Here is a 64,263-nt window from a genome sequence, read left to right as displayed (position 1 = left end):
AAATAAAGACTTACAATACAGTGATCCGACGTGAGGGTCAACAGAAAATATCAGAGCTCACTCAACCCTATTGCCTCCATTCCCGCCAGGCATTTAAATGCCCGGTTAAATAACTTAAACCACACCGATGTGTCAACCACCGGATGTGACATACCTGTGCATACATACAAATAAACAATAAACATAAGCAAAATATATATTTTGGCTCTTACAGTATGTTCATGGTATGATTTAACAAATACTTGTAAACTTTACTAAAAAGGACATTAAAATTTCTATTTAACTTTTAGCCACTGTGTGTTTTTGGCTGTTTGTTATACATTGCAAGGGTTTTTTCAGAGGACTCCAAAATTTTATCATATTTTTCACCAACACAACTGTAATTTCATGACCTCATTTTTGCTTATTGTGAGACCTCCTATAAGCAAGCTGTTGGCAGTGTATCCTTTATTGATAAACATATTCTAGCTGACTTTTAAAGGTTAGGTTTTTCCCTGATCTTATTCACTCCGTTACTGTATTTAAGTGTAGCATAGCACACCGCCCTCTCGTGGACAACAGCAGTACAAGCTGTAGAGTGATGCCGGTCTTCTCTGATTGATTAACTTTATTAAATTAAATTGTATTTATAGTACTTCTCATACATCCATATAAAGAAGGCATATCCAAATTAAGTTTATTTCTATACATATCATGACTGGTCAAGCGCTTTTCACATTTACACGTCATGGTTTTAAAAGTACATGTTAATAATAACACTTAAAGCTGCAGTCCATTTTAGTTCCTGATTGTTCCTTAGTTAAAAATAGTAAAAAGATGAAGAGCATCAACAGATCAGACATTTAATAAATGGGTCTAACACATCTGTTAGTCATTATATAATTGCACATTTGTATGTAGAATTCTAAAATATTCCGCCCTCTCATGTATGTAAATGATAAGGACAATACATTTAGAAATATCTCTAAATATAATATAGTCCAGTACAATACCATCTTTAACCATAATCTAAATAATAAACATTTAACATATAATCTAATTGAAACATTTTTGACATTGTCACCAAAAACTAATAAATCTCTTAAGCATAGAATTTATGGCAGGACTATTAGCTGTGCGCCTAAAAGTTTTTAAAGGTGATTTGAACACCTGAGAAATGAGACTTGTGTCATTAGCAACAAACTACTGAAACAAAACAGTCCCACATATGGCACAAAGGTGAAGACGCCGGTCTCGAGATGTGTTTAAAGTCAATTAAAAGTTAAAAGTTGACACTGTCACAGCTAGACACTCACCTGCTCCTGCTGAACTCCACAAAACTCCAACAATTGAATCGCACAGTGAAGAGCACGCCCAGAGCGGAGCAGTATTAAAGGGTACTTCTGTATTTTTGAACCTGGACCCTATTTTCACATGGTTTTGTGTCTACGTGACTACTGGGAACAACATCTTTTTAATTGGTCCAGTGTTGAAAGAGAGAGCTGCAGCCAGCAGTGAAACAGGCTGCAGTGTGACCACATGGGGCAATTGCGCACCGTCAGTGTATGTCCACTAACAGTGTTTGATTTGACACTGACAGGCTCAGATTGTTAGTCTAAGTTTCTGACAACATTATGTAAAGGATCCCTACAGAGATAGAGTTTTTCATTCAACCAGAAACAGCCCCAAATTTGCCATCGCAGAACCCACCAGACTCCATTTAAATAAACAGCAATTGTAGAAAGAATGTATAGAGTCCGCACATTTTCACATCTAACTGGGTGAGTTCAGGGTTGATTCAAACCAGAGTTTGTGATTCTTGGAACAGTGGAAAGATGAACAAAGGTGGTATTTGTGAGTTTTATTTTGTTTCTGTTTACTTTGAATAAAGTGTGTTTTCCAATAATAAAATTGTTGTTTATTTAAATGGAGTCTGGTGGGTTTGGCAATGGCGATTTTGTGGCTGTTTCTGGTTAAACAAAAAAGATTTTACTCTTTCACAAAAAGCCTATCTCTGTAGGGATCCTTTACATAATGTTGTCAGACACTTAGAATAACAATCTGAGCCTGTCAGTGGCAAAAAACCCCATCTTTGGTGGATGTAAATGGACAGTTTTAAGTGCTATATCGTAGGCAACTGGACTTGCTTGAGTTTCTTGAAGACGTTTCCCCTCTCATCCAAGAGGCTTCTTCAGCTCTAACGGACTGGTGTAGAGTCACAACCTCTCAACTTGTGTGTGCATGTGAACCCTTACAGAGTCGCTGAGGTCACAAGGGAACTCTGAGTTTCAGTCATTAAGGTCTGAACTCAAACTCTGAAACTCAGAGCTCACGTGTGCCTCTTGGATGAGAGTTGACACGTCTTCAAGAAACTCAAGCAAGTCCAGTTGTCTACAATAAAGCACTTATGATTACCATGACTGAAATATAACTTTATTGTCAGTTTACACTGAAATTCATTTTACATTGCAGCTTGTTTCTTGCTGTCGGCTGTGGCGTTTTCTCTCAGTGCTGGACCAATTTCAAACATCACATTAGTTACGGAAAGACAGGGTCCAGGAAGAAAAATACCAAAGTTACCCTTTAACAGCCCGTTAAATCTCTTAGAAAAACATTAAAAATGTATTTTTATACCCATAATGTGACAAAGGAAATATGAATTATTAAATTTAAGAACATGGGCGTAGTAATGACAAGACCAGCTATAAAATAAACACATATTAGTGGTTTTAATAAACTGTCTTGAGCGCTGCTGAGTAAAGTGAGATGTTTTTTAATGTGTTATTTTAGCTTCCTAGTGAAGAAGGAAGTATTTTCTTCTGACTTTCTTACCAAATACTGAGCATCACCTGAAGGTATTCATAATTATATTTCACAATAATAAAATTTAATATTAATAATATTATAGGGTATGTTTGGGTGCACACGTAAGAGACCTAGAAATGAAGTTTTCCCACTGTCCTTAAAATATATATTTTATTGTATTTTGTGCTGTCGTTAGCTTGACACATCAGCTGTACTTTTACTTCAGCTCAGGTGTTATTGTATGTAACCAAACTCTATTGTTAACAGACATTTTCCATCAAAGCAACATCTTCTTCACTTGAATTATAATCTGCAGACTCTTCAAAGTAAACCATCACCTGCTCACTCCACACTGACTGAACAATGTCCATCAGCTCCAATGTGCTCTAAAGGGAAACTCCCTGTGTTCATGTTCAACACAAAGGAAACTTTCGAGTGACAAAAAAATGCATCATTTTACAATTTCAGACAAAAGAAGCACAGAAGTCAGTTTTGATTTTTTTTCTTCTTTTTTGCAAAGTAAGCCTGCTTAGTATCTGTTGTTAATTCAAATCATTTCAAGTTTGAAGGTTTACAGATCACCTGTAAGTTCAGTGCACAAGCTTCAACTATTAATGTATAAAAGTTCAACCGTCACAAACCGCACCGTCTCTCAAACACATGACAGTTAATGAACTCACAATATCAGCTGTTTAGTTCACAACATCCACAGTTTATATTAAAAAATATAACATCTGCACTTAGTAAGAACATAATTCATCTGAAAACTTCCACACCATACTCCTCGACCCAAAAATAATCTACTCTGAGGTCCATTTAGTAGCTGCTCTGGAGCTTTCGACTGAGTCTTCGCCGACTGAGGTTAGATTTAAAGTCAACCTGGAAGAGAAATCCTACGAAGGTGCTCTGGATCACTGAAAACCTGAGCATCTATCTTCTAATGAAGGTCGTGTGATGGTGAAAAGCTCCAGAACAGCCACTAAATGGACTCTGAAGTGAAATTGTTTTGTCAACTTGTGTTTCTTTCTGTCAAGAATGAACTATGAACTTCAGCCATACTGGTGTTTGTTTGCATGTTTATCCAGTCTATATCAGATTGCATATAGTCATGACTTCCTGTTGATTATAGTCTACAGTAAAACAGTGTTTTTAGACTGGAAAATGTATTTTTCCTGCAGCCCAGGCAGCTGCTGACTTCCATTTGATCAACTGATTCAGACTTTAATAGTGAAGTATGAGTGCTTTTTATTTTAGGGAGCAGGGGTGCAGTAAATTAACTATATATATAGAAAAATGTTTTCACTCTGGTGGCTTCAGGTGTTGACAGGAGGCTTTAACGTGCTCGGCTATGCTTGAAATCACTCTACTTATTTCAGCTCAGTCATCAGAGGAAAATGTTGGTATAGTATGTTTCTGCAAATGATGGATACGTTACATTTGTATGTTTCATACGTATCATATCAACGTGTATAAGCTGACTCTTTCTTTGGGAGATGGAGGGGATGGAGGACAGTGTGACACCTAGACAGAGATGGAGATGTGTCAGGGGTTAGAGTTAAGAGGTCAGGGTTAGCGAGACAGCAAGACGTGAGAGGCGGGACATGTGCCAAGCTGCAGACCTCTGTTCTAGACCAACAAAAGTGGTTGTCTTTCGTGAATCGTTGCTACGTTTCAAGCTTTTTATTTGCTACCATACGTGGGTGTTTTTTGGTGACCAGTCGCTGTGTTTCCACCTGGGATAGAACCTCAAAAAGCGTTTTGTTTTTTGGTACCTGAGCCATTGCTGCATTTTCTGGGATAGGATAGTGCAACAAAACTGGGGATTTTAAGCCAGAACATGATCTTTTACGAAGCATTACGAAGTGTTTTTGTGCCTAAAAATATCCACACCTTCATCACAGCGTTGTTGTCCCATAAAGAAATGTAAAGTTTCAACATTATCTGCTACAAAATAACGTACAATTGTAACATATCTGTGATTTGCAGAAACATACGATACCAACATTTATTCTGGCGTTTGGATTGTTTTTTTGTACGATCCACCATTTTGTTTAAGTGTCAGATTCTCAGAGTGGAACTAATGCTCCATTTAGTGCCTCAAAAATTCCCACAAGGGAACAAAAAAGTAGTGTTTATGGTGTGATAAATAAATACCACATTTCACCTTTGATACAGGGCATCATCATCATCATCATGAATGACGATGATTCTTAATTCTGATTCTTTATTCGAATGTGTTATTAGTTTAATTAACTTTCGAGTGTCTCTAATGTAGGAAATGGTCAATGAATGGATGCTGCAGTGCTTGACTTTAAATTTTGCCTCAAAATTGGTAAAATAAAGGTTGCTAATCTCACTCCATGCTTAACTTTTGTTTTTAGATTTTTCCTAAATTGCAATTACATGCACATACCACCTGCAGACACATGAACGCACCAAACAATCAGTACTGTTCATCTGCATTACTGCACAATAACTGTCAATAATTCATAGTGGGATCTGGAGAACGTGTCTGGACACACAGTAAGGAGCTTTTTAGTAAATAATGTTTCAAGATAAAAACCTGTCTTCATCATGAAACATGCCAAAATGTTAGTGTGTAAACTTCAAATTCACAGTGATCAGCAGAAGCATGTCGAGTGAATTTCAAGACATTTTAAACTGTGATCATATGAGCTGGAGCTGGATGACATGAAAAACACATTCATCAGTCTAAATGAGGCGGGGCTAATGTCGTAAACATGACCTGTAAATCTGACTTAACATACAAAAACAACAGTATGGTCTTTTTTGAGTATTTTACTTTCTGTCAGAGGGCTTTGAGACGACAGTTGACCCCGTCCATAATTCCCGGAAGATTGCAGGCAGAAATGAAAAGTCCGGCTGAGAACTTGGTTCATGAAGCAGCTCCTATAAATCTCTTCTCTTTCAAAAGCTATGGCACCGGCTAAATAACTACATCTAAAACACACCCACCGTCATCGTCTGGATGAGTGTGAGTGGAGCACAGAGTGTTAACACAATGAGGCAGAGAAAATGAAATGAGAACCTCACTTTGATGTGAATAAATGCTGTGATCAAATATCCCAAAACAATAAATAGAAAATCTTAAACCTGCATCTTTTACATTAGAATTTTACAGTTGGGTTTCTACAGTGCATTTTGACACGCTCCCTTAGACAACAGGCAGACATGATTCGTCATTTCAGTTTGTTACTAAGAGATAAAAACACCATGTGACTCCAGCATTATTCTGATCAGTGTAACTGGCACAATTTTTTTTTTTTTTTTTTTACAATTTCTGATGAAATTATTGGCCTTAAAGTGGTGAGTTCAAATGCTCCTATGAGACAGACAGACAGCAGGTCAGTCATCCAGTTGGTCAGTCGGAGAGACGGGCAGACGTCCGGCCCCGCTGCATCGGTGAGTCAGACAGACAGCCTGCCGCTCTGTATCAGTCAGTGCAAGCGATCAGTGCATCAGTAGTGTGTCGACAACAGACTCAAGTCCTGCTGCGTCCAATCAGATCAACTGGTCTAAAGCCACAGCAAGTGGTTCTCCACCTCTTTAAAAACAATCTCAAAAATATTAAATATGATTTGCATATAAGATGTTTTCTACATTCTTTGAATTGTCTCGCACTTCTGTAGGTCCAGGCGTCCACGTTCAGAGCAAACACACTCTGGCAGCTGGCGGCTTTTTGCTAACCACTCAACAGTTGGCGCAGGAATCCAACGACTTCGGTCTCAAAAATAGTTGCCGTAAGCTGATTTGTATTCAAGGAACTCTGGCAAATGTTTCATGATTTAAAAAAAATCTCCTACAGCATGCCCAGGTTTCCAGGAAATTGGATAATGCTCCTGCAACAGCCAATCACAAGCCAATATTGCAAAGTCCTCATAACTGCAGCAACACTGTTAACACTGACGTCGGCCAGAAAACAGCAAGCCAGTGATTTAAAGTATTCAGTTTTCCATGTTTGATTTGGTCCATCACATGAACGCCGCCATGACCCACTGAGCATCTAAACGTTGCTGCGTTTGGCTCATCAAAGTCCCTCCGACATCAGCGTCTGAGTCTTACATCAGCTGATACAGCCTCTCTTTATGTGCTTGGCATTTGTAAAACTCACCAAGACAAAGTTCTCAGTAGCCTCAGACTCTCCTGTGGCTACTGTTTCGTATCCAGTGCAACAGTGTCCTTTAAAAGACAGGATCTCAGTGACAGAAATGGGCAAAGCAACAAAATTAGTTTGTGGTTTAGCGCCAAAAAAGGTCCTCCTCCTCTTCCTCCTTGATTAAGTCAGCTGAGGATTGAGGGCGTCCCGTCCATTTGGACCGATTCAGACGTCAGTGTGAGTCTCTGTGGAACTGGCTGATGACACCGAGCTGATGCTGTGGGAGGCCTCTGGTCATAACGGCTTGTCAATCACTGCGACTCCTGTAGGAGTGAAAAGAGTGAGTGAGAGGAAGCTACATGAACAGGTAAGATGTATGATATTCTCTCTGTGATGCAGAAATGTTGCCTGTTGTGTGTGGTGTGATGATCGGACTAACCTGCGTAGCTGCGTCCGTTGCTCATGTTTGTGGGGATGAGGCTCCACTTGTCTGTGGCCGGGTTGTAAAACTCTACAGAGGAGAGGTTACAGGAGCCGTCGTCTCCTCCGATCACGTACAACAGCCCGTTGATGGCACAGACGCCTTGAGGAGAGAGATGCACACGTTAAACAAATCCTCATACACTTTTCTGCCCATTTAACATCTTCCTACTTTGACTTATTATTTTGATAATTCAGGATTGAGTTTAAAATAAATGTACGCTGGTAGATATCTGGACTTAAAAATCTCTATTATACATGTTGTAGGGTTGCACAGAGTGTGAAACAAAGTGCAAATGTGCATAGAGTGCAAAAAGAGCAAACGTTTTAGTCCATGTTGGAATTTTCCTCTGTGCAAAACGAGGCATGCGTACTAGTTCACCTCATACATAGGTCACTCTTACTGGTGGACTGACCAGGTGCACCGTTAGCTATGCACATTTGTGCATTTATTTCACTGTCCATGCAGCCCTGCAACATGTAAAAAATTCAAAATATTGTTACTAGCGTTTAATCATTTAATGATTTTGGGCCTAAGTACATCTCTGACTGGCTTTCACACTATGAACCCTCTCAGGTCTTCAGAGAACAGCCTACTCAGTGTTCCTATGATTACAACAAAACAGGGTGAAGCTGCATTCACATATAATGTTACACATACCTGGAATAAACTTCCAGAGGATCTTGATGTTCCCCAATGCTGGCTACTTAAAAAAAAGAGCCTCAAGAATTTTATATTCACCTCTACTTTTAATCCCTGCTAATAACTGAACTCTGTCTCTTACTGTCTTTTTGTATAATTTATTGTTTGTATTCATTTCATGCATTTAAAACTTCTCAGTCGTTTTGTTTTCTATATTCAGTTTTTCTGTCTTTTTTTATGTAAAGCACTTTAAATTGCCTCTGTGTATGTCGTGCTATATTATTAAACATGCCTTGCCTTAAAGTCAATTGTCAGTGCAGCCGATCAAGTCTAGAGTTTGGTATTTTTTAAATTTGAGCTGTCGCTCTAGACACCAAGGTCAGCTGCTATTTACATACTTGTGCCCTCAACGTAAACTTAAAAATATATCTGCTTTAATCAATGAGCTTTTGTATCCTAAATAATTGTTGCTGACTGGATAATTGCCAGTGATCATATAAATAACTGTTGGAAAAGTCTTGAATCCACGGGTTAAAAATTCAAGCAGTAACTGACATCTGACTTAGATTAACAGCGGTGGCCACCATGCATCATTTGACATCTCTTAAACGGACAGCATTGACAGTAACTAACAATGTGCAACATCTGGTTGAAGGTTGCCGTATGTGTCTGTGATTGTTATCTGACCTGCGTTTCGTCGGCACATGTTCATGTCAGAAACCAGTCGCCACGTGTTGCTCTGTGGGTCGTACACCTCAACGCTCTTCCTCACGAGAGGACCGTCATGTCCTCCTGCTGCGTACAGCAGACCGTTCAACACACCCACCCCTGGAAAGAAACATTAAAAAAAACAATGCCAGAATTTAGATTTTAATATGTGAGTCAAAACACTGGATAAATATATTGTTATGATTACTATTATTAGTTTTTACAAGCAGGATGGTGTAACTTTTCTTCATGTTGTCAGGGTGAGCACTGTGATAAATGTTAATAGTTTCTTTCTAGGAATATTTCTTGTACAGCTACAGACCACCAGGTGGTGCTGTTGCTCCATTAAACATACACTGAAGCTGGTACAGTTGAACAAATGTAACAGAAAAGTAATATTAAAAAACTGTATTTAATTAAAAGTGACTTATCTCCAGTATGTGAACATGCGAATACCTCTTTTGGAAAACCATAGTCAGAGCAAAGCTGTATTGTTTTACTGCTCCCTTTGTGTATCATGTATGTACAGTAGAATATGGTGTGTGTGTGTGTGTGTGTGTGTGTACCTGCTCCACTGCGGCGTGTGCTCATGTCAGCTACGTAGCACCACTGATCGCTGACAGGGTCGTACTCTTCCACTGTACTGAGACACTGACGAGATGCTCCATCGTATCCTCCCACTGCATAGAGCTTACCTACAGATGCACACACACCTTAAAAGGGACAGTTCAGCCCAAAATCAAAAATAAATTTTTTTCCTCTTACCTGTCGGGCTACTTATCAGTCTAGATTGTCTTGGTGTGAGTTCCTGAGTGTTGGAGATATCGGCTGTAGAGATTTCTGCCATCTTTTAAATATAATATAACTAGATGGCACTCTGCTTGTGGTGCTCAAAATGCCAAAAAAAAATAATAATACATTTGAAAATTCACCAGTAACGTCTCTAAGCTCAGTATACACTGTGCAATTTGGGCTGTCCCACATGAAAGATGACCAACGTGAATGAAATGTGGCAATATCTTTGATTGTAGCACTTAAACGGTGGTCCTATGTTGCACAATAAGAAAGGGTAAAGGATAGCCGTTGTTTGGGTCTTGTGATCAAAGACAGCCTGGGATAAAATTCAGAAATTTAGGATGAACAACCTGGCCCCAGATAAGCAGATGAAAATGGATGGATGGGTAGATGGCATTTCACTGTGACTGCTGTTATGACGTACGTCTACTAACCAACCAATAGAAATGCAGCATGAAATGACGCACTGATCAGCGCGACACTGCTAAATGCTAGTAGATGGCGATGCTGATAAATACACTTCGAGCTCTCGTTGCAAAATTGGCATGCCAAGTTGGCTTCTCTTCCCCAGCCACAACCACGTCCATATTCTCCTCCTCCTCTTCTTCAGACTTCGACACACATAAATGCCACTATAGCAAGGGCTTGATTCATGTTTCATTTTTCTCTTATCACTACAGCAGCGTAGATGGTTGACACACGCTGATGATGTTTTGTGCATGCGATTTAGTAGCCGTTGTCATCGTACAGTCTGCAGATATCAAACTTGCTGTCTTCACTCAAGTTTATTAGATCCATGCTGCAAAGTGTAGCTTACACTACATTTAGAAGATTACTAAAATCGGAAACCTCTGTCGGAGGCTTTACAGATATCATGACCTAGTAATCAAGTTAATCCACAGACCTTGTTGTGAGCAGTTTCATGTAGGTACTATTTTCTTTCTACCAAACTACACCCACCAACTGTATCACCGCGCATAAGGAAGCATGCATCTACTGCTAGCTCACCTAACACCATTGAGGTAACATTACAGCTCAGCTGAGAAGGACGCCATTCATGCTTACATCTCACCCTGTCATGAGCCTTTCATTCATGAGTAGATGCACACATCCTTCTGTGATATGGTTGGAAGGTGTCGTTCAGTAGATGCATGCTTCCTTATGCGCGGTGATATAGTTGGTGGCTGTAGTTTGGTAGAAAGAAAATAATTCCTACATAAAACTGCTCACAACAAAGTCTGTAGATTATCTTGAGTCACCAGGTCATGATTTCTGGAAAGAGACACTGATATTGAGTTTTTCAAATGTGGTTTTGTCTCTTTGAGCACCACAAGGTGAGTGCCATCTAGTTCGATAATATTCAAGAGAAGGCAGATATCTCCAACACTCTGCAACTCACACCAGAACAATCTAGACTGATACATAACACTACAGGTAGGACGAAAAATATGTATTTTTGATTTTGAGGTGAACTGTCCCTTTAAAATATGTGACATTTAAATTTTGTCTTTTCATTCAAACCACACATGATGTAATCTGGATCTCACACACACGTCTGACTTACCATCGACCACCCCTACACCCACACTGCTGCGCCTGGTGTTCATGGAGGCGACATATATCCACTCGTTGGTTTTATAATTGTGGGCTTCTACTGTGGACAAACCTGAGGGAGAGAAGAAAACAGGAAGGCAAACAGATTAGATTAAATAACATTAACAGGTTAGACTGCGTGTGTGTTTATCCGTCTGTAGGTGTAAACATTTTGCATCCAGCTGGTAGACGTGCTAAGAAAAGAGAAGAAAATGGCTCCCATGTCTCCTGTGTTTACTGTTAACACTGCGGCTGTGCTACTGCAAGCAATTATATTCTGCTCAACAGAGAATGATGCAGAGCCAGCTGGGAAAAATAGTTTTGAAACAACTGGACAGGGAAACTAAGTCAGCATTTAACTCTCTCACAACCAAGACCAGAGCAAGCTCCAACCTCACACATTAACTTATTTTATCCAGACATTTCTTAACTGCAGTGATGCGGGCACTGCGCCGGATCATCGTGGTAAAGAGAGAGCTGAGCTGGAAGGCGAAGCTTTCGATTCAGTCCATCTACATCCCAACCCTCACGTATGGTCATGAGCTCTGGGTAGTGACCGAAAGAATAAGATCACGGATACAAGCGGCCGAAATGAAGTTTCTCCGTGGGGTGGCTGGGCTCAGCCTTAGAGATAGAGTAAGGAGCTCGGACATCCAGAGGGAGCTCGGAGTAGAGCCGCTGCTCCTTCATGTCAATAGGGGTCAGTTGAGGTGGTTCGGGCATCTGATCAGGATGCCTCCTGGGCACCTCACGTTTGAGGTGTTCTGGGCACGTCTCACTGGTAGGAGGCCCCGGGGCAGACCCAGAACACGCTGGAGGGATTACGTATCTCATCTGACCTGGGAACACCTTGAGGTCCCCCAGGAGGAGCTGGAAAGCGTTGCTGGGGAGAGGGTCGTCTGGGGTGCTTTGCTCGGCCTGCTGCCCCCACAACCCCGGCCCCCGATAAGCGGATGAAAATGGATGGATGGATGGATGGATGGAAGTATCTCAGCTGCCTAAATAATTCACCTCATCACTCAAGGCCTCAAAATCAGCAATTACTGCAGGACTACAAATAGTAGATTGTAAAACTACAAGTTCCACGTTTCAGAGTCTTTAGTTTTCCCGGTTTCAGTCTCACACAAAATGGCAAAAATATACAGGATCATCAGGAAGGAAATCCAGGCACAAATAACTACTTTAGTTGTAATTGCACAGCCCTTAAGTGTGTGAGCAAGTGTGTGTGTGTGTGTGTTTGTGTGTACCTATGCTGCCGTTGAAGCCCCCGACAGCGTACAGTAAATCCCCCAACACAGCAGCTCCCAGAGTGCTGCGTCTCTCCTGCATGCTCGCCACCGCACTCCACTGGTCTCTCACTCCGTCATACACGTCCACCGTTCGTTCCCGCAGTGAACTGTTGAACCCCCCGACTGCGTACACACGACCTCCCATGGAAACCACACCTAGTCACACAGACAGAAGGAAATGGGACAAGGTTATAACATGAAGATGTAAGGAAATAGATTTGACCTCCATGAAAGGACCGTACCAGTGGTTGTGTCTGTTTAAGCTCACAAACAACATATATTATAACTTACATTATAGAGCATAGAACAAGTTCTCAGATTAGTTTAAAACCTTTCAGACAGTTTCAACTTATTTCAGTCTAATTTTATCTACTTTTACATTTGTCAAAGTTGTTTTGACATGGGTCACACACAGTCCTACAAACTGACCTGCCCGGCAGCGTCTTGAAGGCAGGTCGGCTACCTGGTACCATCGATCTTCCTGGAAGTCGTAACACTCCACACTGCGGATCGCCTTCGGAGCTTGACCGCCCACCACAATCATCACCTGCACATGCACACAGTCACCATCAGTTATTTGAAATACAGTAGTGTGTGTGATCTCAAGTGCTATATAGTAGGTAACTGGACTTGCTTGAGCTTCTTGAAGACATGTCACCTCTCAGCCAAGAGGCTTCTTCAGTTCTGATCTGATCAGCCTCTTGGATGAGAGGTGACACGTCTTCAAGAAGCTCAAGCAAGTCCAGTGCCTACGATATAGCACTTAAGATTACCATGACCTGAATGACTGAGAAGCTTCACCAACAGATAAATACACGTCTTCTATTATGTGTTACATGTTCCTGTTGAGCAGTGTGTGTAACAGTGTTTGTGTACCTTTGGGATGCTGATAGGAGTTCGTGGTCGGGTCCTGTCTGTCTTGATGAGGTGCCGCTGGTCAGCTGGCAGCAGGTGATACTTCATCGCTTCTATGAGGAAATCTTTACAGGTGTTGTTGTTCTTGATCAAAGCCTCTTCCTCAACGATCTGAAACAGGGATCACACCTGAGGTAAATTTCACCTTATTTACCAAACAAATTAATGACACAGGACTCTGCATTTAAATGTTCTTGAGTAACCAGGTTACAGCAGGTCAGTGATCTGATTTCTCCCCAGTCCTCAACCTCACCTGGGAACCACTGTGACTTATTCTCACTGCAGAGGTGAGAGAGGACATGACTTCCTGCCTTTTTTGTTGCTTGTTAGCAGTCTGTGTCTGTGCAGGAGCAGACTGATGAGCTCTTCCTCACAGCAGCGCGAATGTGTCTGAATTTAAAGTGGACCTATAATGCTCATTTCCAGGCTCAAACCTGTTCTAGTAGAAACCCAAAATGCAGGCAATGTACCATCACTGCAGCCAAGGAATGACTGTGACAGAGAATAGCTTTCCCTCGTTAAAAATCACCAATTAAAGCTTCAGATTTATTTTTAGGTTAAGATTTTAAGAAGGTGTCCTTGAAAAAAAGATGAGTTGCCCAAAACATCCTAGTCTTTAAGGTTTCCTTAAATGTTTACTTAAGGATTTAAGTTTTTTGTCCTGATCTTGGCCTTATACTTAAGGAATTGCTTAAAGTTTGTTAAACCGCTGCACAAAGAACCTTAGTAACCAAAGTAACGACAAAAACATTAAGTACCTCTGACTCCATCTTAACTGCAACATGGTCAAGTTTATGGAGATAAATTAGAAAGATTAAAGCATCCTGAGAAGAGTGTTTGACGACCAGGAGAACACGCTTAATGATGAGCAACTTATTTTGCACTTTAAATTTCACCACAAGTCAGTTTATGACTGTGACCGTCTAAAGTTGGATCACTCAACTTTCCAAAGTTGCGCTCTTCCAGCCCCTTTACAATTCATTTCTGAGGTTTTATGCAACAGGATCTTTCCAGTCAGTTATTAGCAAGGTATTTCATGTAAGCCTTAAGAGTCATAATTAAGGAGCAAATTTAACGTGCTTTGTGCAACTGGCCCCTGAGTTTTAGTCTGACTATAGTTGTTACTTGCCCTATTTGCAAACTCTTATCATGCACATGCATATTTGTAAAATCATGTTTAGAAACCACAAACCGTCTCCTGTTCATTGGTTTCTACAATCCCCTACCCCAGTGACAAGAGCTTACTGAAGAAAACCGACTTGACACCTATTTACTTGGTTTGGTAACATGTTGAGTAATGTACAGTATGTACAAGAACAAAGAGTGAATCATGCCATACCAGATCTACCAAACTCAAACAGAAAACAAATTAGCTACACTCAGTTTGAGTTTTGGTTTAGTCACTGCAGTTCTTGACCTTGTATTTCTTCTTAATATTCTTTTCGCGACTGACCTTCACATCTGGATGCAGCAGGTAGGGAACTGAACTTGGAGTTAGATGAATTTGTTTTCACTCACACAAGAGGGTTCTTAAAAACTCTGGACTAGCGGAAAATCTTCAGGCCTTCACTTACTGTGGTTTTACCGGATATCATATGTTCTGGATGACTGAGAATCTTGACTGACACACACACAAGTGTTACTTACAGCCTACACCACATTCAGGGGCCAATCATTCTGTATGACTGTAAACATGTACAACAATGCAGAGAGCATAGAAGGGTGACAAAGAAAAAACAGTGAAGAATGTAGAGGAAGTGGAGCAGAGCAGAATTTCTTTTACCTGTACCAGGTAATCCCTGGACAGGAGTGGAAGTCTGACATGCTCCATCAGTTTGGGCATGTACTCCAGACGAGCTGGCTTATCATTCTTGATCCAAGATATCATCGCCTCAAACACCTACAAAAGAGAGAGAGATGGAGCGGAGAGTCAGACAGCAGCATGAACAGGTCAGGCAGAAACATAGATTAGATGCATATAGGGTCAAATGTTAAAACAGATTTAGATTTCTTCTACAACGTCATTTTTAATGTTTCCTACTTTAACTTAATAATAAAATGACCTGTCAGAGTCAGTAATCTGTGAAAAATATTGTAGACACTGATTGTGTCATTGGAAAGGTTTGAAAACAGAGGGTTTCAGACGCTGTTCAATGAACTGACACACCCGACAATTTAGATGATTTAACTCACTGATGGTGTGAAGTGTCCACCCTGTAGATACTGAGTTCTTTCATAGTCAAATACTGATATCGACTGCTCACAGTTGCTCCCAGCAGGACCTCAGTATAACAGAGGTGGCAGACCTTTGTTCTGCTCAGTTCCAACTAAAATCTACAGCTTCATATTCATTGATTTACACACATTGATACTTGATCGTCTCCTGTTGGCCTGTGGAGCAGCTCCACTAGAGGCAAACGAGGGACTGAGTGCCCATCCTGTGGTGCACAAAGGGACAACAACGACAGTAGTTGAGGGACAGAGGGCAGCTAATCGACCACTCCCAAGACTTTGTTCTCTTCCAGGGTTCAAAGTAGTTGACCGAACTTACTCAATTAACGTACTGTGTGAACTACTTTTACTTGAGATGAACACAGGCCACAAACATAAACACACATGTGTAACATAATACAATGCAGACTGCATTATTTTTTATCAGTGTGTGTGTGTGTGTGTGTTGTACAAAATACAGTTAGTATTTCTTCTTCGACTACACCACAGCCTGCTGAGCACACATAACACCATACAGACTGTAATTTGGAGCACCTGAGTGGGAAAGACTCATTCACTTCAATCTCTGTAATTATGAGTCAGAGATATCAGGGCATCGTCAACTACATTGTGTGTCTACAATCTAGTGGCAAAACAGCAATGCCACCATCTCTGGCAATTACAATGAAATAAAAGGTAATATAAACATGAAAGGAATACTTAACGCCCAACACTGATGATTTCATTATCAGTTTCTCACCCCCATGGTATATTGAATTTGTGAAGTAAAATTTGTTTTTTTTCTTGCATGCCTTTCATGAGCTAAGAATCCAAAAATGGAGAAAATTCTTGATGATTTTTAGTCAGAGGCATCAGTGTTTAACAACAGCAAAACTATATAAAAAAAAATACATTTTCAAACTCTCACAAACTCGTGCAGTATAATTCAAGTCTAATTTAATCAGTTGTATCAGTTGTACCTCTCTGAGCAGGGAAGCTGCTGGTGTACCGTTGCCTCAATGGGTAGTTAGAGTTGTTTGTGTTATTTTGTGGCTTTGGTGAATCTTAACTAACCCTTGAAGGGGCCATACACATGCCGCGTATTGTGCCCTCAAATTCATTGTTCTCAATGAAGACAGCCAGAATGACCACTCAAATGCCAGAGCGACACCATCAGGGCGTGCACACAATCCCAAGTGCCAATTTTCAGGGCACGATGACTACGCCCCAAGATAAACAGAGTTCAACTTTTGTAAAGCAACAGCACATACCACATGTCATGTGACAAGGAACAACCAATCATAGCCGACAGATATTTTTCCTTTCTTTTTAAATATCAGTCTGTGATAAATATGAAAAGTTGATCATGTCAGTGCAGGGCTACCCAGAGCTTTACATCTGTCCCACAGACGATAGGTCTACACACTTATAAACAGCACCTGGAAGAAGACCAGAGGGGTATTCCAAGTAGGAGGTTCAACAAACCCTGAGTCTAACCCTGAACTCTGAGTTGATCTGAGTCAGAGCGAGGAAAGTGTCAATAAGTTAACCATAAAGTTAATAAAAAAGTTTTATTCAGTGTTGTCCGTTTATTCATCATTTATCAGACTTACATAATTCTTAATGGCTGTAGATACATCACATTATATTAATAATATATAATAATATATTTGTTCAGATTTAATCTGATGGGGAAAAACACAGGATGCAGCAACTGAAAAATAGGAAGATTTAAAACATATAGGCTAGGCTATCGATCAAAGACATAAAGACATGACTGTAAACTCACAGTCTGACCCAGTAATAATATGTTTGGTGATTTCCACTTGAAAAGACGTTGAGGTTAAAATACAGTAGATTTTAAAATGTTGCACATCTATTTGTATCTTGACTCAACAGCATTCAGTGACTTTATTTCAGCTACAAATGTAGTAAATTTAAAGACAGTGAAATGCTGCACCATTGCTCACTCAGAAATATTAACATATAATCCCCAATATTAGGCTATAGGAATTATGTTCAGTGCGACCAATGACATCAGTGATAGAGATCATTAGTCATTGATACTACGTGTCTAAAGCTTCATACCGATTTTTAAAATTTAAATAATTAGACCTACACATTATGTGCAATAAACATGTCGGAGCTGCTCTAACAGACTGACAGTCTGATCCTTGTGCACAGTGTTATAAAAAATAATAAATATAAAAAGGACAGAGGTTTCATTCTGAGCTGAGGGTGAATTCTCGCTGTGTAATATTTGAATGTAAAGACAAAAACCGATGTCCAAAGAAATGACTGATGTGCATAAATTCAGTAATTTAAGACAGTCCTGAGTAACAAACTAATATCCAGCAGGATTTAGACTGTGACAGACGGTAAATCTCCGCTAATTAATGCGCTTCGATACGAGCTTTGACACGGACTGAATGAATGAGGAAATGAAACAGCGTGTAAGAGGGAGGAGACAGAGAAAAACTCAGGGTTTATTGAAGAGAAAACCTGTCAGCGAGCAGGTTATGTTCACAGAGTCTTTTACCATGGTGACTGACTCAGAGTTTCAGTTACCTCTCTTTCTGGAACGGATAACTCAGAGTTTCCCTCATCTCAGGGTTACCTTACTCTGAGTTTTCACATAACCCACTTTCTGGAATACCCCCCAGCTCTGCACTCAGGATCTCAGGTAAATAGGCTATGATATGGAGCTTCTTAAGGTTGCTTAGCAACCCCTGATGCAACCTAGTGCCATGCTCTTGAAAACGGGCTCAAAAAAGGCACAAAAGTAGCGCCCAGCGTCCGACCTCATGGTTTCCAGTCGGTTAAAACATGTGGCATGTGTACGGCCCCTGAAACACCAAATTCATTCAATAACCAAACTAAACGATTGAGGCAGTAGTAGACCAGCATCTCCCATGTTTAGCGAGGTAAAATTACTGTTTTGGTCTGTGGAGTGTGGCTTTGAAGAGAGCATAGTTATGTTTCACTTTTTGTTTAGTTCCCCTTTGGAAACAGCTGTCTGTTTGGGAAGTACTGAGCTTACGACTGAATAAGTGAGACTTGGAATTATACCGCACGAGTTGTGTGAGAGTTTGTAAATACAAGTTTTGATATAGTTTTGCTGCTGTTAAACGCTGTCGCCTATGACTTCAATTCATCAAGAATTTTCTGACTTTTTGGATTCTTTGTGTACCGTGAAAGCATGTGAGAAAAACAAAATTTCCTTCAATGAAACATGGAGTAAGTAACTGAAACATAAATGGTCATCTAAGGGTGAAGTGTTCCTTTAATACACTTTAGCTAATTAGATAAGGACCTATAAACTGTTTGATATTGCATGGTTTCAGCATCCACTATATGTATGTAATGCAATGAAAATAAAAATTAGGCTCCTTTTTTTTAACGTCTTTACAGTCTCAAAATGTGTCTCAGAATTGTGCCAACCAAAGCAAAAAACTTCTGTCCCACTTCTGTTAAAGTAAATGCAAAGGATCTTAGTGTCTACACTTTTCTATCGATCCAGCTGGAATAAATGCAGCAGATGGTGACTGACTGTGGCGTCCAGTTTGACAGTGAACAGTATGACAGTGTCCCTCTGTGTCTCACTCACGGTGACTGCTGCTGCTGACAGCAGGATGACACACAGATGCTCCTTCAAACCCGTCCTGTTGACTGGCTAACAGTGACAGAATGGAATACGTCTGCTGCCAAGCTGAGCTCATGAGACGCATGATGAGGACGCATGTCTTTAAATACAACTACAGATCCTTCTCAGCTCCCTCTGTAAGTATAATTTCTTGATCTGGTTATATTTATCTCTGTTGTTTTGTGTCCCTTATGTAACATATTTCTCACATATCTGTTCACCCACATGGAGAGAGGCAAACATTTGTTTGTTTAAAGGGCTGAATTTTGTGTGTGTGCATCGTGCTGTCTGACCTTCTCCTCCGTGGAAACAGTGAGTTTGTCGCTGGCGATGAGGCTGCACACCTGCTGCAGAGAAAGGCTCAGAAACTCCTCTCCCTGCACCACCTCGCAGAAATGCTGCTCTGAGAGACACAAACATGCAGGGTTACACACAACGCAAACTAATCAGTCAAAGCTCAAACATATTTAAAGATGTCTAAGGTGTTATTTTCAACATCTAAAACTCACTTACAACATGACGTAGCATTTTTACAAGGAGGCATTTTTAATGGCTGGAGAAACTGTTTCATAAAGTCCCACCACAGAACACACCGCACATACAGAAACACACACACAGTGACAAATATGACTCAAGATCTGTGGTGTGAACATCGAGAAGCTTACCGGCGTATGCGTGGGCCTGGTTGAGGAGCTGCGTGCATGTGTGCAGGTCAGCGAAGGCTCTGATGCCCAGACAGTTGGAGGGGTGAAGTTGAGACTGCAGGAACTCGCAACAAACCTGACGAACATCCATCAGCTGGAGGAGGCTGGCTGCTGGCAGCAGAACCTGCAGTGAGAACACACACATATAAAGTCAGTTTAAAACTTTACTGGAAGGAAGTGACGGGTCATCTTACTGAGTCGAACATGCCAAAAGTGTTTTAAAATAACATGAGAGAGCACAATTATTAATAATCCACAGCCAAAGATTTAGGAACTAGTGGTGCACGATAATAACGGTGCGTCATCTGTATAGACCGACGTTAGCTTTGTTTTGCAAAATTAATAATTACATACATTGAAAAGTATTGTATTTCATGTCTCCATCTGCTTGTTGGCCATCAGCCGTCAGTTAGCTGCTTACCCAAATATCTATGCTTCATGCAAACAAGTTATTACTTCAACAATGTAGACACTGGGCAGCTAGGCAGGGCACTGTATTGGAAGCTGCTGCAGAGGGTTTGTAGCCACCTCAACATCCAGGCTACTCCGGGAGATGGGTGTGCGAGGGAAGGCCCACCGGCAGGCGGTCAAGGACCTCTCCAGAGCCGCTGAAAAGGGGAGTCAGTGGCTTTGGATAAAGAGCAAGGACTCCACCTGGGCCCTCAAATGAGTAGATGGCATCTAGGGGGTGAACCTGGAACGCTGGGATTCACTGCTAAACCCTCTGGAGGTGTCGTGGGCCAATTAGCGAAACACCAAGGAAGGAGCGCGCCCACTTGATAACCCAGAGGATGCCACCTCTCACTTGACCATCCCACAGAGTCTCTAGCAGTGTCTCAAGTGTGCAATAAGGGATATTAACATCTAGTCCCACACAACAGATGCAGCTGGTCAGTCAGTTAGTTTTTTCATTAACTAACCAGCAACTCAACCAACGTGCCAAGCTGTTACCATTCAGTCCGGCAGGCCTCGCATTACCACAGAGATATATGACCTTAGTAATTTGTCCATAAATCAAGCAGACACTTCTAAATGAATCCAATTATGGATCATCTGCACAAGGAAAATACTGAGTTTGCAACTTCAACAAAGCCCTGGATTTAGCTTTGATCTGTGCAGTGTGTACTGGCTGAACAACAATTCATGCAGACTTAATCATTAAAACACCTAAATCACCCTCAACTGCAACATGTCAATAGTGTTATTGAGCTAATAGCGTTTCTTTAAGTGCACTCTTTGGCCACAGCTCTCCAGCCTCACCATGACATCTCCATGCAAGCTCCTCCAACTGGTCTTTACACTATTAAATGGATGCTGGTGGTGTGTTTGCTGCAGAACAAAAAACCTGAGAACACATCACATTTGCATTGCATGTGCCAGCAAGAGTGAAGCAAAAATAATCATCTTGACACTGTGATGTGAGATCAAATATTGTGTGAGATATGCTCAGCCATAATCCAGCTCTGTCGTTGATGGAGATTTTTTTATTCTGAACTGTGTGATGCTTTGTTTAGTATGGCTGTTCACATGTGAAACACACAAATTAGCCAGGTATCTGGAGAAAAGACAGAAAGATCTTTATCATGATAACCTGTGAATGTTTGCTGGTTTCTCATGTGAACACTTAATGTGAGATGTTTTGGGTTTTGATTTTGTTGTTTCTCTTCTTTTCCTTTATCACATTACAAGACCGGAAAATAATAACTAAAAACAGCAATAACAGTGTCTTGTAATCCCATGTGGGATGGGCCAAAAAACAGGCATGACACTGATCCTTGAGTTTGAGGGTTTCTCAGCCACGAAAACACTGGACAGCACTAGTACTCATAGACAGGATTTTAAAAGTATAGAAAGTCACAGCTATCATTTAATCGCAGCTATCATGAGGTAAATAACAGAAAGTAAAGTACAGCGATCACTTTACAAAGTAACAGACCAGGAATGGATGTCTGCTTGGCTTTTCACGCTGCATTGTCTTAGCCCAGGACTATCCATAGCTCTGAGCTAAGTGTTAACCCTGGGCTAATTTGTCCCCTTTTCACACACATTGTTAACACAGGGTTAACCTCAGCCCACAGCTACATGATTCACACTGCACTTCCACTAACCCTGGGTTAACTGTCAGCTGTCTATTCATGTTAACATGTTAAAATCTTGTTTACTGAGCTTTCTTTCACACTAACAACTTTTACCCTCGGGTCAAGTCCATTTTCAGATATAACCCTGCAAACTCAGGGCTAACCCTGCTCTGGAGCAGGTTCAGCAAGGCCCAGGGCTAAAGCTGGGGTCAGCTCACTTGGAATTTGTCAGGAATGAGCCAGTGTGAATGCTTTTTTATCCCTGGGCTAACAGCTGCTTTAACCTGGGGCTGAGAGCGGTGTGAAAGCCTGTGTGTGTGTATCTGCAGCACCTCACTGGAGGACATCAGAAGAGCACATCCTGAAAGTTTGTTAGTCGGCAAAGCAGGCAGTCAGTGTACTGTTAAAGGCATGATGCTACCAGACAAAGACGTCCTTTGCTACATCCCGACACGTAAACTTAACTAGGTCAGTGACACAGTCTCTGCTGACACACTCACTCATCCTCTGAGTGTGTATTGTCACTGTCTCCTCTGCTGTCTGTGCACAGCTGCCCTGAAGCCTTATGTCTCCTAAAAGGGAGCATCAGGCCCACTAAACCTCTGCTTACAGCAGCTGTGACACACACACACACACACACACACACACACACACACACACACACACAGAGGACTGAGGCAGCACAAACAACACATTCATTGTACAGTGAAAACACACTTAGAAGAAACGAAGAGTAAAAACAGTCTTTCACTGAAAACGAGGCACTAGTCAAAACACACACTCACGAATGAGCCAATCAGGCAGGCACGCTGCTAACAGTGGGAGGATTTCCTGCTTCTCTCCATGCACACTTCCTGCGCTAATAATCAGAGGAAGTATCCTGCCTGCAGCTTGATCCTGCTGCATTTATTCGAGCCTGCGTCAGAGCCATGCAGCTACCCCGAGTTAATACCACTGACACAAACAAGGCCTCAAATCCAGTGCTTTCACAGCAACACAGCTCACAACCATTACCAGCTCCAACATCTCTTGTGATTAACACCTGCTCCTCACGCAGGGTTATTTCAGCCGGTCTGAAATTTAACAGAAAAAACAAAACTGTTAAAGCAATCAGGCCTCTGCGTCCACATGAAATGAAATACATTGTTCCTGTTGTTATCCTGTGTCCCTGAGTTGTCTCTTCTCTTTCTGTAAAACCAGGTAAAAAGGTTTCAAATGTTTGATGACTCATCGTGCATTCAGGAGCGTTTACAAAAGTTCATCCAGTCAAATGAGACTCAGGGCAACAAGCTGCCCACACCGGTCATATAAAACCACACTTCTCCATTTGTGGGATGCAGCAGCTAACAGATTTATATGGAGAGAGATGTGTGTTTGGATATCAGTGGGCTAACACTTTGTTTTCATTTCCAAAATCATGTGGCAGAGGTGTAATTAATTCATCTCTCCTTCTCTCTTGATCTAACGACGAGGGACGTGTGTGTGGAGCCACCAGTCTGCTGTAGCTCCGTATCGCGGCAAACTCTAAGCCCACCCTCTTTTTAGTGGTCCAATAAAACGCGAAGGATTTGATCTAAATCCTTCTTGTAATTGTACACCGCTCAAATATTCTGTTCCACTGAAAAATACTTCACAATAAAGAAGCTAAAGACACTTTAACTTAAGTTTCAAGATGGATTTTAAAGAGAACAATTTCCTGTATGATAAGAAAAAAATCAGATGACTTTAAAATCATTAAAATCGATCAGCCAAAACATTGATCATCTTCTTACAGTGCATTGTTCTTCTGGGAAACCTTGGGTCCTGGCATTCATGTGGATGCTGTTTAACGTGCTCCACCCACCTGAACACAGTTGCAGACAAAATAAACCCCCTCATGGCAGCAGCACTTATCGATGGCAGTGTCTGCCCTGCAGGAAAATGCACCATGCCACATCACAAGAACTGCTCAGGCATGACCCGAGGAATGGGACAAAGAGCTCAAGGCGTCGATCTGACCTCCAAATACCCCAGATCCCAACCTGACCCTCAAACATGTGCTGGTACCCCAGAGGTACCCCCGATCCACGGTGGGTGCTCCTTGGACTGGACTTGGCTCTGACCTGTTAAGGCATGGGCACAGGACCTCTGGAGGGTGTCCCTTGGTGTCTGGCACCAGGGTGTTAGCTTCAGATCTTTTGAGTCCTGTGGGTTGTGAGGTGGGGTACCATAACGTCCCACAGATGTTTGATCAGATTGGGATCTGGGGAATTTGCAGGCCAGGTCGATGCCTTGAGCACTTTGTCACATTCCTCGCACCATTCCTGAGCAGGTCAGAAAGCAGCCAGGGTCTTGTGATGGTTTTCTTACCAGCGGATATCAAAACACTGACTAAGTATTCATTTAAATGTCCAGGTTGAAAGTCAGCTTTTCCCAAAATAAAAGTATAAAATAGAGAAGGTATTTTTATGTTAAAAGGCCTTCCAGTATTTTGTGCATCTCAGAACTGTCTTATTACAGGGCACTCTCAAAATACATGCCAGTGATTTGCATCCTGGCTCCCACACAATCTCCAGCACTTGGGAGCCTCTCCTGTAGCGTGTGCTTTGTGCTTTTGGGTAATGAAGAATCTAATTTGACATTTCCAACCAAAGTCTCTCCATGTATATGAATTAATGCACTTCCAATGAAAGCTGCAATAGCTGTACCATTCCTCCCTTGAAATCTCAAAATGACCCTGATGTAGAAGTCTGTTTTGAAAGTAAAGGAGAGGCTCATTCACAAACTAGATTTTATCTTGGTTGTATTCTTTTGTCTTATCCACTTTCACAACCACTAAACATTAGGTTAGAAACAGCTACAATTACTGTATTCACTGCACACAGGAAACCTCTCTGAAATTCTTCAAGTTAACGATTGTTGGCAGTTTCACTCTTGTGAAACCTGGAGGGGTTGTTAGTGTTAAACACCAGCCTGTTATGTTGTTACTCTGACTTTTCCTCTGTACCCAAGACAGTTTCCTTCTCAAAAACAAGAAAACTTTACAACTGTGTGACTTAAGCTCTGAGCCCAGGGGTGTCATTTCAAAACACTGCACACACACAAAAAGAGGCCTGAAAGAGGCGTACGCCAAACTTGACAGCAGAGTGTACACACCTGTAGGGAAACTCTGACCCATGTGTATGAATATTTTGGAGACAGGAAACTGGCGACGCAGACGGTGAGGTGGTGGATTGAAGCCAGATTGTAGAAATTAAATGTGAGCGCAATCATTATACCTCCACACATTTAATTTCGCCTCATATCCCTTGTTACTAACGGATCCACGTTATCATTAACATTCAGTCCAGACGTTTTATTTGTGCTACTGAGCCATAAATTTTCCATAAGCACATTTTAACTGTAAATATGATGAGCCAACTCGAATCTCACACTGAATTACACTCATTATTTCGTCAGCGCTGTCTCACCATCACATTCACACCCCTGGAGCGCAGAGGAGAGGTCCAGACAGCTGCTGACATTCAGCTGTGGAGCACGTCACAGCTGTTGACGTGCACATCAAGGCCCGCTAGCTCACCTGGTAGAGCAGGTGCCCCATATACAAAGGCTGTGTCCTTGCTGCAGCATCCATGGGTTTGAATCAAACCTGTACTGCATGTCTTTCCCCTGTTCTCTCTCCCCTTTTCACACTATAGATGTCCTATCAAATAAAGGCAAAAGGCCACAAAAAATATCTTAAAAAAATACATATACCCTCCGATACTGTAAATATATATCACCAAGTTTTCATATAGTTTTGGGGCAAAAAGTCGCTGCAGTGAACATGGCTTTTTTGTGCACGGAGCACACTGGAGACATCGCCGTGGCTGCCACACACTTTTCATTCTCCAGTCCACTTACGTACATCTTCACACACTTATTAAACTCCATATCTTAATTTCTGAGTCCTAATCATCACACAGGCCAAGATCGCCGCAACAAACTTAAATAAATAAATGAAGAAATTGTGTTCGCCTGTCAAACTTTCATCCTTAAATGATATCCCAGCGTGACGGATACAACCGATTGTCTGGATTATTTTGGCACAGTATGAAACAATGAGTCTAAATGAAGCTCAGCGTAAGTTCAATCAGGAAGACTTTCTTTGTGCTCATCCATTCACAATTCTCTCCGTCCCACTCCCACTGCTTCCTTTAATCAGCTGACTATGGTACTCTTCTAGTTATCCAATCAAACTTCGCCACGATCTCTATCAGCCAATCAGTATGCTACTTCAAAGTTTTAAATCTGCTCTCTCCTCTGCTGCTGTCAGCTGTCATTTTAGGCAGAACTGTCGCACCTCCAGCCATCGTATCCAGAGTTCAGGAGGATCTCAATGAAGGCTCATTCCTCTACTCATCCAGATCATCAGCACTTCTCCATCTCCCTCTCATCTCATCTTCACCACCTCTACCACCACCACCAGCATCTAGTCCACGGTGGGTTCGCCATTTGACAATGGATTCATCATCGTCATCTCAATCGGGTCTTTTATTATATAAAATGACTCTCTCCTGATTGATATGCTGTAAACATGTAAAGACTGAGGTGACATTCAGCTGTTGCCATGATTTACCTGTAAAGTTCAGGCTCATTTCTCTGCATCAGCGTTCATGAGGTGCTTTGTATTGACCATTTGGTTGAATGTGGGCGTGTAGAGGGCGGGATTTATAAAACAAAACTGCGTACTGGCAGGTGTACGCATGGTTTTATAAATGAGAATACTTTTTGCCACACACCATTTTCTGCTTTTGTCCACACATACACTTTTAGTATGAGTCCTACACGCTGTTTTATAACTGAGAACCCAGATTTTTTTGGCTGGGAGCTGCAGCACTACTTCATTTAATTATCCAAATTGCAAAATGGTGAAATAAATGCTTGTTCCCTGGTAGGAACAGCTGAACCCTCCAACAGAGGAGAGGAAAAGCTGCGAGGGATACAACTCACAAAAAGCCTACACAATGAGAATTGTGTCAACGTCCTGCTAATTCTGTTACTGCTGCTGATATATGGCATCAGTGTTGGAAACAAGGTCGAAGTCGCCGTGACACAAGAAAAAAGAACTGTATAAAGACAAGGAAATGCTTTTTCACTCACTCCCTTCCTCGTCATTAATTCACTCTAACACACACACTCACCTGGACGTTGTCCTCTGTGACCTCTATCTCAGCCGTGTAGATGTAGTCCACCAGCTTCCTCAGAGTCTGTCCGTCCACCTCTCTGATCTCCACCTGATGGGCTTTGCTCTCACTCATATCACCTACAAAACACACAGTTAGACACATGCCAGCCCACACACACATCAGACATAACACAAACAACAGCATGTGTGTGTATACCTGTGAACATGGCACAGAAGTAGGGGCTACAGGACGCCAGGACCACCCTGTGAGCCGGCACCTCAACACTCCCCGCCACCAGCTGGACGTCGCACAGCATCTTTTTACTGCAGCCCGAGGAGAAGCAGAAAGTGAGAGTGAAAAAATATTTGTGATAACTGCTTCTGTAAAAATAAATACGCAGACATGAGCCAGGGAAAAGAGAGCATCTCTAAAGCCAAGTATGAACGGGACGGCTGCCAGAAAATGTGCCAAATAAAGTGATAATCTACAGAGCTGTACTTTAAAACTCCTCTAGACTGTGTGGATGTAATGCAGTTGTAGGTTTTCATAAAATGGCCATATCAGAATCAGAAATAAAATATCAGAAACAGTTTTATTTTAATGGGGTCTGTGCACACAACACATCTGTCTTGGTGTTTTGGTGCGTAATGATAAACAGACACTAGAGAACAAGAAAAAATGTACACCGGCTACAGTCTTTCTGTAGGGACAAACTACACACCTCCTCAGTTCATTCATCAGCTGGAATGCCTTCCTCATGTGGGTCTGGTTGAAGGTGTGCATCCCTCCATTCACTGTGTCCTCCTCTGAGTCTGTGTTACAGTGTGGACGCGGCGAGGCCGGTGTGGCCACCAGACTGGTGAGACAAGAGAAGCAGTGTCTGGATCAGTGGAGATAAATGGTGACCCAACAGTTAGACTACTCTCTGGTTCATCTCTGGGGTCATGAGAGGACGATAGGACGGGGACAAGATACTGTATAACAGTGGTAATAGTAGTCAGTGTTTTGATCATACTTGTTTTGTCACTGTCTTCAACATGGTGTTCTACCACTGAAAAGACTGTAACTGTAAAAATGACCGTAACCGGACTATGTAGATAAAATTGGCTTGAAATTTAAGGCAATATTGGATCAGATTTTTGTTGCAAGACAGTGATTAAAAGCCTTAATCTGTCAGGTGACCTCACAGAATTAGAGCAAAAAAAGATACTGGTATCTTGTCTCAACTGACTTTTACGAAAATGTACTATATCACATTTTCACGATATATATTGTTATTAGAGATGCACCAATCAAACACACTGGATCGATACTGGTATCAGCTCTGATACCGATTTGATCAGGCAAATTATAATCAAATATAGCTTCTTTTTCATTGTACAATAAAGTGCTTCCTCAGTCAGTTACATTTCAGTCACAGGAGACTGTTTTATTGCCTCATTGCCTCCGCACTGCAGAGGGAAAAAGTTGGATAAGTGCATCCCTGACATGAACTAAAATCACACCTATAGTCGTATAATAAGATTTAATCCATATCGCCCACCTCTAGACCCATTATTTGTAAAGCTAATGTATTAAACTGATGCAAGTTACCTTACCGACGTCCTCGCTGCACTGAATAATCACTGAAGCCTGCCTGTTTAACTGAGGATCCCTGTCGTATTCAAGATAATTGTGTGACACTATTTCTCGACCCACATTCTTTAATCATATTTTTAAATCACAGGGACTTTAAGGACACCATGAAACATCATGACAAGACCAAAACCAACAATGTGTTAGTCCATCTCTCAGGACTTTCTGACCTCCCTGCCCCATCTGGGCCTCTCAGCACTAAAACCAATTGTTTCTACTGAATTTTATATTTAAAATCCACTCACATGTATATGGTTTCTCTTATTAAAAAGGTCAAATAAGGTCCTACAACAGCTGGTCACTGTAGTTTTTTTTTTTTTTGCTAATGTTACGCAGCAGTACATAGTGCATTTGTTAGACTATTTTCAGCCTTGGATTAACGCACATTTGGTACAGTGGTGAGTATTCACAGCAACAGGACGGCGTATGTGGGACTGAGTGAGAATAACAGAAGTTGGGGTCATGTAGGGTTGCAGCGGTATGAGATTTTCACTGTACAATAAGTGTCTCACAATATTACAGAATTTATATTATTATCAGTCAGACTGACCCTTACAGGAATGAAAACAGAAGGGTTATTGATGGTTGAACTAATGTTTTATTACTGTAAGTGAAGCTTGGAACCATTTTGTTAATGGAAGTTTGTGTAAAAAGTCTCTCCTTTGAAAATAACAGAAATAAAGGGGAGATTCAATGTCCAGATGCATATTTTTTTTCAGTATCGTAGATAAGCAAATGTACTCGGTATGATAACCATCAACTTTTATGTCACGGTATACCTTGAAACTGGTATATTGCTGCAACCCTACTTCTCACGTCAGCCTTCAAGTTCAAGTTTGGGCTGGACAAGCCTGGAGTTTCTGACTGCGACAATATCCAAATGCAAAACACAATCACAGTAGCTAATTGAGACTATTTCAATTACGTGACAACAAAGCAGTGATGTAGTCAAGACCACGTAAACCGAGACCCCTTTAATGGAAGTATGTGTAAAAAGTCCACCCTTTGATAACAACTAAAACTAAGGAAAGATTCTCAGTCCAATAAGTTGAAATTTGTGGCTCACTCAGGGTCCACAGGTATCAGACAGTTGAATTTAATGCTTTTTAAGACCTGTTCAAGACACTTTTTAAACCAAATTTATGACAGATTTTTTGGACACATCATGTTATATGTCAATAACATATATGTGGTCTTGTGCAGAGGTAGGTGTTATGTAGGAATATGGTTATTAGAGTGAGTTAAATCAATCTATATTTTGACAACAGGTAAGTGCAGGTATGAAGTAAAATGACAGTATTATAGTTTGTTAAAGGTTTGTAACATGAGAAATGTGGACTATTAAATGACTAATTAATGACTTTCAAGGCCTTAAAGCTGTAACACTGAATTTAGGACATTTTAAGACTTTTTAATGACCTGTCACTGATGTGTTTTTGGACAGGTATGATGTCCACATCACGGAGGTGACACAGAAATATTTAGGCTAACGACTGGGACGAACTTATTGTTGGTTTTCTTGACAATACAGGATGTTGCCAGCCTGATCCTTTAAGCCCTCCTCACACAGGCACACAAAGAAAAGAGTAAAAGCAAAAACATTTCCTGTTGTTGCCCAATGTTTCATGAAACAGCAGGAAAATATGCTGCTTTCCCCCACGCCATTTTGAATCCTAACACTGACAACATGTAAATTAAAATTTAAGTGTAACAGTTAACCTGATGTGACCTGAGCTCACCTGAGAGCAGGTGGCAGGGAGGAAACAAAGTGTGTCATTACTCAGACTTGATTTAAGGGGACATTAACAGGGTTTAATACCATTGTCAGTAAGAAACCAGAAGGCTGTTTACACTGTGAGTGAACATAGATGTATTTTATCTTGACACTTCTGTCTTTTGTCCACACAGTTTGAAGACATACAGCTTTAACTAACCACAGAAATAACATGTTAATTCACAACACAAGCCAGTAAACTAACCAGTGTGTACTCGTGACTCTGAAGGTTTGACACAAAACTTCTTTATGTCCAAATATTTAAAAGTTGAACAGAAAATGTTTAGAATTTGTTGAGCGTCAAGTTAACATGCAGGCTAGCTGTTAGCATTGCTAATCATTTAACTTCACTGCTAACATATGATAGCTTCCGTTAACTGCCATTAATCACCGCTCAGCTCGTGGTAATACATAATTTTGGGAGGCGGACTACATTCAGGTCACTGTCTGTCAGCAAAGATGTCTCAACTGTCTACATGTTAACTTGGAGTTTGGTTAGCAACTTAACTGCATCAGCTGGGCAGCAGACGATGCTAGCTAACTCACCGAGGCTAACTAGTCAACAAGGCTAGCTTGAGTTGGTGTGCTGGGAGAAAGCTCTCGTGCTGTCTGCGCTGGGTTTATGACCGGTGGATCATGTGGGGTGAAATGTTACCCAACAGATGTAGAAGCAGCGTGAATCACAGCTTTACTAAATAATCCCTAGCGCTGAGCCAACTCACCCCAACGACACACCGTCCATCCTCCCGGAGTCAGATACAACAGCAGGCATGAGAGCTGTGCAGCCGCGCACAGATCGTGTATGAGCCGGAGGTGTCACTCCGTGGGTAGAAAATGGAGCTGAACTGGAACCAGCAAAGACCCCCAACATTCAAACGAATCAATCAAACAAATATTGAATGATAAACTACAACCGGAACATTGTACTTACATATTAAAAACTAAGGAGAAGTCTCCCGGAGAAAATGGGAACCTCTTATGGATCTCTGACCATCCACGAAACCTGCTTAAATGTGCTCCGACAGTACGAAGGCATGAACCATTTCCACTGACCATTATCCCTTTTTTTTTATTTAATAAAATAAAAAAAATAAAAAATTATTTTACTTTATTTTATTTTAATTATTTAATTTTTATTCATTATTATTATCATTATTGATTGTATTATTATATTATTATGTTATTTCATTTTTATTTACTATTATTATTATTATTGTTATATTATTATGTTATTTATTTTTTATCTTATTTTAATTATTTCATTTTTATTTATCATTATTATTAATATTATTATTGGTATTGGTATTATTAATATATTATTATGTTATTTATTTTTATCTTATTTTTGTCTGTGTACTTGTTACACAAATAAATAAATAATTGAAAAAAATGTGTGTGTGTGTGTGTGTATACAGTATATAATATATATATATATATTTTTGTTTTGTTTTTGTTTGTTTGTTTATTTTGACAATTATCTTTATTGAATGTTCCCAGTTATACAGACGACAACTATGTAGTTAAAATGTAAAATATTAAATAATGGGAAATGCAATGTAAAAACAAATGAATTACTTACACGCATAGATATCAATCAGTTTTACTTATATCTTGGAGAGAGAAATATCTTGATTCAGCTTACTCACGAGAAATCCTGCACATAAGGGACAGTGTTAGTCACTCATTAGTCTTTTTTTTTAAAGACTCACAATAATAAAATAGGAAACAAAGGAGTTCCTTTTTCCCCCAGATTAGAAGTTTTTATTTTATCATGAATTTAATTTACAAAGAAAATACTAACAACTTCAATTAATGATTGTTTTAATGATCAATCATTTGGCTGATCATTTATTTACCATATCCATTGTCCATCTAGAAGCAGAAGATTTACTTTATTAATCCTGAAGGGAAATCCACATTTTTTTCACTCTGTTGTCATATAAAAACAATCAATCAATTTTATTTATAAAGCCCAATATCACAAATCACAATTTGCCTCACAGGGCTTTACAGCATACGACATCCCTCTGTCCTTTGGACCCTCACAGCGGATAAGGAAAAACTCCCCAAAAAACCCTTTAACGGGCGAAAAATGGCAGAAACCTCAGGAAGAGCAACTGAGGAGGGATCCCTCTTCCAGGACGGATAGACATGCAATAGATGATGTACAGAACAGATCAGCATAATAAATTAACAGTAATCCGTATACAAAAAACAAACAGGCCTGAAATACACACACACGTGCACAAACAGAACCTATATATGCATTAAATGGAGAGATGTCAGAGCGAGGGGGCTGCCCAGCAGATGTGAGTTTGGTGCCTTGCTAAAGGGCACCTCAGCAGTGCCTCTCCAGCTACCAGTCCATGCTCCATATGTGGTCTGGATGGCCTGAGCTACTGCCGCCCCTTCACACAACTTGTCAATAACGTGTGTGAAATTGTGAAAAAACACTGTCTTGAATTCCTTAAGCCTGCCATGATTTCTTCAAATGCCTTTTGATACTCAGTTTACAATACTTTAAGACAAAAAAATGCAGTAAATCCATGCATTTAGACAGCTGGAACCAGTGAATATTGGGTATATTTTGCTTGGTACAGTGACTTCATCAATAAACTGGTTATCAAAATAGTTGCTGATTAATATTCTATCAATGGAAAAATCTATTCATTGTCTCAGCTCTTAAATGAAATTTTTAAACGTTTGTAGTCCAGACAACATTCTCTGCTTTTAGACTGAAAATGACTGTTAGATCATGTGATTCAATTTGTATGTTTCAGGCATCACTCAAAGTTTGTAAGCGTCAGCCCCAGAAGTTATGCAGCTGAAGGTTTGACACCAATCTGTGTCTAAAGGTATCTGGAGACAATTTACATCTGTCACGAATGAAGTTTAAATGTAGACATATGGGATAATTTGTCTTTTGTTAAATGAAAATGCAAAAGCAGCAGGTTTTATCCAGTGTAGGTGTTCTGGTTGCTTTGGTTCAATGGAAACTTGAAGGTGACAGAGAACACATGTTGCACAGAGGGCGGTAGATGACAGGTCAGTTGGGCACAAACAGCAAACTTCCACCTCCCAGGCCTCCAAGCAGCGACTGCTAACTGATATCAGTTACATCAACAGGGTCTGATGCTGCAAAGAGAAATCAAAGATACACACGTGCTATGCTGAATGTGTTCATTGGTTTGTTCTGGGTAATTTGCCTGTATACGTTAAAAGGATGAAGAAAGTGGATCATATTAGATCTGTGCCGGATCCTTACATTGACTTCCTGTGTGTCAATGATTTGTTTTAAAAATGCTGCTGTTGGTTCATAAAGTGCTACATGCTTTAAGGTTCAATACTTCACTGATCTGCTGCTGTTATGAACCATCCAGACCTCTCAGGTGGTCTAGGACAAAACTAGTTAAAATTAGACAAAGCAGCATACAGGTTTTTTTTTGCACCACATCTAATACTCCAGTCCCTTAAATCAGGGCTTCTTATTGTGTTTTTTAAAGCTAATTTTAGCCTCTACTTCTTTAAAAACAATAATTTTTATGTTGTAAACATCCCTCTTTACTTATTTCATGTTATCTTGCTTTGCTTTTAGAGAGTGTGTTATATCTTTTTTACATCAGACATTGAAAGGTTCCATACACATCACAATCTCACATAAATGTCTGAGACAGCGTGATGCCATTCTGCAGTCTAAGTCTTTAGACTGATTAAAAAATAAAGCCATTACCTTAATAACTGATCAGAATATGTGGTAACATGTACTTCACTTTCCATTTGATGCTCCAGACAACAGCCATGTTTTTGTACCCAGAAACAGGGGCAGAGTGAGAGCTCATACTCTTTTCTTTATCTCTGCTGCCAGTGCTTTTAGTGTTATCCACAAAAAGTCAGTTTTGTAAATGTAGATTACTCATTAAAATAAATCTCTAAAGATCTTAATTTCATTCATGGACTGCAGCTAGACATCCAAATTGTGTCCAACAAAATCTATTAGTTAATATTTGGAAAGATGAGACATATTTGGGAGCCCAGAGGCAGCTATTAATTGTATTTTTCTTAAGATCCTGACCACCTCCCATGCATGTGTGTGGGTTTATAAAGGTCAACAAAACCCTTTTTCCAAGGAAAATCCTGTTGCTAATGTTAAACTCAAGATCTGCTCCATTTATTTTTGCCTTAACTGAAATCAGCTCTCAAAATTCAACGTTTAAGATTGAAAAAAAAGAGAAATCACCAAAAAAATGAGATTAAACTCACAAAAAACAAAATTCTAATACTTCACACTACATCCATGTGGGCACAGGTGAATTTAGTTGGTTATAATCCTGAGTGTTGTCTTATTTACTAATTAAATTGAAAGTTCCCATATAAATTATTCCTTACAAAGAACAGCAATCTGAGGAGCACATCAGATAATAGTGACTACTCTGGTGATAAAGACAATCAGCTTCTTCTACCTACTTAATCTGTGCTGGTATAAAATGGCCGATGAACTGAAAATGCATGGATGTGCAGCCAATACTCCCTCCTGCTGGTAGCTTTATGAACTCATGAGGTTACAAAAAGCAGATTATCCAAGTAAAGCTGATAATGTGCGTGCACTCCAGCTCATGCATTACCTACTGAAATGTAACCCACACGATTTTAATTAAGACTACGAGATTGGATAGATTTTCAAAACATTAAAAACTTTAATAAAAGCAGAATCAAACATAGGGGTGAACTGAACACATGAATTTCAAAACAGTTTTTAATCTAAACATAAGCCTGAAATGGGACGGGAAAGGTGAACAAAAAAAGTAAATTTACAGATAACAAAACAGTTCGCGACATTTCTCAAAAAATACTTTGTCACGAGAGTGTTTTAAGATCAAGAAACTCAAGCAATCGAGTCCCATGCTGCCCGACACTGCCATCAACATTACTTATAACCCTGAGTTCATGATGCAAAAAATAACAGACACATGTGGCTGGTTTGCAAGACGAAACAAACTCAATTTTTAGAGTTGAGAAGCAGTGACTGACATTAATTACGGCTTTACAAATGGTTCAAAGCAAGTCTTCCCCCGACATAACAAAAGTACAGTTCAATAATTCACAATTCTTAGTAGTAAAGTCCATAAGGTGTGGAATAAGAGGACAGATGGGGTCTGGGTGGGGGGAGCTTGGATCCAGGGGACAGTCTCATTCATTCCGTGTGGGTGATGGGCACTGCTCCCTTAAACTGAGCTCAACAAAGACCCCTCACCCGGGCATGTGTGATGTGTGTGTGCGTGTGTGTGAATTCAAGTCCGCTGTAATTTTCCCCAATGAACAAAACAAAACTTGGAGGGAGACCCTAGTAGCCACCGCCGTATCCACCACCACCGCCACCTCCCCGGCTGTAGCCACCGCCGCCGCCGCCGCCTCTGTTGTAGGGACCCCCGCTCCTGTAGGTGGAATAGCCGCCCCCCTTCACTGCACCATAGTTAGAGTGCTGCTGTCCGTAGCCATCCCCAAAGTCACCATTACTGTACCCACCCATCTGGTTGTCGTATCCCCCCTCATCGTATCCCCCATACCCGCCGTATCCTCCGCCGCCACCGCCGTTGTATCCCCCGCCATAGCCTCCTCCGTAATTGTTGCCGTAGCCGCCTCCGTAGCCGCCGCCACCTCCTCTTCCGCCGCCATAGTTTTGCATCCCCCTTCCTCGACCTCGTCCGCGGCCGCCGGTGGACATCTCCTGCTTCGTCAGAGCTTTCTTCACCTCCACCTTGTTCCCGTTGATGGTGTGGTACTTGCTCAGCACCGCTTTGGTGGCGGAGTCGGTGTCCTCGAAGAAGACAAAGCCGAAGCCTCTCTTCCTGCCGGTCTGCTTGTCAGAGATGATCTCGGCCTTCTCCACCACGCCGAACTGCGAGAAGTACTCGGACAGGTTGTCCGCCTCGATGTGGTCTTTCACACCGCCGACGAAGATTTTCTTCACGTTGGCGACGATGTCCGGGTTGTTAGCATCCTCGCGTGCTATGGCCCTCTTCAGCTCCACTTCTTGGCCTTCAACGACATGTGGCTTGGCCGCCATTGCTGCGCTGGCCTCGTCCGGTGTCGAGTAGGTGATGAAGCCGAAACAGCGAGACCGGCCGAGCTGCTGGTTCATCACCACGACGCAGTCGCTTAACGTGCCGAACTGTTCGAAGTGCTTGCGGACGCCATCTTCTGTGGTTTCCACGTTCAGTCCTCCGACAAAGAGCTTACACAATTTGGCCGTCATGATTGAATTTCTTGTGAGGATGAAACAGTCCCTCTTCTTCTTCTTCAATGAGCAACGTCAGGGCGGGGCGGACTCGCTTGCCTTCGTAAGACGTAGCGGTCGCTGATTGGTGAGCTTTAAATGAGTCAGCGCTCTCATTGGCTCGCAAGCGGTTCACGTAGCTGCCGCCTTCAAGTGGTGTCGGAAAACTCAGGTTCAATTTCTGAGGAGGGAGGGAAGCGTGGATATCAACCTTTGTGCCCGTTCGCTATGTTCCTGTACAACATATAGCACATTAACCCTCTGAGACACGCTGGGCCAGCGGCCGACATCTTTGAGAAGCTGTAGAGGGAAGAGTTGTAAAGTTAGATGACACTAGTATCATGTGAACTAAAGAATCCAGCGCTATCAAACATGTTATACTAACTTATCAGGAAGGGGGCGAAATGACTCTCCTTATTGAGGCTAAGTTTTGGCGAGGGAAAAACAGCATGGTCATGTTCACAGAGGTCCCCTGGCCTCTCACCCCACGCTATTTGAATCAAAGTTGTTTCTGTGGTTACCCACGTGCTTCCCCTGTACAGACAGGCCCAGTCTATGCTAGTCCCACACAGTTTTGAGCACATGTGCACCTACTGCATGTCATATACACATTATTTTCACCTATTGTATTTGAATATTTCTACACTCTGTGGTCCATAAACAGTGTTAGAGTTGTATAAAGTGGATCTGACTGGAAAGCTCAGACTGTTGTGAATTAAATGAGCCCAGTTTTATTCATGTGTGATGGTTATTCCCCTTAGTAGCCATCTCACTGCAATGAGACAATTTCACTATAGTAGTTTCCAGAATAGAAAAGTGTGAAAAGTTTTTGATACTAAATCAACAGCACATATTTTTCTGTGGTGTTCCTCAGGGTCTTGGTGTCTTAATTTGGTATTCTAGAGGGATATATGACCATTTTATCAACTCTCAAGTGGTAACATGTGCTTCAACTGAGCACCAAAATAGTGTAACAAATTACATATACACTAAATTGCTGCAACAGCTTAAGAGACAAATGCACATGGGAATAGCCGTCATATACTTCTATTATAATGTTCAAAGCCCCCTTAACACTCTAAACCTTTAAAATTTGAACAGGCATCTAACCAAAACATGTTTATTATATTTATGACTAGAAAAACTTGACCCACAGTGTTGAGCTGCAGCTCAAATTAATCTTCAGGTTCCCAGTTTTAAGACAATGTATGCTGCTTCTGTGTGGCTTTTACTGTTCACCTGTCTTCTTGCCCAAAGTGTACAGTGTTCCCCCCAAAAAAGACAAAAGTTAGTCTACGTGGGTCTCTGTTAATAAAGGCACACAAGGTACACGGCATACATGATACCTCCTTAAAAACAACAGCAATCATGCTTTCAACATGATAAAGCACTAATGTCCTTTAAATACACCAGAAATTATTTTACTAGATTACTGATTTAATAACTTATGTAAAATAAAACTTGAGGGGTATTCACACAGAATGTGTAATATAAAGGTGTGACATAAAAAGTGTATAATCTGACTTTTCCTGTTTTCGACATTTTCAAAGAAAAAAAATCCCCAGTGCTTAAAGGTTAACATGTCCTCTAGCTGCTTATTTACTAGGGACAGAGACATCTTGAGGCCACAGCTAAAAAATAAGAACAAATGTACTGAGCCACAAAATTATGCATGACACAGCTCTGCTTACTTGGACCAACAGTGTTGACCCACTTTGGTGACTTGTGCCATTTTCTCTACAAAATTTAGATTATTCATACGACTGCATGTGTTTCGTATGTGAAACTCTGTAGCCAACGGCTCTCTCTTTATATTTGCCTTCATTGTGAACAGATTGATCAGTGTTTGACATCTCAGATTTGTACTTAAAAATTGTGAAATGCAGCTGTTTCACTGTTTAAACTACAGTTACATTATCAGGATCATATCTGCTCTGAGAGATCAAGTCAGTCTTATTTATGTCATTCAGTATTATTTATCAGCCTCACAGTGTTTTACAACTTGTACAACACACAACATCCTCTGCCTCTGGGCTCTTCAGTCAGATAAGTGAACACTTCCTTAAAAAAAACCAACCCTGTAACATGGACAAAATGGAGGACACCCTTCAGAAGAGTAATAAAGGAAGGATCCATCTTTCCGAACAGACAAACAAAATGTTAACTGACAGGAAGAGAACTGGTCACACAGGTCTTCAACGCATAGCGAGAACATAAAAAGACAGGAACTTCCAAAACAGTGTCTGTTCACAGTAAGTGAAACTTATCTCCGCTCTGCTCCCAGGCTGCTGGGAAAACTCACAGTGCTTCTACAACTGAGGTCAAAAGAAACTACAGGAAAGTGAATTCATGTTGCAACGTGCCCATGTTCAGTCTGCACCCGCTGCAGTTCTCTGACAGACTTGTCACCATGAAAGCTGCAGTATCGGTTTTGGGAGACAGTCCAACTTTAAAACCAGATCATCAAGTTCTGTCTTGTTAGTTTCGAACGAACTGATGCAACACTCAGCTGCTTATCTGCGATGAGTCTGACTCCCAATTGAAATTCTACAAACTTATAGTATCCTGTAAAGTTTCTGACATCTTGTGAAGCTGTTACTGTGTGTTTTGTTTAGTTTGTCTTGTGTACATGCACGATACCCACTCCTGACAATGACTTCACACTATTCCACTGACCTACAGGTGAGCCAAAATGGCTGCTGGTAAACATGAATATAAACTGAGCAGGATTTGAAGATATAATATGCAGGATTTTCCTGGGAAAAAAAATACAGAGGGCAATCTCTGCAGACAAACACACCAGCAGTGGTTCATAGGTGATTATTAAGGGATTACGTCTGTATCACACGCTCTTATTTTCTGTGCTCGGCATGTGTAATGTCATGTATCCCCACAGCGCTCCAGTGAGGTCAGGACTTTATAAAAGGGTAGAAACCAGATCCCAGATCGTAAGCTGGAGGCATCCAAGTCACACGGTGCCAGAAACACATTCACAGCAAGGCCAAATGCATCAGCTGAATCTCGGTTTGGCTTTCACTTTTGACTCCAAGCGTGTTTACAAACAGTAACCACCAATCCTGCATAGTATACCTTTATAAATTATACTTTTAAAGGCTCTAAAGGACACACACGTTTTTTTTTTGGTGACTAACTGAATGTTACCATAACTTATGTTACCATGAAACCTCCACAGGGCTCCTTTAGATCCCCCAAACAGTTACGCATGTATACATAGAGGTGCAGAAACAGTGTAATTTAGGCTGTGAATGTTAAGACAAATCCTTTGGTTTCACCTGAAGTGCCAAAACAACCTCACCACAGGCCAGTCAAGCCCACTGAAAATTTTAAGCACTGATTTAGACCATGGTTATAGAACTAACCATGACCCAAAAATGTAATCAGATTGGAAGATGTTATATGTATGTGTTTGAATGAAACATGAATACATCCACCAATGTCAGACCTTTGGTGTCACCGCCTCTGCAAACCTTAACCGTCCAACACAAACCAGATCACAACCTTATTTTGACCCCTTCATCAAAGGTATCACCGTTGGCAGACATGCAACCAACTACTCTCAATATAAATAAGCAACATAACAAAGTGTCTTGGTGTATAAAAATATATAATTTATTGTAGATTCATAAAAAGCACAGCCAACATAACAGTTGTTTCCTGTTCTTATGGGATGATCAGAAATCGTCAAGCCCCATTATCCTATAAAAAGGTAAGAGAACAGAGGGAAAATTTACACTCCAATCGCCACGTCAAGCATCACTTTAACAGTATTTCTGACACATGTAACCAAAGTTATGTGTCACAGCACGTCAGACAGGACCACACTACAAGAATGCCCTTCCCTCCAATTTTTCAAAACCCAAATTGTCTCTTGTCGCAGTGGTTTTGGTTTTAATAAAGACACCACTGCTAAATTAAGGAGGAAGACTGTTATTCTGTCAAATATATTGTTTAATTTTGAGCTCTCTTATGATCACTTTAGCTCATTGTTTAAACAGAGATGAAGACCATGTCCGTCTTTATCAGAGAGGGCTCTTCAAGTAATGATCCTTCCTGCTCAATTATCAGAATCAGTTTAATTTACCAACACAATGAAAACCCATCAGACTTCACCTACAGGAATACATATCCTTTTAGGTATTGATCGACAGTTTGGCCGGCAGACTACAGAGAAAAATTACATGGGCTGCACCTGTCTTCTGAATGTTAATCAGGAGAAAACAATGCAACTCTTTTTCTCATTTCTAATTAAAATGTTTCCTAAAAGGTGCTGAATCACAAAAATGTACTCAGTTGCCAGAAAAATTAGCCCATGGTCTTTATTAACACCTCCCAGGCCTGTTCAACATTAAGTTCTATGCTCATTACAAGACTGGTATTAAAGAAAAAATGCCTCAACTTCTGATCAGTATGACCAACCTCTTGTTTACCTAGCAACACTCCCTATCGCTAAATGCTGCAGTGCATTGTAATAAAGTCAAATGCAACCGTAGTTATGTAACTGGCAGCTCATTTTGCAGCCTTTAACCTGTTTACAGTTCATCAGGCTGCACAGAGATGAACAACTGCAATATCTTGGTTCTTCAGGAAACGCCTTATTGTAATACATTTATTTGATAGCTGTTTCAATCATGTTTTGATGGCAGACCAGATAAGAGGTTGCCATGAGGTCTACGTACAGTATCCTGCACATGGTAGCCTCTACTTCCTGATTAAGTAACTGCAAGACGCACGTGGGGCCGTGCAACCATGTGATTTTTCATCACTTGTCTGCAGGAAAACGATCAGTACAAGTGTGTGTTAAGCCTCCAAGCTCTGCTGCATTGGATTTTTGGACCACTACAGTGACCACTGAAGCCATTCACATTTCATTAACACTTACCACAGGTGAAATAAAGAATGTACCTATAGCAAATCTGTATCAACGCTTATGTGTTCAACCAAGTACCACAGGCCATTTATTTTAAATATTTTTAATATTCCTCATTGGGAAAAACCAAGTCACATTGTGGCCAAGCTCACACATGGCCTGTCTTGGAGTTTATACTAAACTGCTCCTTGAGAAGTTATTTTAAAATTCGCTTGCTTACTTTTAACTGCAACTGCCTCTTATTTTATACCTGCTCATTCTTGGCCTATGCTCTGTTATTTGTAGTCATTGTTTTTTTAACTAGTGCTTTGTTGATTATTGTATCTTATTGACATTTTGTGATGTTAGCAGCCCTTGAGTGTCATAAAAGTTGCCATTAATTAAATATTGATTTTATAAAACCATGAAGACTTAAATTAAAAACACAAGACAAGCATAATCATAAACATTTATTGTATTTTGAAACCCACAGTGCCCGAAGTGCAAGCTCTGACTCCCAGGTCATCATCAGCAAGTGGTCCTAAATAAAACTGAAAGAAAGGTAATTAAAAAGGAATAAAACGAACATTTTAAAAATCACATTTAATTTTAGTTTTCGGGCAGTGAGGAAATATGAGATCGCACCAGGGCACTGTGTTATCAAAATTCTCCCAAACTTTATAATCCACCAACTCTTCATTAAAACCTTTCTGGGGGGAAAAGCCCATGTTAGACCACACTGGGGAATCCTTTGTGAAAACTGACTTCACCTGAGGGGGAGAAGGCACAACCACTCTCCGGTACCCTCGTCGGCGTGCAGACACACACCCCATCGTTTTCGGGGTGATGTCCTCGTGCCCAGGTTACCGTAGCAACCTGGAGGAGACGGGAGAGAAACAGAGTAAGAAACTGGACCGTGCAAAGTTTCCTGGAAGAGACACCAATGTACTCGTTCCATTATTTCATATAAATGGTGGAACAAAATTTGGGTCCCCTTCCACCCACTTTAAAGTTCATTAAAGGCCAAATCAAGTAACCCCCCCATTTTTGTTCTTATTTTAAGATTAGCTACATAAGACGCATTGAGCTATGATTAAAGTGTCAGATACTTTAAGATTAAATAATGGCGCACTTGTGCACCATCTCACAAAAGATATGCCATACATGGTTGACCAACACAGAGTGAAGACAGGTTGATTTACATACCTAGTTTGCTGGATGTGGATATCCTAAAGAGATATTTCAGACTCCTATCACAATCGACCCCAGGTAATCAACAGGGTCCTGATGTAGCCTACAAACAAACTGCTACGGCTATTATGGCTGGGATAGCATACTGGAATACGAGTAAGAACACCTAATAGGAAGTAGGAATAATCAAAGATAAATATCAGAGCCCTCATGTCCACATATTGATATGTATTCAAATATGTAAAAGGAAAGAAATATATATATATATATATATATAAAAAAGTCATTAGCATGTCTAAAAACCACATAATTTAAAAAACACAAAAGGTCAAACCCTACAAAGCCTACATGCATTGGCTGTGGGTAGACTACAACCATTCTGTAACCATTTCACCCACCTGAGAGTAAGGGAATAAACTGTGGGAAAGATGCCATGTAACTAAAGATCAAGATGAGGTCACTTATAAAACCTGTGGATGAACTTGAGGAAGCCTGGTTAAATAAGTAAAATAACTAAGCTAAGTGGTATAACGTTTTATTTAAAATGAACATACATAAGCATACCAAAAATGTTTTAAACAGTAGGTTTTGTTCTCCAGACATGAAAGTATACAATATACATTAGATATTGCTACAGGTAATGAAAAATGAACAATATTTAGACTGGAACTATTACTATGCGTGAGGAGAGTTTGGTAGAGTACAGTATGGGGGAGAAAACAAGGAAACTGGATCCTGCAGTATCACGTTCCCACCATGGCTGAATAACCCAAGTATATAATCATACAAGTTGATGTAATGACAAGCTATGAAACCCAACACGACAAAAAAAACATGCTTTCTCATCCTCATACATTGAAATCACACTAAAGTTTACTCCAGAAAAACAAAATCTAATTGCTTAAAATGCAAATATTAGGATAATCATCAAAACAATCCTACATCGAAATTTGCAAAACAACGAGTGAACGCAAATAAAAAATAATATTCAACTCTAAACGACAACTACACGCGTAGGCGTGGGTACATAATAAAAAAGGGGGATTCACTGTATGGTTTTATTCTTCATTTTAACGTGTCCTAGTTGAACGGCAACAACAGCTGCTCGTTATTATCAGGCTTTCTGGGAAGTGACCTTCCTACCTGTTTGGGTTTTGAGGTCTGATGATTAGGGGGGGTCTCTGTGTCCGTATCTCTGCCATTGTTGGATTTCACGGCAGACGCCCCGTTACTGAATTTGATTTTGTCGTCCAAATCCTGGCTGGAGGTAATTTATGGCAGGGGGTGGGGTGGTTGATTAGTGCGGACTCATCTAGTAGCCGCCGCCGTAGCCCCCCCTCGGGTAGCCGCCGCCACCGCCGCCTCTGGTGTAGGGAGCACCGCTCCTCTGGCCGCCGAAGGGCGTCTTCATGGGGCCGTAACCAGATGAGTGCTGACCATAGCCGCTGCCGAACTCGTTGTAGCCGTTTCCGCCACCATAGCCACCTCCCTGGTCTCCATAACCACCGTAACCTGGTCCGCCATACCCTCCGTAGCCGCCGGCGCCACAGTTGTAGCCTCCGCCATTTCCGTAGTTGTAGTTTCCGCCGTACTCCCTGCTGCCGTAGCCATTTTGATTTCCCCTCATGCCTCTTGTTGGTCTGCCTCTAGGCCCCATGCCGGTTCTGTTGGCCGCCTGCATCTCCTGCTTTGTCAGGGCTTTCTTCACCTCAACTTTGTGTCCATTAACGGTGTGAAACTTCACCACAACCGCTTTGTCGGCTGCGTCGTGGTCGGTGAAGTAAACAAAGCCGAATCCCCTCTTCTTTCCGGTCTCCTTCTCCGAGATGACTTCGGCCTTCTCGATCTGGCCGTACTGAGAGAAGTAATCGCTCAGATGCTCTTCTTCAATGTCGTCTTTCAGGCCACCGACGAAGATTTTCTTCACCTTTGCGAGGGCCTCTGGCTTGTTGGCGTCTTCTCTCGCCACGGCCCGCTTCACCTCGACAGCGTTGCCGTCGACGGTGTGAGGCCTAGCCGCCATGGCGGCGTCGGCCTCCTCCGGTGTGGAGTAGGTCACAAAGCCGAAACAGCGGGACCGCTGCAGCTGCTTGTTCACGACAACGACGCAGTCGGTGAGCATACCGTACTGCTCGAAGTGCTTGCGCAGGCCATCGTCGTCGGTGTCGACGTTGAGGCCACCGACGAAAAGTTTACAAAGCTGGTCAGTCATCTTTAGATAACGAAAGGCTGGCTGGTACTCAACTGAGCGCTGATCTCAAAATGGCGGAGGGAGAAGAGCGCAGCTGAATTTATAACGAACGCGCTGTGTGACGACAGACTAGCTCGAATAACTGTTGACACCTCTTCCGGTCCGATACTGTTTCTTTGTGTAACAAAAGACAACAGCTGTTTGGTTTAAAACGTAGAAAACGACCCTATAAAATCTACAAAAAAACATCATATAATTATAAAACATAATAAATATTTCTACGTTTACATATTATGACGCTCATATTGTCGCGTGCTACATTTGGCAGGACGGTTTCTGTGTCTCATGGTTACAGAACGCATCGACCAAATGCTTGTTGTCGTGATATTTACACATTTTGCATCCCAAAAAATACAAAAATAAATCTACATTTTGTCCTTCTTTCGACATAAATGTAATATAATTCCTCCAGACATGAAGCTCACACATCATTAGGCCGAGTTAACAGGAAGCTTTTGAAGGTCATCGTGAGTACATGGGTTTCAACTAAAACCACATCCTCAACCAAGAATACAATGAAATGTGGCACCCTGTGTGAATTATATTTAAAAGCTGAGCCACTCCATTTATGATTGTATACAAGACAATGGACACTCATATCAGTATATGGGGCAAAAAGCAGGATTCATCACAGTAAGCAGCAGCAGCTTGGTTAGTGAGAGAGAAGCTGAGGACAATAAAAGCTATTGGTGGACTGGGCAAAAAATCTATAGCTTTAACAGCTGAGTAGCCAATCAATGAGTGTGCAATTAATCATTTAACTCTCTGATAATAAACCAGTGGTTAAAGCAAGTAAAGTTAACTGGTTCCAGCTTCCCAAATTTGAGGATATGCTGCTTTTCTCAATTTTATATCACCGTAATTTAAATATTGTGGCCTTTCAGGTGGAATGAAACAATTTTCAATCACCATTTTCACCATTATCTGACATTTTATAACTGGACAATCAATCCTTTATTGGGCAAAGTGCTAAATAACTAAAGTATTTGTTGCTTGCAGCCCCCTAAAAACTGAATTTCCATGTAAGAGCACACAAAAAACCCTTGGTGGAGGCCGATTCATTGTCTTTGGAGCAAAACCTGATTTGCACCTTGGTGACATCAGCAAATCAAGGTTTAGGTTTACAGATTTTGGCATCAAAGACCACAAAGTCCATTTTCCTGCTAAATCTTGCCATGTCTGCTTAGTTCTTTTATCCTGCTCATGTATTTACATGAAATCCATGCCACAGATACAGTTTATCACCATTTGTAAGCATGCTTTTCACTGCCAGACCAAAAACACGCCCTCACAGACCGTCAGCCTCCATGGAGATGTAGTTTCAGGTGAAAGACACAACACTTGGTCGTATTTCCATGTCAACAGAGATGCAGTGAATTGTTAATCTCGTCACACCTACCGCAGCTTATGGTAATACTGGTGTCAATGCAAAGTATACACCGCAAATAATGAAACACTGAAATCAAAGTTCACTGAAATCTTTATGAGGCATATTGCTCATGAAACAATCCCTTTATCTAATTCTACCAACACAAATACACAGGACAGTCTGTGTCTTTACAGATACAGTTCCAAATCATGTATGGACACAAATGAGGCAACTTTTGGTTTGTCAATAAACAACAAATGGAAGAAATGATCGACCACAAGACTGATCATGGTTAACATAAAACTGCATTTTTTTTGGATTGCTTGGTGTGGGTGTTCAGGGGTGAATGTTTGTGGATTTGTTGTCACTGAAGTCCAGATCTGTGTGCATCTTGTTTCGATCACATTCCTAGTCCATCCAACATCTACAGTAGGTTTTCAAAGTCATAAAAGATGAGTGATGTTTTCAGCTGACCAAAATCTCCCCTTGTGAGTTTGCAAGAAAAGGCAGGATTGTTTAACATTTAGATCCTGCCTCTTTATGTGTTTGTAACTACATGTAGTGTTGATGCAGTTAGTGTACCTTTATGCTACGTTAACGCTGTGGAGTGTTGGTGCTGCTTTGACATACGCAGAGCACAAGACTGAGAAAATATCAGCACAGTCTTTCTCTTTATTATCTTGTTCACTGTTGGAAAAATAGTTATGAAATAAAACTATATGGGCAACGTTGAGTTAACTAAAACCACCATGGGTTTCTTCTTTAAACAGAATAAATGTCACTAAAATGTTCTCTTCCTTTAACCTGAAGTAAAAAAGAGAAATCGGTTGAACAAAAACAAAAACGGCAAACTTAACACACAAGAAAGGAAGACAATTTGTTCAATATTAAAAAAAAAAAATCACATCATAGATGGTTGTCTTGTTTGAATATTGCGTCATTTTCATTATGGTGGTAAATACACCATCATTAATATTGACCGAGTTTGTGAAACTAACAGCGTCCTCAATGATGACCAGCTTGAGGATACTGTGGGCTATATCAGGTTTACAACACCCAAGAAAACACTTGTTCAGGTCACACAGCAATCTTCGTAGAAGGGTAATCTTCCTTGTCGTTACTTGTCCCCAACTCCCCCCCTGAATTTATACATGAGGATGATCAATTCCTATCTAATATTTACATTTGAAAAGGAGCCAGCTGCGGCCCAAATCAGGCTCCGGTTTCACAAACATAGGGGGGATGAAATGCAAAAAGGTGGGCAGCTTAAAAAGGTGGCATTTAACATATATCCCCCCCAAACAACCCACCAAAAAACATGGCTAGAAGACAAAGGATGTTGACAGCATGCATCACAGAATGAGATGCTACCACATGACCAGAAGGCCGGCCATGTTTGTTCTGAAAAAGGCCCAAATTGTACGTGTTAATCTTGTTAATGGAGCGAGTTAACAAAGTCCTGCCACATGTTATTTTAGTAACAAAGGAACACCACTAGTGAAAAGTCAAAGTAACCTCAACAAGTTTTTATTCGTTGTAATAAAATCAAATAACTACCTAGCAGTTTTTCACCCCCTCAGTCCTTCTCTGTAGTCTCTACACTTCCGAGTGAGGGCCTGTACGATAATGACAATGCTGATAGTCCATGTGCTTGAATGGATCAGATCAATCAACTTCTTGTTCTCTAGCCACATCTAAACCAGTCTGAAAGGAGAGGATCCCAGTTTCTGTGTGATAAAATGATAGGGGAAGGGAACTGGCAGACTTGATCTGATCATGTACTGGGAGAGGGGGGTTGTGGAAAATGTCGGGTGTGTCTGTGGTGGGGGAGAAGGGCACTGGATCACAGCTCCACAGGTGGCTCTCCGAGTAGGCCGGGTCACAGGTGATGAATGACGGCCGTATTCGATCATGTTGATACTCAGACGGACTATCTGAGTGATCACATGATGTAGACTTTCTCAGCCTGAGAGAAGTTGAAGACTTCTTTGGTTCTGGGACACACCACTTTGTCATCTTGGCGGATGGACAGAAGGGACTGGAGGAGAAAATGAGCAGAGGAGGATCAATTAGAAAAACTACCATTTATTTGACAAACACCTTAAGCTCATAATCCCTGCAACAGTGTACTCACATTGTAGCCGTACACATATCCATTAGGCAGCATCATTGGAGGGTTGTTTTCATTCATGACCTCCCCAGAGATCTTACAGACTAGTCTGGAGTTGGCGCAGTGGGCCATGGGTAGCGGCTGGGCCAACTTGTTAAGGGATTTACTGCACACTGGGCAGTCTGGGTTCTTAGAGGTACCATCCTCCTTGTAGCACTGACTGGAACGGGCGAGGAAGTCAAGGAAAATGAGTGAAATCTTTTTTTTTAATATACAACGTGGTTATGAGTCTCACAGCTGACAGCATCAGTGGAAAGAATAATACACTCACTCTAAGCTTTTTTCCCCACTTACATGAGACAGACGAAGCAAAAAGAAGAGAGGGGAAAGATACGTACGATCAAGGCCTCTTTTGGTAGACTAAGCTAACTGCAGCCACGTATACAGACAAGTGAGATACAAGAGCACTCCCTTATTTTGTTTTGTTGTTTAAATCTTATGTCAGTATAATGGCTGCTGGTGTCCAGATTGTGCAGCAAAGCCCAAGTTTAAAAAAAAAAAAAAGTTTAAAAATATGACACATTTTGTTGCATTCTGGCCATGGTTTCTAGCTCTGGCAAAAGCAAATAATTATTTAAGGAGTGCTATCTGTCCTTAGTTGTTTAATTTATCCAACTATATTAGAAGTAAAATAACAACTATCTGCACTTATTATCTTCATCAACTTTAATGCCAACCACAATCTACATCAGTCAGTAAAGAAAAAAGCTAAAATTCTTGTCGGTTTCCCATTAACATCTTTTACTCGCAAAGGTTTTATGGCACTTAAAATGACGATTATAGTTTGAGGAGCTCAACCCTAAAACAGAGAGTTGAGGAAAGGCCACAGTCTAATAATAAATTACACAAAGACGTTAAAAAGTACTGACAAAACAACTGGTAACATCAAGCTTTAAATACTACAATCTTCGATTATTTAGCCCCCCAGCCCAGTTAATACTGAGTTTCGGTAGCCGTCCCTACAGAGAAATAAGTGTATGTTAAATAAATTGGTGCATACTGTATACAAGTGCCAGAGGCTGGAACAAGCGTTAATGTCTGAACAATGAGCATCTCTCTCCCTTGCAATTTAGTTACATACAAAGCAGAAAGCAGAAATGCAGTGGCAGAGTCTACAGAAACTGACCAACTGGAAGTCATGTAGCTTGATGCATTGTGGTGGCCTTCATGAGGATCTGATTCTTTGCCTTTTTTTTTTTAAATTTTTTTACTCGCACTATTTGAAGCTAATAATCCATGTAAAATACTTTTTTTCCTTTGTAGTACAAACAAACAGACTTTGATGAAACAAATAACTCACTTTTGACCGAAATACATCTGTAGACGAACCCCTGCAGTTTCCTCCAACTAGTTTTATTCACAATTAAAAAAATTCTACAAAAACTTAGAAAGTCTGGCTGTGGAGATAAAAACAAAGGTCAGGAGCAACTCATAATTGTAAACACAGTATGGTAGGATACGGTGTCTTGATGGCAGACAGACCAGCCTGTAGAGTGATAGTGAAGACAGAGTTGTTCCCCAGCTGATGCAGTCTGTAATTGTCATATCGAAACTGCTGGATCAGCATCTTCCAGCGGGCTGGATCCAACAGATCCTGGTGGTTTAGAAAAAACAAGAGACAGAGCAGAGTGTTTTACAGTTACAGTCTCCTCAACACCCACTAATTTCTGGTTCTGAGAATGCACATACAGCGAGGAGCAGACCACAGTCACCCAACTTGCCCTACAACGTGCTATTTTGTTTCCTACACAAACCATGTTTACTCCACAAACATATTTGACTACATTACAGTCACTGGGGTGATGTAAACTGCAACACACAGCAGGCGGTAGCCAAGTAATCAATGTCATGTCACCAGGATGTTCCAATCCCAGGGGCAAATTGTAACACGCACGCTCTGCCGTTGTGTGTTGCCCTTGAGAGGTTGTTTCACCAGTCCTCCGGAAATGACACCATCAGGGTATTGTCATTTCCCTCTGAGACTTGTGTGTAATGTTTGAAAACATCATAATGAAGTGATAAAAACAATGAAGGTGAGGATGTTTTGACAACAAATATGGTGCGCTTGAGGACCGCTGGGAAACCTGATTTTAACAACCTCAATAACTCCAGATCTCAAGTCCATATATGGACAGACGTTTGTTTGAGCAAACGGTGATCCCCTTTCCTTCCCAATGTGTTTTCATCACAGAGACATTCGACAATCTGAGTGCATTTTCTAAATTAAGTTACAGTTGCAGTTAAATCATTTTTGTTGGGCTGTAAGCTGTGATGGTAATGTAATCAAGTAGGCTGACTTTATTAATACAGTGGAAACAGCAAATAGTTAACAATGACAGTGATCAATCTGTAAGGGTGTTTGCAGACCTGGAGTTGTCTTGCTTTGGTCTCAATCAGGGACCAATTTTGTTACAAAGCTGCATAATTGCCTAGAGTTGGTTTGTGTTCTCACGGCAGCATTTACAAGTGGACCAGATCAAATGCCTACACGAGAAAGCTGCTCTTGATTGGTCAGAATTTCCATGTGGGAAAAATCCAGGAAGTAAACCAAACGTTGAAGAAGAGTACACTTGCAAGATAAATGTGTGGAGGGACAACTACGCAGGTTGATTTTAGCGCTGCTCATCGTGGACTATATTGCTGTCATTATTCATTTTCGTCAAACCATACAGTTTGAAAACGAGGCGCGGCTCCAACTAGAAAACAATGTTTTGATGCATCGATGTGCTGAATGTGCATATTAAGGCAGTACAGGAGGAGGTGCACATTAATAATCCTCCAGGACTGTAACATGCTCATGTTTAACCCAAACAATGTGTCATGTGACTGCAGTTGGTTCAGATCCAGGTCGGAAGGGGGCAAAGGAACTTGAGTTCGACTGAACCAAACCAAACAGGGCAGGTGTGAAAGCACCCTTACATGGATCAAAAAGCTTGGGACATAATTGTTCCTATACAAATGCTGTTTTAATAATTCACTTACAGTAATCAACCAGTCCACTTACAGTATTTTATATATGCAAACATATGGAAAAACAATTTAAAGCTACAGCAATTCTATTCTTTTTTTATACTCCCATTACCCTTTGTGTCGTAATAACCCATCTGTTTCCAGCTAGCCACCTAAGACTGGTGCTGCGTGCACAATGAAATCATGACGCGAGAAAGTAATTTTCTCTCAATAAAAAATAAAGTGTCCTCGAAGTTTATGGCTGCTAGTGATGGAAACAGCACCTGTCATTGAAGCAACCCTCATTATGTGTTTTGATAATGCCCAGTTATGTAATAAAACAGCTTTACTGCATTTTGAAATACTCAATAAAAAATCAATAAATACTGAGCTGTCTGTTTCATTACTTTAGATTCATGGAGCAAAAACACATGTACTGATGTCAAATAAGACAAAAAAAAAAAAAAATCAATTAAAAGAATCCATTTCTAGTGATCAATTTGACCCTGACGTGATCACCGTAAGAGGTATAGAGATATAACTATGTTTTCCCACTGGTGTAATGTAAGGGGAAGGGGGGACATTTGTTACAAAGATGTACCGATTACTGATCATGAATTTAACATTGAAAAAAGTAACTGTGATGATAATTTAGCCATAAAATGAGCAGCCGTACAAACATTGGCAGTGATCAGACACTCTCAGTTCTGCCACAAGAAGCTGGCAAAAATGTGGCCACACTGGTTTGGCTCCGTCCATCTTCTCTGCTTGCAGAAATGCTTTTTGGAGCAAAGCACTGTTGTTGTGGTGCCATGATACAACTCTGTTACTCAAAGGAGTTTTAAATGGAAGTTTAAAAATAACAACACTGCTACTGAGAGCAGCTACTCCAGGACGAGTTTCAAGCAGCTCAGGAGGGAACTAAATTTATTTTACAGAAGGTGACAAACGCCCTCTAGTGGCTGGTCTGTTGCTCTACAACTGTCTTTGCTTTACATCTCTATTTCAGTGGTTATTCTCATTAATAACAAGCATGTTATGTTCATGATTTATTCACAGATAATATTCTGTGTTCATCATGATGAGTGTATATCTTGGTTTTGGCATTGCCATGTGAAGTTTTGTGTGAATTGCTTACAAAATATTGGAAACCCAGATGAGTATACCATAATATACATGTGTTTGAAACGAGTCTGATCAAATAAAATGCCATTAATATACACATCTGTACCCAGAAATTCTTTAGGTTTACCTTGTATGGGGAGATATGTGTATCTGATGGGAAGGCCAGCATGCCCATCACCTGCCGGACCTCATCCAGCTGTCCACCCTCCGCTTGGCTGAAGTGCTTCCTTGCATGTCTGAGAAACACAGAGACACATGAACAAGATCAGTAGGTGATACGATGTTAGTGGCTTCTGTAATGGTTAAAACGCAGAAGTTGCAGTTAGTGTGTACATTTGTGCAGGGGTTACCTGACTGCATCCATGCGTTTGTTTTGTCTGATGAGTTCAATGAACTCCTGGATTCTCAGACTGAACTCCAGACAGCTCTGCCACAGAAACAGACAAACGAAGTCAGTAACTTTAAACCACTGAAGAGCTGCAAAATCCTCACAGTCTCCATTTGCCCTTCAAGGACCTTGAGAACAGACAGGAAACAGATCTCTTTCATACTACTCCTGCAGTGCTGGTAGATTCTCAAGATGCCTTTCAATATTTTATCACCCAAATGGATTTTTGGAACAGAAAAAAACACACATATCCCACCACTTTGGCTAGTAGAGTTTATTAATAACAGTTGGAACTAAAATTTACCTGCATTCAGCAGTGAGCTGGAGCTACAACAGACCAAATTTCACAAGTGCTCTCATGAGAATTAAATCATAGACATTTCGCCTAGCACTAGCATCCCAAATTTTAACTAACACTATGAATATTCTGCCATCTATGGAGTACAAGGTTGACTTACAGTAAATAGTAACAGCTAACTGGGAAGCTTATTATGCCTTGGTGGAGGTCTACGCTCTACTGAGTACTTGTCTGGTTTAATAGGATAATCTCAGGATTAACTTGTAACTTGCTGCCACTGCCAAAAGGGCAAAACACACAGGAAGAGTAATTAAATCTTAACAGGGCAGTGTTACACTGCGGACACTTGGTTAGAAAGAGTAGATATATGCTACACAGAAAACCAATAAGCATTTGGCCACTTCTGCCTGCCTGATATGCTTCAGCTCAACTGGTGAAGTTATTGTTACTATTATTATTATTTTGTATATTTGTTATGAGCATGGCTTTTGTCATTTGTCAGGCCTCTAAGGGACAGTTCCCTCAAAATCAAAAATACACATTTGTCCTCTTACCTTTGGTGCCATTTATTTATCTAGACTGATTTGGTGTGAGTTGCAGAGTGTTGAAGATATCAGCCATAGAGATGTTTATCTTCTCTTAAATATAATAGAAACCGACTTGCGTTGGTCAAAGCGCCAAAAACATGCATATGAAAAAATTGCTGTTGCAATGTAGAAACGATTTTCTTTCTACCAAACTAAACCTGCCAACCGTATCACCGTGCAGAAGGAAGCCTGCATCTACTCCGAGCTCACCTAGCACCACTGAGCTTGCAAACGTTATAGCTCAGCCAAGGAGGATGACTTTAATGTTTACACCTCAGGCTGTCATGAGAATGAGCCTCTCGTCCATGAGTAGTTGCATGCTTGCTCATGCGCAGTGACACAGTTGGCGAATATAGTTTCTATGAAAGTGCTCACAACAACGACTGTAGATCATCTTGAGTAACCAGGTCATGATTTCTGGAAAGAGACATTGCTGTTGAGTTTTACAAATGTATGTTTTGACACTTTGAGCACCACAAGCTGAGTGACTTCTAGTTCCTTTATGTTTGAGAGAAAGCGCACATCTCTACTGCAGATATCTCCAACACCTTCGCAAGTCAGCCCTAACAATCTGATTGAAAACCACACAACAGGTAAGAGGATTTGGAGGTGAACTGTCCCTTTAACTTGGATTTGTGAGGTCAAATCTGACTCTTGTAAATGACCTACCTTCATCTTGCGGAGGCGGGACTTATTGTCATGGCACCAGGCTAGGCAAGTGGCTGTCTCCTGCCTCTCCAGAGACTCCTCCACCTCCTTAGCTGTGAGGAACATCTCAATGTTGACCAGATCCTAAACACACAGGTGAGTGGATGTGTTAATAATGTAGAAGAAGGGCATCCGAAAAAAACCAAAAGGTAAGCACAGTGGTGAACAAAAGATCAGATTCAGAAACAATCAAATGAATTCACTTATTAAAATCCTGTTACAGTTGTCAGGGTGACTGAGGTCACAACACACACATACATAATAAATGCGTCTTAAGTTACACTGACAGTATGAATGACCTTGAATGACACAACGGAGCATTCACACACAGACAGTTACCTCTATACCGCTCTGTCTGGCCAGTTTAACAGCTGTGTTGTAGTAGCCGCAGCGCAGCAGATGCTCCACCATCATTCGGTCCATGCGTTTCTTCTTCCACAGGTTGACTGAGGCCGGCTGGTCGCTGCTGTGCTCCTTCAAGTGCTCAATGCGACGCTTACACAGCTTGGCACTCTCATCTTCTGCTTGGATGGACTCGGCAGCCTGTGGGATGTAAAAACATGTAAGATATTTACAAAAAGCTCAATATGCATCATGTAAAACAGAAACAAGTTCAAATTCATGGCCATTCAATTGTTAGATTTCCTAAAAGAAGGAGCAAGTTTGTTTTTTGAACAGAAAACACTGAACTTATTATAAACCTGTTGTGCTACTGATTACCGCAAACTGATATTTTAGTCTGAGCCTCACACTGAAGCCAAACCACAAGGACTTTCAAACCTTGAACACTGTTCAAAACAGGCCAGCTGCTTCCTGTTCTGTAGATAAACTCTTATGTGATGGAGGTCAGTTGAAGCCAAGGGATCACACAAATCTAAAAATGTATCCCCACAGCTGTATGTTACATTTATATCAGAAAATTTTGTTTGAAGTGACAGCAGTGAACAGTGAAGAGTCTTTCATCCTACAACACGTTTACATTCCTCTGTGCACTGTTGCGCGAAATTTCCAAATAAAACTGAATTACTTTGTTTTTATTTAATACGACATCTCTGGCTTATGATCCTTTTTAAGCCTTGAAATAAACTCTCACTTTAAGATTTCATTCTTGACTTTTGTGCCACTTTTCTTCTACACCAGCTGGACCGGATTTGGCTCAACATATTTGGGAGGGAAATGACTCCAACGGCCCGAGCACAGCAGTGTAGTGTAGTGTCTAGTGTAACCTTGCCTTCAACTCAGTGAGTACTGAGTTCTTATGTACCTGCTGAACAACACGTTGGCACAGAGGGAAAAACAAACTGCAGAGTGTGTTTTGATCACTTGTTTTCTGTTGCTTTTGAAAGGTCTGATAGAAGAACGGGCCAGGCAGCATTCCACCGCCGACAAACACAATCCACCAAGGCCACAGTTATACCAGTAGAAAGAAACCACGGCCACAAAAGGTGCTTTTGTTAACAGGGGTGAGTAATGTGGCTTTTAACAGTTGGCTCTAGCTGAAGGGAGATCTTGTTCATAGATGAAAAACTGCTGGTACCAGGGTCAATACCACTGCTTGTATTCTTTTTAAACTACTAAGGACTTAGTGAACGTAGAGTTTTCCCTTTTTAAAGAGAAAGTATATGTACAGTATTTGTGTTTTTCCAAGCTTCTAAATGGGTCGCCATGTAAGATGATTTCTTGGTCTTATGCACACTAACAGAACAGAAATAATACATTTCTTTTCTGCTATATCTCCATCCATCCAAGGCCAGATTTAGAAAATAACCTCCAAAGTGGTTACAATTAAAAAACCTGTCCCTGAAGTGTAGTATCAACAGAGACAACAGTACAAACACAGACATAATAATGGCGATAAACCTTCCACAAACATAGCTGGCATAGCTGCACTTGCAACCAATTTTGGGCATATTCTCTGTTGAGTCTGATCCTCTCTGTAATCAATATTTCGTACAAGAGCAGCCCTCTGAAAACTGAAATAATCGAGGCAAAGTGAGTTAATTAGTTAGAAATTAAAACCCCAAAACAAGCGATCACACTGAAAGAGTCAGAGGCAAAATACCTGTGATTAAGCACATCAGCACACAGAGGGTAACTGCCTGTATTATTCTCAAGTGTCAGTCATCTAACTGTCAACCATAATTAACTCAAAGAGAAATGATCAGACTGATCTGAAAACACTGCTAATGACATCAAACTTTCAAGCCTTTGGTGTGCAGGTGGCCCTTTGGAAGTTTTACATCCCAGTCCTTGTGCAAAATTGACCATCGTGGCAGCGCCTTAGCCAGTCTGGAGGGACATTAACTAACCAGAGAGTGCATGTTGTCGTACATACATTAGATGTTTTCATGTGCGTACCCAAATATCTTGGGAAGGAAGAGGAAAGGGGAGCGAGACGCGTCTGGATACAGGCGAGAGATGTGAGCAGATTATCATAGTTTCTAAATGTGCAGTGCAGAGATGATCCAGATGTGTATAACGTGGACCTGCCCTACAGAGAAAAATCCACATCATCACAGCCTTGTGTACAACAAAAATCTATACATACAAAACACTCCTTAATGACAATAGAAAGGAAACTGCTGCCTTAAAGTGTGCGTTTGTGTATATCATCTGTATCCCTCACCTTCCTCTTCAGGGCACTGAGCTTCTCCACCACACCATCCAGCAGTGACACCACGGAGTCGACCACTGGGAAGCTGCTCAGCGTCTTCTCCAGCTCTGCGACAACCATCGTCACGTGACTCGTCTCCCGGTCGATGTTCTTCTGAGCTGCCCTGAAGCGTTTGTTCAGAGTCTCGTACGGCACCTGCAACGGCAACGCCACGGGTTGTTTACCTCAGAGTATCAGACATTCAGGTGTAGCAGTGGCAGAGAGCAACAATGCAGCTCAGTACAACATCTCAAAGCATCATTAGTGAACAAACACATATGAAAACGACCTCGAACTCATTAACGTTTGGATTGTGGGTTTTTTAAATAGCTGAGCTGTAATGGATCTTGTACAAAACAAAACAGTACTGTTGTGCTATACTTATTGCTTGGGTTACTCTGTAGAAACAGAATGTTTTGCATCAATATCCTGTCTCGTAGGGACAACAGAGACTGCCATACACACAAACAATCATATATAAACTAGGAATGAACAATCTATGCGAATAAATACTGAGAAACTTCTCTTCATTACGACAAAATTTCTTTCCCAATATGTAAAATAACCTTTTCTCCTGCTGTTAATGTTTCTTTCAAAACTGTCACCAGCAGCTGGAATGAGGTTAGCACTATCAGCACTGTGAAGTGTCGTCTCGCAGCCTAATTTCATGACATTTCTGCAGTAAGAACTCCTCAACAGAAACAAATTAAAGCAGGAAGCAGATAACTGGCCCCTACTTCTACAGACTGCAAAAAACTCTTTCTTGCTACTGCTATGTACAGAATATTTGATCATTCCTACATTTAATTACACATGCATTCTTATTTGTACTGTACTAACTAGAATCAACAAGATCCACTTATTCCCTACAAAGTTCCTGTTTTAAGTTTTCCTAATACTTTATGTAACAATATCTTAATAATGAGGCTTTTGATGTGTTTATTATCATTTCATTGTTGGCCTTACAACTGACTTTAAAATGGAAGAATTTGTTTTCCACAGCCTTTTACAGTTTATGGCCAAAACTAGGGCTGAACGATATGAAAAAAAATTAAATACCACGGTATTCGTGACCAAATATCTCTACATCAATATTGCTGCAATATTGTGGGGTTGACTGTTGTTGCTTTCATAAAATATTTACACAATGTTCGATAAATAATAATCAGTAATATGGATAAAAGGACAAAGTGGGAAAGGGCAAAGAATAGACCAGCTAGAAGAGGCTGCTGAGTTCAGAAAATGACATCACTCTACTGTAATGCAGCTTTTAAAGCCAGGAAAAGACAACACTTATGATTTTACAATATCCAAAATCTCAGGCGATATCTAGTCTATATCAATATAATATCGCTCTACTACCCAGCCCTAAACAAAACTACAATATTATATAAAGAAGCTTCTCTTTTGTGTCACCATTACAAGCCAACATGGTTATCTTCTCCACATGAACTGTGCAAAGTCAATTTAAACAAAGCTAATAATATAATATAAAACTTTATTTATCTCAAGGGAAATTTCTGTACAGCAGTTGCAATACAAAGAGAGAGGAGGGTAGATACAAACGGTGCAAATGTACAAAAAACTGAATAACAGTATGGGTGATAAATATGGTAGGGTTGCGTATACCATATGTATTTTATATATATGTTTGTACACTATTTAGACTGAGGTAGTTAGCGTAAAGAGTTCAAGAGTGCATGATGGCACAGACTGACTGTTCATGATTAGGTCTATAATATTTCTTTTAATGTCCCATTACTGCACAGTACATCCCTACATGCTGAATGCTATGCTGAATATTAATCTATCACAACAGATAAATCTCACCTTGACCACAGTGAGGGAAGAAAAGCTCTGTATTCAACGAGATCTAAAGACTATTATCCCTGATCAAAGCAAACAGCGCAGTGTTCCCCCCCCTTGTACTACAATGCAAGATGTCTCCGCAGATACCTGTGAACCAGATTCATTTGACCGTTGTGGTTCCTTCTCTAAGATACTGCATATAAAACAAGACGAGAGCTTTGATCCATTACGAGGATTTTCTTCTCCTCAGTTAAAGCCAAGTTAATTTCACAGGTCACTAACATTGGACAGGAAGAGGATACAATAAAGAATGTTGCTGCTCTGCAGGAATTATTATTGTTATTAATCGAATCTATCAGCTCTAATTTTGCCATATTAAAGCCCAGAAGGAGAGCCTTTAATTCAGATATTTAATTGCACCACAGAGCAGTTTTGTATGCACTAGTAAATATTCATTAGTGTCCTGCTGACAGAAACAGAGGGCTTATTCTGCTTAGGCATGTGTATGGCCACTGTATGTGAGGGAAGAGGTGGAGAAGGCATTGGCTTTACATCAGTCTCCACCATGTTTTTTCCCCCGCGAGGTCTACATCAAGATCAGGGTTGGCCACTGATACATTCTACTGGTCAGTGTTTGTCCAGCAAATATTGATTTTTAGTGACACACTTGGCCACGGATCAACACATTACTTGAGGGGGTCGTGAAATGGAGGCTCCAGTAGCCAGATCCAGCAGATGGTGATGATTACACTAAGATGTAGAGAAAGACAAATCGATTCATAAAATATGCATAAAGCTTCCAGTGTATGCAAACAAGCAAGGTTGAGCGGAATAATGCTGCAGAACTAAAGACCATAGAGATTATGTCAATAATTTTATCAATAAGTCGTTTCTCAAATAGATTCTGAACAATATGTACAACATCTCCACAACATAAAACATTGATGTGTATAATATAACAATCTGGGGCTTTAGCCTTTACAAGAAAGTTTAACAGGAGACAGAAAACACAAATAAGTGAACATGATTTCTTTTTATTATGATTCTCCTGTACAGTTTGATAAAATACAACTATTCTTTAATATGACTGGCTACTCTTTTACAGGGTGTCTACAGGTTTCAGACAAGGCTGCACAATTATTCAAAATATTATCAAAATTGCAATATGGCCGAGTGCAATATCCAGATACAGAGAAACCCCTGCCTACAAATCATATTCCAGACACAAGGGGACATTCTTCTTTGGTTCAAACCCCAGCAAAAATCCCATCCGGGTCATTTTTTAAAATATTTTTCTCAGGGAAAATGAAATGCATAAATTACCATTTTCACTAAAAGCACAACGCATATCGCAGTCGCATTATCTGTTAAAGCAATATCTTTTTTTTTTGACATATAGTGCAGACCTGTTATCAGACACTTAAATCAAAGGATCAATTAAATTTAAGTCAGGTTTTTCTGACAAATCATATCTTATTCAATCATTGCAGGTAAGTATAAATCTAAGTAGAAGTGAGTTAGGTTAACCTACATTTTGCCAACAGGTAAGCGTGAATATACAGTAAAAAGACAGTGTTAGGTTAAGTAGATTTGTAAAATCAGAAATGTGGACTTTCACACAGAGGAGCCTGATTCATTTTGACAAAAAGAAATTACAGCCTAATATCTATCAAACTGAATCTAATTCATTTTAATACTTTTAAAGGACCAGCAGATGCCCTATTTTACACACAACCTTGATTTACTTGACAGCTTACATGTAAATCAGTCATGAACACACTTCAGACAGCCATTATATACACCAGGCAGACACTGTGTGAGTGGTTGTCTGTCATGATTTGTTGGGAGGCGGCTCATTGTGAGAGACATCCACCAGCACACGCCAAGCAGCGCACATTAATCATTTATGATAATCAGGATCACTATAATCATTAAATGGCTTGAGCAGGCTAATTTTAGTGAGGCTGAATGATGATTTTGTCTTACCTTGAATACAGACACATTCTCTCAAATATGCAGCATTACAATGTCATTTCACTGTGATGGGCCTGTATCTACAGCACACAGATTAACAAACCACTGGTCACAAAGTCTAGCCATTTATGCATGTTAATATATACATTAGGTTAACCATTTTCTTTTGAGAGTGCTTGTGGCAAACCTTAAACTGCTCTGGATGAAAATATTCATAAACATTAACAAGGACATAATATCCACCACATAGTATATTTTGTTGGTAATGCAGATCCCTCTGTGCCACATTAATTCTGCTTAATATAGCTCCAAATGTATTCAACACAGCACCCCCCCAGCAGTAGACTCCCATTTGATGCCAATTATAACCATCACTCCTGTCTTAAAATGGTGCCCATCATCCTTACTGCAGCATCCAAGCAAAGACAGACATATCCCTACACCACAGCCATGCTCTCCTGAACACACAGACGACTTAACATCGCCAACCACACGTTATATCCATCATGACAACGCCATGCCATTAGTTACCACACAAAAGCTGTCATTACATTGCTACTCACAAACGTGCTTTAATACGACGACGCTTTCTGTCTTGCTGTGTGAAGGCGGCTGAACACAGGAGCAGCCCGGGCTTGTTTCAGCTCGTCTTTTAGCAGTGGTGTCGCAGTAACGTTATGTGGAATGGAGGAACAGTGCGTGTGTGCGGCAGCAGGCTGTGATTTCTCTCGCTGGCCATTTTGAAGTGCAGAGAGGCAGCAGCAATCTGATGACACTGCGCTAACTCGCAGGGCTGATTCTCTGCCTGACAGCGTTGCGTTACGGGCTCTCCCCCTGTGATTTCAACCGATCCATCTTGCAGCCTGCTACAATTTGCATGCCCGACGTTACGTTATCCGGTAGGCTACCCATCTTTTGTGACGATAAAAGTGGCTAATGCTGGTTTCACCACAGCAAACTGGCTAGCAGGCCAATCACGCCTGTAAGCCATTTCTTTGACGCCGTGGCTGGTTGTTAAACGGATGAGCAGCCACGTTGTTACATGTCTGCCTGTGGTGATATTTATTAAACGCCTATATCATCCTTTAACTGAATTAAACCAACAAACGGTTAGGTATCCAGGTTAGCACGGCCGTTAAAGTCGTTCACACACGTTAACCACACAGCTAGCGACCGTTAAATTAACGTTACGTTAGCTAACATATGCAGCATTAACTGACAGGTCACAACTCATGTCAAAGGATCGTATTGTGAAAAACAACAGGGTTAAAGTGAAGCTAACAGCTCTGAGGCCCTCGACACACTTGACGTGAATAATATGGACTCATAAAAGGCAGCAGACACCCAGCTAGCTAGCCAACTGCTATTGTTACATATCGAAATACTTCATCGTTGCCGTCGCTTTTAAAACACAGGTAGTTAGTGGACGCTGCTACCTGGCTAAGCTAGTCCAGCTAACGTTAGCCTCCCTGTCAAGTTCGCTGCTCTCGCTATCAAATGGACTAAAAATCCACATTTTCCAAACAGCGTCAAACACGTCGTGTATTTTACACGCACCAGAATCGCGAGGCTATTGATATATGGCAGTTTGAGCTTTTGTTTACCTTCAGGGTGGGATATTCTTGGACTTTGAGAGCCATGGACAGTTGAGATGCTGTCTCTTGCACCGCCATCTTGGTTTTGTGGTTTTCTTGTGGTTGTTTGTGTTTTTTTTTCCGAACAGCTCAGAATGGCCTCGGTGCTCACTACCGCCATCTGCTGGGACGGTGTCACACCTGCCTCTATGTCAGGAGCTCTGTGTGGTGGCTGCAAACACAAAGTCATATACAGCATATTATTTACATACAGTCACTATGAGGCTATTGCAGACAAAATAATATCACCACAAGATACTATAGGCCACTGTCACTTTACCTTTATATAGGCTACTTTACTATTTTACAAACTGTTTACTCCTCTGTGTATTTATTACTCATAAAGCTTAAACATTTGTTTCATTCCTGTTTAGTTTTATTCATTTGCATACCACAAAATTTGTATTTATCATATTTTATTTATGTTTTTACTTTAACTTTCACTGTTTTACGATAGATAGATGGATATACTTTGTTGTCATTCAAATCCACACAGTCAACAGTGCACATAAGAATGAAATTTCATTGCATTTGTCTCACTGAATAAAGTATGGATAAAACTATACTTCAGCAGCAAAAGTGCTAGTGCAAATAATAAATATAAAAATGCACATATGCTTCAACTAATACAAGTCCATCAAGCTCAGACCAGAGATCAGTGAGAGTGTGAGAAGGGGGTTATCGACTGAGTTTTGAGTTGCAAAACCTGGCTGTTGTGCTCCTGATGGTGCAGTACCTCTTGCCAGAGGCCAGCAGGGAGAACAGTCCATGGTGACCATTCTCTCCATGAGCCAAGAAGGGTGCCGCCATCTTGTATTTATGTCGTAGTGTTGGGAAGGTTACTTTTGATATGCAGTAGAGATTATTTGTAGCCCTGTTAAAAATCTAAAAAGTAATGTAACTATTTTAATAACTTCATTGTAGTTATGTAACATCTTACATTTGATTACCTTTTGATTACTTTGATGTCCAGAAGTAGGTAATGCCAAAATAAGCCGTTTCTACACAGCGAAAAGATGCAAAGAACAGAATGAATATTATATTCTACATATTAACTTTTTACTGAAAAGAATATATTCAGCTGTAACCCATTTGTAATCACCATCGTTTTGACTATTTAATGTGATTTAATTGTTCATTTTTTCCCCCGGTAAGTGTGGCTGATTACATTTATTTTGTAATTTAATTACATGTAACTAGATACATGCAACTAGTTCATCCCCAACACGTGTAATTTACTTTCTTATCTTACTATGTCATGACGAAAACTCTGTCTGTGTGTCTATTCCATGTTTTTCTCCTCACTGACTTGATCAGTCCATGTGAAATTTGGCACAGTGGTAGAGGGTCATGGGAGGATGCGAATGAAGCAATATTACATCAATTGGCCAAAAGGGGGCGCTATAGCAACCGATTGAAATGGCAAACTTTGAATATCTCATACATATCTCATGCCCCGTATGTCGTAGAGACATGAAACTTTGCACAGAGATGCCTCTC

The 64,263-nt window shown here is 40.8% G+C and overlaps 4 protein-coding genes across 6 annotated transcripts; all 4 read right to left on the bottom strand.

Annotated features, from left to right (window-relative positions):
* Positions 1–6,183: 6,183 nt before the first annotated feature.
* klhl3 (kelch-like family member 3) lies at positions 6,184–31,311 on the bottom strand. 3 transcript variants are annotated; one of them, XM_050041967.1, is made up of 15 exons: positions 31,239–31,311; positions 27,829–27,963; positions 27,324–27,430; positions 27,123–27,244; positions 19,844–20,006; positions 19,472–19,581; positions 15,108–15,224; positions 13,286–13,435; positions 12,839–12,956; positions 12,368–12,565; positions 11,092–11,193; positions 9,299–9,445; positions 8,712–8,852; positions 7,341–7,484; positions 6,184–7,224 (listed from the first exon to the last, which is right to left on the bottom strand). In XM_050041967.1, exons 1-15 carry the CDS (start codon positions 31,286–31,288, stop codon positions 7,196–7,198), a joined length of 1,833 nt encoding a protein of 610 aa, XP_049897924.1. In that variant the 5' UTR covers positions 31,289–31,311; the 3' UTR covers positions 6,184–7,195. The 3 variants fall into 3 exon arrangements, with proteins under 3 accessions (XP_049897924.1, XP_049897925.1, XP_049897926.1); XM_050041968.1 differs by having other exon boundaries at positions 9,299–9,427; XM_050041969.1 differs by lacking the exon at positions 31,239–31,311 and adding an exon at positions 31,063–31,170.
* Positions 31,312–35,186: 3,875 nt separating this feature from the next.
* LOC126388719 (heterogeneous nuclear ribonucleoprotein A0-like) lies at positions 35,187–37,053 on the bottom strand. The gene has a single exon (XM_050041975.1). The coding sequence runs from the start codon at positions 36,767–36,769 to the stop codon at positions 35,858–35,860; it is 912 nt and encodes a 303-aa protein (XP_049897932.1). The 5' UTR covers positions 36,770–37,053; the 3' UTR covers positions 35,187–35,857.
* A 6,314-nt stretch (positions 37,054–43,367) lies between these two features.
* LOC126388721 (heterogeneous nuclear ribonucleoprotein A0-like) lies at positions 43,368–45,133 on the bottom strand. Its single transcript, XM_050041976.1, has one exon. The coding sequence runs from the start codon at positions 45,058–45,060 to the stop codon at positions 44,161–44,163; it is 900 nt and encodes a 299-aa protein (XP_049897933.1). The 5' UTR covers positions 45,061–45,133; the 3' UTR covers positions 43,368–44,160.
* A 1,428-nt stretch (positions 45,134–46,561) lies between these two features.
* maea (macrophage erythroblast attacher, E3 ubiquitin ligase) lies at positions 46,562–62,860 on the bottom strand. The gene is made up of 9 exons (XM_050041974.1): positions 62,734–62,860; positions 57,320–57,502; positions 55,033–55,236; positions 54,655–54,777; positions 53,063–53,139; positions 52,840–52,948; positions 50,099–50,232; positions 48,603–48,798; positions 46,562–48,506 (listed from the first exon to the last, which is right to left on the bottom strand). Exons 1-9 carry the CDS (start codon positions 62,800–62,802, stop codon positions 48,411–48,413), a joined length of 1,191 nt encoding a protein of 396 aa, XP_049897931.1. The 5' UTR covers positions 62,803–62,860; the 3' UTR covers positions 46,562–48,410.
* Between the last annotated feature and the right edge of the window lie 1,403 nt (positions 62,861–64,263).

Source organism: Epinephelus moara, chromosome 4 (assembly GCF_006386435.1).
Source record: "Epinephelus moara isolate mb chromosome 4, YSFRI_EMoa_1.0, whole genome shotgun sequence".
Lineage (NCBI taxonomy): Eukaryota > Metazoa > Chordata > Actinopteri > Perciformes > Serranidae > Epinephelus > Epinephelus moara.
The sequence above is the reverse complement of the archived record's forward strand: the minus strand, read 5'-3'. Positions and strand labels throughout refer to the sequence as shown.

What these genes read in the sequence shown, in the direction of transcription:
- maea (XM_050041974.1), bottom strand. Translation starts at nt 62,802, where the DNA reads ATGGCGGTGCAAGAGACAGCATCTCAACTGTCCATGGCTCTCAAAGTC. An exon ending in CACATATCTCCCCATACAAG is followed by an intron (nt 50,233 to 52,839) that starts GTAAACCTAAAG and finishes CTAAACCACCAG; the next exon opens with GATCTGTTGGATCCAGCCCG. An exon ending in GATATGTGTACGGCTACAAT is followed by an intron (nt 48,507 to 48,602) that starts GTGAGTACACTG and finishes TTTCTCCTCCAG; the next exon opens with TCCCTTCTGTCCATCCGCCA.
- LOC126388721 (XM_050041976.1), bottom strand. Translation starts at nt 45,060, where the DNA reads ATGACTGACCAGCTTTGTAAACTTTTCGTCGGTGGCCTCAACGTCGAC.
- klhl3 (XM_050041967.1), bottom strand. Translation starts at nt 31,288, where the DNA reads ATGCCTGCTGTTGTATCTGACTCCGGGAGGATGGACGGTGTGTCGTTG. An exon ending in CTTCTGTGCCATGTTCACAG is followed by an intron (nt 27,245 to 27,323) that starts GTATACACACAC and finishes TGTGTTTTGTAG; the next exon opens with GTGATATGAGTGAGAGCAAA. An exon ending in GGGCTTCAACGGCAGCATAG is followed by an intron (nt 11,194 to 12,367) that starts GTACACACAAAC and finishes TCTCTCCCTCAG; the next exon opens with GTTTGTCCACAGTAGAAGCC.
- LOC126388719 (XM_050041975.1), bottom strand. Translation starts at nt 36,769, where the DNA reads ATGACGGCCAAATTGTGTAAGCTCTTTGTCGGAGGACTGAACGTGGAA.